This window comes from Notolepis coatsorum (genome assembly GCF_963971535.1).
Source record: "Notolepis coatsorum genome assembly, chromosome: 4".
Classification (NCBI taxonomy): Eukaryota; Metazoa; Chordata; class Actinopteri; order Aulopiformes; family Paralepididae; genus Notolepis; species Notolepis coatsorum.
The window spans coordinates 34,553,877-34,625,965 of NC_140168.1; the positions used below are offsets into that span (position 1 = coordinate 34,553,877).

Here is a 72,089-nt window from a genome sequence, read left to right on the forward strand (position 1 = left end):
GCGCAGAGCACGAGCGGGCGAGTATCGGGAGATGAGATCAGATAGATAGAGCGGTGCAAGCCCATTTAAAATTTTGTAGGTGAGGAGTAGCACTTTAAAGTCAGAGCGGGCTTGGATAGGAAGCCAATGTAGGGCGGACAGAACTGGTGTGATGTGATCAAATTTTCTAGTTCTAGTTAGTATCCGTGCAGCCGCATTTTGCACGAGTTGAAGATTTTTGATGCTTGAATTAGGTAAGCCTGAAAAAAGTGCATTACAGTAGTCCAGACGTGATGAGACAAAAGCATGAATCAGGGTTTCAGCATCAGCCAGAGTTAAAATGGGGCGTATTTTTGCGATATTACGAAGATGGAAGAATGCAATTTTGGTGACATTTTTTATATGTGGATTAAATGAGAGGGAGGAATCAAAAATGACTCCGAGGTTTTTTATGGTGGAGCTCTGGGATACATGACAGGTATCAAAGTTGAGGGAGATGTCCTGAAACAGGCCTCTGTGGTTTGGGGGGCCAACAATTAACATCTCAGTTTTATCTGCATTAAGGAGTAGAAAGTTTTGCGACATCCATTTTTTGACGGCAAGCAAGCAGGCCTCAAGGTTTTGTAGTTGGGAGGAATCATTTGGCTTAATAGGTATATATAATTGGGTGTCATCAGCGTAAAAATGAAAGTTTATGCCAAATTTGCGTATGATATCGCCGAGGGGTAGCATGTAAATCGAAAATAGCAAAGGGCCCAGGACAGAGCCTTGTGGGACACCACATTGCACTGGGAGGGTCTCAGATGTTAAATCATTATAGACCACGCAGTGTGTTCTATCAGTTAAATAGGATTTAAACCAAGCTAGTGCGAGACCCCGAATGCCAACATGAACATAGAATCAAGTCTGTTTTAAGTTTTTAGATGAGTGATGTTTTCCAGTCTTATCAATGGCAGACATTAGGTAGTCAGTGTGTACTTTCAGTTGATATAAAACATCAATGCTCAAAATTATCTTGGTTGATGACACACACACACCGTAGCTAACAGTGTATTGCACTATCACAGGACCTAGCATGTCTTACCATGCTTTTGAAAAACTCATGTACACCTATGTCTTTACTCAAGTTATGACTTGTATTATTGCACAAATGTCGCATTCTCATCCCTTGGATTCTTATTATTGTATTATTATTGTACTATGCACAATCGTTGCGGGCAAGACCCCCCGCATTTCACTGTATACTTGTATGCCGTGACAAATAAAACTCTTGACTTGACTTGACTATAAATGTTTTTAAAATACTTATTCAAGTTATTTGTCTCAAGGCTTCACTAGTAATACCAGTCAGTTTTTCATACCGTCTGTGGTGGCATGACACTATCATACAATATATGAAATAATGACAAATGTAAATGATAATCCTGAAGATCGTCTGTCTGGTGGATTTGGTGACACCTGTGGTCACTGGTGGTAACATCAGTTTGTTTTCAAACTGGATCCCAGAGTTCCTTGTTATTTACATATTTGGCGGGAATGGCCATTAGTTTCAAGTTTCAAGTTCGTTTATTAATGATCACAATGAAATACACATACTTTACGGTGAAATGCTTGGTTCTGTATGAGCCTGAGAGTGTGCTTCATACAGTAAAAAAAAAATAAAGTAAGAAAGTAAAAATAAAATTTAAATAAAAGTAAGTAAAGAGGAATATACAATATACATATATACAATATACAATCTAAAGTACAACCTAGGTACAATCTAAGTACAGTGAGTAAAAATGAGTAAACAGTGAGGTACAATGCAGAAAATGAGGTACAAAACTTTGAGGTAAGGTGCAAATGCAAATGAGGTATGAATGTAGTGCAAATTAGTGGTCTGCAAGGGCCTTGAAATAAAGCCCGAGCCCTGCCCGAGCCCGTGAACTTCAGGCCCTGCCCGAAAATAAGCCCGACTGTAAATAATATTTTAAGCCCTAGCCCGCGTGAAAACCCGAAAAAAAATTATTATTATTATTATTAAAATATATATTTTTTTGTATTTGTTTTAAATATTCTAAACACTTTATATATTAACTTAATAAATAAACAAAAACGAAAATGTCCAATAGGTCTGCCTAAATAACGCATATCACGCTGAAAACTAAGATAAGAAGCATTTATGCCTCCCTCCCAGTGCTCGCTTATAGAGCAGCCTCGTAAAACGTATTGAAGGCTATAGAATCTTCTTTGACACACACACACACACACACAACACACAATAGCCTACTCAGTCACTATACAAACAAACAGAAATCAGATTTCAAGCAGAGCAACATAATGAAAAGCACAACAAAACAGGTAGCGACCCAGCAAATAATAAACATCACTCACCACGACGTCAGCAACGCGTTGAACAACTTTAACAAAACTTCGCCAACCGGCTACATACATCCAAGTACAAATAAAACGTTCGCCAACTGGCTATATTCCAACACAACCAATCGAGTTGTCCCCGGCCTGAGTTCTCCCTGCGCGCTGCGGTAATTACATCCAAATGGTTCTCTGATGACAGCTTGGCGCAAAAGAGAAAACGAATCTTAAGGAAAACGAAGGTTATCCTATAACTCAGCAAGACCGACGGCTTCTCGGTTACAGTGGGTGACAATATTATCACAAGGAAAGATGAAATTACCTACCTGGGTTCCCTCCTAGAGGCTAATCTTTCCTGTGACAAAATGGCATCCAATGTAATAAAAAAAAGTCAACCAACAAACGCGATTCTTGTACCGGATCTCCTCTCTGGTAAACAAGAATACCCTGAAGACTCTAGCAGGAGCACTCATTCAAGGGTACTACGACTATGCTTGCACCTCATGGTACCAAAGCACCTCAAAGGCACTAAAAAACAAATTACAAACATCTCAAAACAAGCTAGTCAGACTACTGCTTGACCTGACTCCTAGAACCCACCTCACCCCTGCCCACTTTGACAACCTAGGATGGCTTAGAGTAGACGACAGAGTACAGCAACTTGCAATGGGCCTGGTCTACAAGATACACTACGCGACCAAGGTACCCATGTACATGTCAAAATACTTCCCAAAGGTCAGTGAATACCACGATCACAACACCAGAGGGAGCTCCACAAATCATGTAAAACCCAGATTCGGCTCAAACAAGGGACTAAACACGTTTCGCAATTATGCCACATCAATGTGGAACGCCCTACCGAAAGCTGTAAAGGAATGTGAATCACTATACCCACTTTCAAAAACACTCTCAAAAAACACCTATGTGAGACTGCAATTCGAAACTGGCCCCTACAAATGTCCTAACATAGTTGTACAGTAAATGACCAAGTAAGGCTTTGTCAGTATTCCAATGTACAGTGTAAAATGTGTGTGTGTCCCCTACCCAACCCCCCCCCCCCCCCCCCCCCCCACCTCCAATGTACAGCCCCCACCCACCCAACCCCACCCCACCCACCCAACCTCCTCCAATGTACAGTTTCTATGCCAAATGTATATACACTCTTTTTCTGGACACTTTTGTATCACAAACAGTACTGTATTTGCAAATCTGATATGTCATAAATGTATAGATGTAGCAGTACTGTCTATCTGTATGTCATGTATGTCATATATGTTATGATGAATTGAAAATGGGGGACCCTGATGTAAACAAGACGAAAGTCTTTCTCTGGTCTGCATCCCCTTAACAATTGTATGTACTGAGCTGTACTGTACTGTACCCATTCTGCAATCTGTTAATAAACTTTTCAATCAATCAATCAAACCTCACGTCTGAGCCTGAGGGGCTGTTGGTTAGGTGCGAGACAGCGTGCAGCAAAACATGCATGCTCATTTGGTGTCCCCCTCAGGACACCTTTTTTTGGTAGTGAGAAAGTTGGCAACCCTATCTGTCAGTTTTGTGATTGTTTTTAGATGTCAAGTTATGTTACAGTATGTGTTGCCTATTTCAGTTCTTACAGGCAACTATTCCTATATAGGAATATATGAAATGTTGAATGTTTTATTCACTACTAAGGCCATTTAGAACAGATGGAACACATGGATATTATTGACAAACTAGATGTATTTACAATTTTGCATAGCAGGACAGCCACGTGATCCACGGTCATGTGATGTGATGGGAAACATTACTTCCTCCCTCAGATACAATAAACATGGCCATCATCATCATAAAGGGCTTGCGATTTCTAATGGATTGAAATAACCTTTCTTTAAGTTGTACATTTGAATATAACTTATTACAACAGGGCCACATTGGTGACAATGTTCGATCAAGTCGTGTTCTTCCTCCTCCTCGGCGCTTTGGTAATAACGCAGACGCGGGCGCGGTACAGCGCGGACTGGACGAGTTTGGACGCGAGACCGTTGCCTGCGTGGTACGATGAGGCGAAATTCGGAATCTTCGTCCACTGGGGAGTCTTTTCTGTGCCCGGGTTTGGCAGCGAGTGGTTCTGGTGGCACTGGCAGGGCCAGCAACCCCCCGACCCAAAGAGTGTTCGCTACATGTCGGACAACTACCCGCCCGGGTTCAGCTATCCAGAGTTTGCGCCCCAGTTCCGTGCCCAGTTCTTTAATCCAGGGGAGTGGGCCGATACATTCAAGGCGTCCGGTGCAAAGTAGGCCGTTTATTATTATTGTTTCTTTATCCAGTGTGTATATTGGCAGCTTTATGCCGCAGCTCCATACCATTCCGAACAGTTGCACGAGGGTTTCGGACAGAGATACGGGTGGTTTGAAAGCTCGGCGTTGCTAATAAACATTTTAAATATTGTTTTATAAACCGATCAACACTGCTCAAAACGGGTTTATTTCCGGCGTTGGCTGCTTGGTGCGCCTGCGCATCATGCACCCAACGCCGGAAATAATGCAGTGTTGATCAGTTTATAAAAGATATTTAAAATGTTTATTAGCAACGCCGAGCTTTCAAACCATCCCGTATCTCTGTCCGAACCCCTCGTGCAACGGTGAGTACCTTTGTAATGTCTCTGGGATACTTGTATAACGAACGGTTCGGTTAGAACCAGTCCTTCATGGTCAACATAGGTTGGTTTCCTATTGAGGAGCAAGTGACTGTGGATTCACTAGGTGCATCACAGTCACGAAAGGGGCCATACCATTCCCTAACCACAAGCCTCATTTCAGCTATGTCGTTTTGACGGCAAAACACCATGAGGGGTTCACTAACTGGGGGTCTCCAAACTCGTGGAACTGGAACGCTGTTGACAAAAAAAAAAAAAATCAAAACTGCAAAAAAGAATTTCATCAATGACAAAACTGAGGAAAACAAAAACAAACCACGTGAACTTTGGAAATTACTCAATAATCAACTAGGATGCAGTAAAAAACTTAAAACCAGATTCTCAAACATAAACATAAAAACTGACAACACGCTCATCACAGACAAGCTGGATGTAGCCAATTACTTAAACATTTTCTTCACAAACATAGCCACAACACTGGTAAACAAACTACCCTCCCACTCAGGGCTTTATGGGGTAGAACACATAGTAGCTTTCTACAAAAACCTAGGGGTCCGCAAGGACGACTTCAAGCTGGAAACGGTAACAACAGATGAGGTACTCAATAAACTGAGCGCCCTCCAACCTAACAAGGCCACTGGCCATGACAACATCCCCTCCAAATTCCTCAGAGACTCAGCAGCCGCCATCACACCAATCATCACACACATAATAAACCTCTCCATAAAACAGGGACACGTCCCCAAGGACTTCAAAATTGCGAGGGTGACCCCTCTGCACAAAAAGGGCAGCAAATTAGACCCAGGCAACTACCGCCCTGTTTCTATTCTCACCTCCATCTCGAAAGTCATGGAAAAAATAGTCTACGAACAGGTCGAAAAGTACCTAGCGGAAAAAAATCTAATCTACGAATTCCAATCTGGCTTCAGAACATCCCACTCCACTGACACATGCCTTCTCTATTTGAATGACCACATCAAACAAGAGGTGGACGCAGGCAAATACTGCGGCATGGTCATGCTGGACCTACAAAAGGCCTTTGACACGGTCAATCACTCCATTCTGATTGACAAGCTAAAAGCAATTGGTTTTGATAGTCTATCAGTGAGCTGGATGCAATCCTACCTTGAGGGGAGGGAACAGATGGTGGAGGTAAACGGTACCCTATCCCCCCCCCTCACAGTGAGCTGTGGTGTTCCACAAGGAAGCATACTAGGACCGCTACTGTTCCTAATTTATGCAAATGACATGTCGTCAGCTTGTGACTGCAACTTGTTCCTGTTTGCGGACGACTCAGCCCTGCTGGTCTCTGACAAGAACAAGTTACAGGTTGAAAAAACCCTCAGCTCGGAACTAGGCAGAATCTGCATATGGCTCGCTGATAACAAACTATCATTACACATGGGCAAAACAGAGTCCATTCTCTTCGGTTCAAATAACAAACTCAGCAAGACCGACGGCTTCTCAGTTACAGTGGGTGACAATATTGTCACAAGGAAAGATGAAATTACCTACCTGGGGTCCATCCTAGAGGCTAATCTCTCCTGTGACAAAATGGCATCCAATGTAATAAAAAAAGTCAACCAACGAACTCGATTCTTGTACCGGATCTCCTCTCTGGTAAACAAGAACACCCTGAAGACTCTGGCAGGAGCACTCATTCAGGGGTACTACGACTATGCTTGCACCTCATGGTACCAAAGCACCTCAAAGGCGCTAAAAACAAAATTACAAACATCTCAAAACAAACTGGTCAGACTACTGCTTGACCTTACTCCTAGAACCCACCTCACCCCTGCCCACTTCGACAACCTAGGATGGCTTAGAGTAGACGACAGAGTACAACAACTTGCAATGGGCCTGGTCTACAAGATACACTACACGACCAAGGTACCCATGTACATGTCAAAATACTTCCCAAAGGTCAGTGAATACCACGATCACAACACCAGAGGGAGCTCCACAAATCATGTCAAACCCAGATTCGGCTCAAATAAGGGACTAAACACGTTTCGCAATTATGCCACATCAATGTGGAACGCCCTACCCAAAGCTGTAAAGGAATGTGGATCACTACCCACTTTCAAAACCTCTCTCAAGGGACACCTACGGGAGACTGCAATTCAACACTGGCCCCTGTAAATATCCTAACCCAATCATTCCAACCCCCTCCAATGTACAGTCATTTACCTAGTATGGTTCTGTCAATAGTTCAATGTACAATTGTGTTTGTTTGTACAGTGTCTCCTCCCCCCCCCCTCAATGTACAGTGTTACTTGTTTATACAGTATGCCCCCCGCCCCCCCCCCCCCCCCCAACCACCTCCAATGTAAATTACCCAGTATGGTTGTCAATATCCCAATGTACCCAACCCCCCCCACCCAACCTCCAATGTACAGTTTCTACGTCAAATGTATATACTCCCTTTTCTTGACTCCTTCTGTATCACAAACAGTACTGTATTTGCAAATCTGGTATGTCATAAATGTATAGATGTAGCAGTACTGACTATCTGTATGTCATGTATGTCATATATGTCTATATGAATTGAAAATGGGGGACCCTGATGGAAACAAGACAAACGTCTTTCTCAGGTCTGCATCCCCTTAACAATTGTATGTATTGAGCCGTACTGTATTGTACCCATTCTGCAATCTGTTAAATAAAGTTTTCATTCATTCATTCATTCACACACCGGCCCGCACAGAGACCTGGTAGGAGACCTGGGGGAGGCCGTGCGGAACAGGTAGGCCCGTTGAGTCTATACAGTTTGATTGATTGGTTGAAAACTGTATTAACAGATTGCAGAATGGGATTGGGTACAAATTAATACAGTGCAGCTCAATACACACGCATGATTGTTAAGGGGATGCAGACCAGAGAAAGACTTTCGTCTTGTTTACACCAGGGTCCCCCATTTTCAATTCACCATAACATATATGACATACAGATAGACAGTTATGACATACCAGATCTACAAATATACAGTACTGTTTATGAGTACAAAAATAGTCTAAAAAGAGAGTATACATTTTGAGGGGGAAGAAACTGTACAGTAAGTCATCAGCATGATGATAATACATTGATATAAATCCAGGGCCACCAAATAAAATTATCTTCTTTTCGTTTGATGTGATGGACAAATCCCACTGCACATTTATAGTATTCCATTGTAGACATTTGATCTAGGCAAACAGGTGATTATTATGATGATCTTAAATGATTGACAACCATGGCCAATGAACCGTGAAATTGTTTCCATATTTGTAGACATGACAAAGTTATGGAAATGCTATGAATACAATGTTCAGCTGATGTATTTATGTATGTATGTTGAGAGTCGCTGTGCCCTTCCTGCTGACTTGTCATACAGAACTTTTAAGTCGCTTTGGATAAAAGCGTCAGCTAAATGATCAAATGTAAATGTATGTATTCACTCTTTTAGGTCATTGCACTTTGGACTCTACAACTCCTTGTATGAGTGGTTCCACCCTCTTTACCTGGCTGACAAGAAGAATGGCTTCAAAACAAAGGAGTTTGTGCGGCGTAAACTGCTGCCAGAACTTTATAACATGGTTTTAAGGTACTGATTGACAATGCAGATTTTTTAAATTGTGTGTGTGTGTGTTGGTGAATACTCTTATGTTTGGGAATCTTATCTACTGTTTTAGACTTCTTTTGAATCCTGTCGGATCTTATTTGTGTGGACGGGTGGAGCTGCAGTATGTTATGAGAGATGGCTTATAGACATAGGCGGCGGGTGAGCTGAACATTAGGGTAGGCTATAGATGGGATGGGACCTGCGCGGAGCCTGCAAAATTTTCCCTTTTTCTTTTTTGCTTGCACGCAAACGGTGCTGTCCAGGTTCTGATGTCATACTACACACCCACGTCTACTAGGCTACTACAGCGAGCCCCACTCATTTCATATAGTGCAAATTAATTGTTCAAATGAAGGCATCCAATATGATTAACCATTGTCTTAGCTTAATGCAACAAAAAAAAATGCGACGTTTCGCGCATCGATGATCTTTTCTGCTTTAAGTTTGTCTGTGAGATCACTTTCAATGTGAAGCGGACTCAGAGTTGACCGTCTCTCCTGGTGCATATTGTTGTTCTTTCGGATGCGCCTCATTGGGAAAGGCCGTTCACAAGTTGCGGTGCCGACGGCAATGAAGGAAACGTTTTCCGTAATTTGGATCTCATCATGCTTTGAAAACAATGTACATACTAGCTCTAAAAAGTTTCCACGGTTTGATTAACTCTGACTCAGTCTCATCATGCCCTCGGCCTCAGGTGATCCGTGTTATGCCCAGGCGGCATGTACGGTAACTTGGAATGGAGTTCCAGGTCTTGGCAGCTCTCACGGAGAGGGCTGATTTGCTAAATGTACTTGTCCTTAATGGAAATTAGCGTTAGGATTCGAATAGACGCCACCCGGTGCAACAGTTCTGAACCCGAACGCGGAACTGCAAGTTTGTTGGTAAAAGACTACACGCGAACCTGGAGGTGAAAAATCAGAAAGTGGGGGTGGGGCTAGACCATGGAGGGTTTTGAAGACCAGACTGGCATCGGTATGACACACACGACATACAGATAGACAGTACTGCTACATCTATACATTTATGACATATGGCTATGTTTACCAGCCCAGGAGAACAAAAGGTTGCCGCCAGAAAATACAGGACAAAGGACTCCCCCTCCCCACACACCAACACATCACGGAGACAACAACAAAGCCCCCCCCCTCCCTCCCCCACAGCAGCACCAGAAGACCATTACCTGGAACTCGAAGACATCAATAACACAGCTAATAAAAACGGACTACACATCTTTCACCTTAATGTAAACAGCATTAAGCATAAGCTGGACGAATTAAGAAACCTGTTTATGAGCGGTAAGGTAGACATAATATGCTTTACTGAAACTAAACTTGATCCATCTGTAACAGACCCTGAAATAGAAATAGAGAACTATACTATAGTCCGTAATGACAGAAACCAGTATGGAGGTGGTGTTTGTATGTACATACATAAGGACACCAAATTCATTACCCGTACTGACCTTCATCATGAGACAATTGAAACCGTATGGGTGGAAATTTTATTTGAAAGGGCAAAATCTGTTCTAGTCGGCACAATATACAGACCGCCAGATCAAACTGGATTTTATGATACTTTGGATGTGTGCTTAGCTGGAGCTGAGGATGCGGAAAAAAATCTTATTGGGGATTGGAACACGGATATGCAACAAAAAAATGCACCCGTCTTCAAATCCTTCAATAGGTTTTGTGATCTGCACGGCCTCAGCCAACTAATCACCCAACCCACAAGGATATGTGAATCAACTCAGACTACCATTGACCTCATACTGACCTCTGACAAGTCCAAGATCTCCAGTAAAGGGGTTATAGCATGCGGGTTAAGTGATCATTACATGATATTCTGTACCCGCAAAAAGCTAAAACTAAAGGCTGGCTGTCACAAAACAGTCACATCTAGAGACCTCAAAACCTACTCTAGCGAGGCCTTTAACCTTGAACTGGAGAGTCTGGACTGGTCAGATGAACTCAATGGTACACTGGTTGAAGAAACTTGGCTTGGCTTCAAAACCAAATTTTCATCAATACTAAACAAAATGGCCCCCCTAAGAACCACCAGGGTAAAAAATCGCGCTGAGCCATGGATGCACACTGAAATACTGACCGCTATGAAAGCCAGAGACAAAAAATGCTCTGAGTTTCGTAAAAGTCAGTCAAAGCTTACCAAAAGCACGAGCAGTGAACTCCAAGACCACGTGACTGAACTCAAACTAGAAAGAAACAGACTAAGAAATGACGTAAACTCCATGATCAAAACTGCAAAAAAAAATTTCATCAATGACAAAACCGAGGAAAACAAAAATAAACCACGTGAACTTTGGAAATTACTCAACAATCAACTAGGCTGCAGTAAAAAACTCAAAACCAGGTTCTCAAACATAAACATAAAGATGGACAACACGCTCATCACAGACAAGCTGGATGTAGCCAATTACTTAAACACTTTCTTCACAAACATAGCCACAACACTGGTAAACAAACTACCCTCCCACTCAGGGCAGTATGGGGTAGAACACATAGTAGCATACTACATGAACCTAGGCGTCCACAAAGACGACTTCAAACTGGAAATAGTAACTACAGATGAGGTACTCAAAAAACTGAGCGCCCTCCAACCAAACAAGGCCACTGGCCATGACAACATCCCCTCCAAATTCCTCAGAGACTCAGCAGCAGCCATCACCCCAGTCATCACACACATAATAAACCTCTCCATAAAACAGGGACACGTCCCCAAGGACTTCAAAATTGCGAGAGTAACACCCCTGCACAAAAAGGGCAGCAAATTAGACCCGGGTAACTACCGCCCTGTTTCTATCCTTACATCCATCTCGAAAGTCATGGAAAAAATAGTATACGAACAGATCGAAAAGTACCTCGCGGAAAAAAATCTAATCTACGAATTCCAATCTGGCTTCAGAACATCCCACTCCACTGACACATGCCTTCTCTACTTGAACGACCACATCAAACAAGAGGTGGACGCGGGCAAATACTGCGGCATGGTCATGCTGGACCTACAAAAGGCCTTCGACACTGTCAATCACACCATTCTGATTGACAAGCTAAAAGCAATTGGTTTTGATAGTTTATCAGTGAGCTGGATACAATCCTACCTGGAGGGGAGGGAACAGATGGTGGAAGTAAACGGTACCCTATCCCCCCCCCTCACAGTGAGCTGTGGTGTTCCACAAGGAAGCATACTAGGACCGCTACTATTCCTAATTTATGCAAATGACATGTCGTCAGCTTGTGACTGCAACTTGTTCCTGTTTGCGGACGACTCAGCCCTGCTGGTCTCTGACAAGAACAAGTTACAGGTTGAAAAAGCCCTCAGCTCGGAACTAGGCAAAATCTGCATATGGCTCGCCGACAACAAACTATCATTACACATGGGCAAAACAGAGTCCATTCTCTTCGGTTCAAATAACAAACTCAGCAAGACCGACAGCTTCTCGGTTACAGTGGGTGACAATATTATCACAAGGAAAGATGAAATTACCTACCTGGGTTCCATCCTAGAGGCTAATCTTTCCTGTGACAAAATGGCATCCAATGTAATAAAAAAAGTCAACCAACGAACGCGATTCTTGTACCGGATCTCCTCTCTGGTAAACAAGAATACCCTGAAGACTCTAGCAGGAGCACTCATTCAAGGGTACTACGACTATGCTTGCACCTCATGGTACCAAAGCACCTCAAAGGCACTAAAAAACAAATTACAAACATCTCAAAACAAGCTAGTCAGACTACTACTTGACCTGACTCCTAGAACCCACCTCACCCCTGCCCACTTTGACAACCTAGGATGGCTTAGAGTAGACGACAGAGTACAGCAACTTGCAATGGGCCTGGTCTACAAGATACACTACGCGACCAAGGTACCCATGACGGGTTAGAAATTAACATTTTTTTTCAAGGGCTTTTTTTGCCCCCCTTAATTGATTTTCGGGGGCTTTTTTTTGTATTTCGGGGGCACTGAATTTTTATGATGAAAATTAACATAAGGATTATAAAACATTGTTGACACTTTTTTTTACAGTCTTCGTCCCTATGTTTGATAATGTAATGTTAATGTCTCCATATATAGGGCTCTACGCTAACCTTTTTCCCAAGGAGCACATGTGCTCCTAAATAAAATGTTAATAAATAAAATCTAAATAAAAATTTAGGAGCACACAAAGAAATTTAGGAGCACAGTGAAAATTGTTCAAGTAACAGAGTTTATTAACTATTTATCTCATGCATTATTATACTGTGCGTGTGCACACTATGAATTGAAAATGGGGGACCCTGATGTAAACAAGACCAAAGTCTTTCTCTGGTCTGCATCCCCTTAACTTGTGTGTATTGAGCTGTACTGTATTGTACCCATTCTGCAATCTGTTAATAAAGTTTTCAATCAATCAAACGCAAAGGATATCGGTTGTCAAGCTGCTTTTGTATGTTGTAGTGTTGTTATGATACCAACATTTTGACTTTGATACAGATAGGAAAGGTAATGGAATATATTATTAGATGACAGAACATTGAAAATTCTTTATACAATTATTTAATTCATTATGAAATAGAAATTCCGTTTTTGGGTGGAACGTTTGTTGCAAGGAGGGAGGAGGCGGGGACCGCTGCGTGTTACACACAACACGGAGAAATGGTCTAGCTGCTTCGGTGCGTCGTTAACGTTAACGTCGGAAGAAATTCCTCACTAAGCCCTAAATTCAGAGCAGAGCAGTATCCTAATGACTTTTATGCTTCAGTCGATAAGGTGTTTTGCGAATTCTGTCAACATACCGTGGGGACTGGACCCGCAAAAACACGTGCGAATATCACTTCAAAAGCCATGTCAGCCGGATTCCTCTCTTTCTCCTCGTCTCTCTTTTGCTCAAAATAAAAATGAATGGGCTTCATGGCTGGCTGATTTTTTTGCGTTGTCTGATTCTGAATGTATAACTTGCCTAAGCCGGTAACGTGACTTTGTTTTCGGGCGCTACTGTGATTGGACGTTTATGCGCCTTGTGTAATGTGGGACTATTATAACAGCGGAGCTGTTTTGTAATCGTCACTCGTCTCGAGTAAATGATTTTTCCGGGTGGCGCGCACACACATATTATTAGGGCCAAACACAAGGGAAATGCTCGCACTGTAGATCATATATATAATTATATATATAATTAGTAAACTGTCGGGGGCATTTTCTGCCCCCCTTAACTGATATTCGGGGGCATTTTGTCCATTTTCAAGGGCATTTTGCCCCGAGCCCCCGTTAATTTCGAACCCTGTGTACATGTCAAAATACTTCCCAAAGGTCAGTGAATACCACGATCACAACACCAGAGGGAGCTCCACAAATCATGTAAAACCCAGATTCGGCTCAAACAAGGGACTAAACACGTTTCGCAATTATGCCACATCAATGTGGAACGCCCTGCCTAAAGCTGTAAAGGAATGTGAATCACTACCCACCTTCAAAAACACTCTCAAAAAACACCTACGTGAGACTGCAATTCGAAACTGGCCCCTACAAATGTCCTAACCTAGTTGTACAGTAAATGACCAAGTAAGGCTTTGTCAACATTCCAATGTACAGTGTAAAATGTGTGTGTGTCCCCTACCCAACCCCCCCCCCCCCCCCCACCTACAATGTACAGCCCTCACCCAACCCACCCAACCCCACCCCACCAACCTCCTCCAATGTACAGTTTCTACGCCAAATGTATATACACTCCTTTTCTGGACACTTTTGTATCACAAACAGTACTGTATTTGCAAATCTGATATGTCATAAATGTATAGATGTAGCAGTACTGTCTATCTGTATGTCATGTATGTCATATATGTTATGATGAATTGAAAATGGGGGACCCTGGTGGAAACAAGACGAAAGTCTTTCTCTGGTCTGCATCCCCTTAACAATTGTATGTATTGAGATGTACTGTACTGTACCCATTCTGCAATCTGTTAATAAACTTTTCAATCAATCAATCAATCAAACATACCAGATTAGCAAATACAGTACTGGAGGGGTGGGTGGGGGACACTGTACTAGCAAAACTGTACATTGGAATATTGACAACCATACTTTACTTGGTCATTTACTGTACATTGGAGGGGGTTGGGTTAGGACATTTACAGGGGCCAGTTTCGAATTGCAGTCTCCCGTAGGTGTTCTTTGAGAGTGGTTTTGAAAGTGGGTAGTGATTCACATTCCTTTACAGCTTTGGGTAGGGCGTTCCACATTGTGGCATAATTGCGAAACTAAGCCATCCTAGGTAGTCAAAATGGGCAGGGGTGAGGTGGGTTCTAGGAGTAAGGTCAAGCAGTAGTCTGACCAGTTTGTTTTGTGATGTTTGTACGTCTTGTTTTTAGGGCCTTTGAGGTGCTTTGGTACCATGAGGTGCAAGCATAGTCGTAGTACCCTTGCATGAGTGCTCCTGCCAGAGTCTTCAAGGTATTCTTGTTTACCAGAGAGGAGATCCGGTACAAGAACACAATACAGTATGTTATGAGACATGGATTATGGAGCTACAGTATGTGAGACATGGATTATGGACCTACAGTATGTTATGAGAGATGGTTTATATAGCTACATAACACAATACAGTATGTTATGAGACATGGATTATGGAGCTACAGTATGTTATGAGACATGGATTATGGAGCTACAGCATGGTATGAGACATGGCTGTGACGTTGGAAGGACACAGTGGCAGCTGAGTCCTCTCTTGTCCTCCTTGCAGGTACAGACCTGAGCTCATCTGGTCTGACGGAGACTGGGAGGCGCCGGACACCTACTGGAACTCCACCGACTTCCTGGCCTGGCTCTACAACGACAGCCCTGTTAAAGTGAGCATCCATTAAGACTGGTAAATGTGGGCGGCTAGGTGGTGTAGTGGGCAAGGCGCTCGCCATCAACGCTGGAGACGCCGGGTTCGAGTCCAGCTCTCGGCGTTGCTATCAGCTTGGCTGGTCATTCATACTAACACAATTGGCAGTGTTAGGGGTGGGGAAAGCTGATGGGTGGGTCCTGGGCGTTGTGGACAGCGACCCCTACAGTTCGGTCGGGGCGCCTGCACAGCGAGGGTAGGATCTAGGGAGAGATAGTGTGACCTTCCACTCGTTACACTCTCCCGGTGAGAATCTGCGCTGCCAGGCTGGCTGCCGGCTGGCTGCACATGCGTCGGAGGAAAGCATGTGACAGTCTCCGGCCTCCCGGACCAACAGTAGGGGGGGGGGGGGGTGCGCAACAACCAGGAAGGGGGTTGGGAATTGGCATAACGACTAACAGTGGGATGGGAGAAAAATCGATAAAAGGAGGGGGGGGGGGGGGGGGGGGGGGGAGATAATAAAAAAAAACAAAAAAAATACTGGTCAATGTAACTCGCCTGGACTCCAACCCGGGTCTCCTGCATGGGAGGTAGGGCAGGGTGACATTGCCAAAATATCATATCACAATCCTTTTAATATTTTTGGATGATCATGATGTTAAGATGTTTGACTGTAGCAGTTCTTCCCAGTGCAACTTCAGCCGTGAAGCGGTATCTTTTCGATGCCCCCCCCCCCCCCCCCCCCCCCAGACAGTACAATTGTTGTTGTCATGGTGACGCTTCATTTACAATGGTTTAGTCTCACTCAATTTCTATTGCACATATATACTGACTGCTACAATGGCCAATGTTTATTTACATATATTGAAATACACTCATGTATTATGTACTGTGTATACCCCTGACAACAGTATTAAAAACACATACCCTCTGTGTAACTGAGGGGTACAATTCCCTGACTGTATTGATAAGTATGGTATTATTAAACCACTACCTCTTGTACTTTAACTTCTGGCCATCCAGTACATGATATAGATATGATGAACACTTTCCCACCTGATGAAACGAAGTCCACACAAATGTACAAATCGAATATTTTATATAGCAAAGGGTATATACAACGTTCACTTGATGACATTTATGATTTGAAATGCACTTGTATGGCAAATGAGTATTCGTAGGTAAATCAACATTGAATGTCCAATCTCTGGTTACGCAGGGAGTAAGTATACAACCCGGTTCTTTAGGGAACTATAGCGATGGTACTTAAATGATTATAGCTGGATACACTAAGGGGGGGGGGGGTCCCGCTGGTTGTAAGACAGTAGGAGGGGGGGTTAGAAGAGCCGCTGGCGGTATCCCATCTGGCCGACGATTTCTTGGGAGAATTCAGAGTCCTGAACACGATGCCCACAGAACCTCGGTCCGCAGATGAATACAGCTGGACCCTCTGGTGGACGGTAGCTGCCGGTCCACAACGGAGAGACGTGAGGCGACCTCACTGGTGTAGAGCGCCGTCTCACCTGGACTCCTCTCCGGGGGGTAGTTCCAACACTCAGCAGTGTTGGCCGTTATCCATGGAATAATCAAAGCACCCAAAGCATGTAGATAATCCAAGCCGTGGAAGGCTCGCCGTCGTCCGGGTAAAGTAATCCAATGTACAGGTCCACTCGTCCTGGCCCGGAGCTCCTCGGATGCAAGCACCACAAGTGGTCTGCCCAGCCTGGTTAAGACTCCAGATAACGTCAGGAACGATGGGGGTGCTGCTCACTTTATAACTCTAACCGAACGATGCACCATACATAATAGACTATTATTAGCTTAATAGAAATACGTCCAACTCGACGGTATAGTGCCAAACTATGACAATTCAACTATTAATCCACACGATATCTCAATGCCTATTCTGAGGCCAAGTAGGCCTTACTGCACCACACGTGCGTCGTGGGTGAGGCTTCGCGTCTGTTACTCGGTTGGAGGGTAAAGAACTAATGGACTAAAAGAAAGTTCTACTTTACTTGCGCCATATATATATGCGCTGTGAACAAATAGTACCATTCGTATTTCGCCAGACGTATTGATTGATTGATTGAAAAGTTTATTAACAGATTGCAGAATGGGTACAGTACAGTATATCTCAATACATACAATTGTTAAGGGGATGCAGACCAGAGAAAGACTTTCGTCTTGTTTACATCAGGGTCCCCCATTTTCAATTCATCATAACATATATGACATACATGACATACAGATAGACAGTACTGCTACATCTATACATTTATGACATATCAGATTTGCAAATACAGTACTGTTTGTGATACAAAAGTGTCCAGAAAAGGAGTGTATATACATTTGGCGTAGAAACTGTACATTGGAGGAGGTTGGTGGGGTGGGGTTGGGTGGGTTGGGTGAGGGCTGTACATTGGAGGTGGGGGGGGGGGGGGGGGGGGGGGTTGGGTAGGGGACACACACACATTTTACACTGTACATTGGAATATTGACAAAGCCTTATTTGGTCATTTACTGTACAACTAGGTTAGGACATTTGTAGGGGCCAGTTTCGAATTGCAGTCAGATGGAAATTACTGGAAATTAAATGTTTCAACACTTCAACAGTGGAAAAAAAGAGGAAGCATGGAGCAGAGAGGGAGAGAGAAATAAAAATAAAGGCCCTTGCAGGAGATGCCGCTAAATGTGGCAACATTGACCAAATGTTTTCTTGCACCACAGGACCAGCAGGTTAGTCATTGATAAAAATAAACATGCTAGCTAGCTAACATAGCTAACGTTACCATGCATCATCATCATCCCCTGTCACTTTTTCCCCCCCATAAATCTTTTATTCAACTTCAGTCCTGATAACTATTTTAATTTTTCATTGTTCTTGTAATGTCAGATTAGAAATGAAATACTCTCACTTTTCTGATAAGAGTTGTTAAGTCTGACATTACAAAAACAAAAAAAATCCATCAAAATCAGTATTCCTACGCGGAACCGGGCTTGCCACGACATGTTGGGCGGCACGATTGAACTTGAACCTAGGGGTATGGCTGCTGGCGCCAGGTTCTCGTCCAATGGTAGAATGAAACTATTATGGGCTGTTAGTAGACTAAAGGGATATTCAGTGCATATTGTACAAGGAATATACAGGGGATATCAAACGATATACAAATACTATTAAATATATATCCATAAATAAATATATATATTCGGTTTAATCTGATCCTTCACAACACTCTGCATGGATTCATGACGGTACATCCTTAAGCCAATGAGTCTCAGGTTAAAGAAAATGCTCTCATTTGGCTTTTTTGTTGTCTTATACGTTGTCATGTTAGGCACATGCGATTGGTTCTCATTTGGATGTTCCTTGTTTCAGGACACTGTGGTGACCAATGACAGGTGGGGGGCGGGCTGCGCCTGCAAACACGGCGGCTACTACAACTGTGAAGACAAGTACACCCCAGGGCAGCTCCCCAAGCACAAGTGGGAGAAGTGCACGTCTGTGGACACCTTCTCCTGGGGCTACCGGAGGAACATGAAGGTCATAGAGCTGATGGACCTGCCTGCTATCATAGAGGTGAGGAGATGTCATGTCAGCATGATGCTGATTACTAGGTCTGTCCTCAACTAGACATTCTTAGTCCACTAATAGTCAAGAGGACTTTGTTGACTAATCAAATTATCTTGATTTATTTATTATTCTTTTTAATTTAACCAGAAAAGAGAATTTGTTGAGATTAAAAATCCCCTTTTCAGGATATCTGCGGGGTATCAAAAAGTCAACTTTTAAATATTAAATAAAATGAATTCATATTAAATACCGGGAGCTTGGTACGTTTGGCAAGAGCTTGTATGGAACACACAAGAATTTAAAGTGCAGCCGCCAGTTCAGTGTCACTGTTTTTTCCTTTTTGCTAGTATGGTTAAAAAGGTCTTAAAGGAAAACTCCCAACATTTTGGGAAATTAGCTTATTTGCCATCTCCCCTGGAGTTAGACAAGAAGATGCATACCTTTTTCTTCTCTGTGCATGCAGTAGGAGTAGGAAGACGTTGGGAACTAGGCTAATGGAGGAACCTACTTCCAGTCACTGACGCTAAGCTAGGCTAACGGTGCACGTCTTCCTACTCCTACTGCATGCACAGAGAAGAAAAAGGTATGTATTTTAACACTCCAACATTTTGGGAACCCTGGAGTTAGACAAGAAGATGCATACCTTTTTCTTCTCTGTGCATGCAGTAGGAGTAGGAAGACGTTGGGAACTAGGCTAATGGAGGAACCTACTTCCAGTGACTGACGCTAAGCTTAGGCTAACGGTGCATGTCTTCCTACTCCTACTGCATGCACAGAGAAGAAAAAAGGTATGTATCTTCTTGTCTAACTCCAGGGCAGATGGCAAATAAGCTAATTTCCCAAAATCCTTTAAGTCTTTAATTTAATTAGTTGAAACCTGCAGATACCCTGATTTTGTTGACTAATCAAATAGTTGTATTTAACCCGAAAAGATTAAAAATCTCTTTTTCAAAAGTGTTCTGGCCAAGACAGGCAGCAGCACATTTAACAGGGTTGCAGACAGACAACATAAAGATCACAGACAATACAAATACAGATCACAAGGTTGAAATATAAAAATCACAGTCACAAAACTTCATCTAGTCCAAGGTTATACAGAGGCAATCGGCTCAGTCAAAGCGACGACTTGTACTTGTCTCCAGTTCATTCAGAATGGATCTAAATGCACCCAATAAGACCAGCCCCACAAGATTTATATCATTTCTGTAATAGATTCCAAGTAGAAGGAGCAGCATGTATATTTAAAAGGCCTTTTTCACAGTACAGGTTTTGGGGACTGATGGCAAGAATAAATCCTGGGAATAGAGATCGTAACCGCCAACGGTTTTATGAAAGATATAGTTGCATAGGTAGGATGGAAACAAACCAAGAGCCGCCTCGTAAATAAAGATATACCAGTGATTAAAGGAACACGTCAACATTTTGGGAAATTAGCTTACTGTCTTCTCCAGAGAGAGACAAGAAGATAGATACCAGTTTCCTCTCTGTGCGTTCAGTAGAAAGCTATCTGACTGCATGTTAGCCTAGCTTAGCACAATGAATGGAAGCGGACATGGCCGGTTAGCCTTCAGGAGAGGTGTTAGTTGGGCAATACCTAGGCTAACCGGCCATACCATTCATTGTGCTAAGCTAGGCTAACATGCAGCCAGATGGCTTTCTACTGAACGCACAGAGAGGAAACTGGTATCTATCTTCTGCAAATCGGCTCATTTTCATTGTCATTGATTTTTTTTCTGAAGCAAACCAAGCTTCAAGTTATGTATATTATATGTATGTATAATCTATAATTAGAACTCTGTAATATGAATGCATTTTCTCCAGATCTAGAGGCTATTAAGGTCGCATTCACACCAGAGCTGTTTGGTCTGCTTTAAACGCACCAGAGTTTGTTTCCTCGGATAGTCTGCTTGGTTTGGGGTGGTGTGAAAGCTCATTCGAACTCTGGTGCGGACCAAAAAAGCGAACTCTGGTCCGCCTGAAAACGTAGGTCTCGGTTCGCTTCCAAGTGAACCCTGGTGCGGTACGTTTGTGGTGTGAATGCTCATCGGACCAAACGCAAGACCAAATATACATTAGAAGTGACCCGATAAACTGTGCATCTCGGGTCTCTCCTGTACAGGATCTGGTTCACACCGTGGCTCTTGGAGGAAACTACCTCCTGAACGTGGGTCCCACTCCGGACGGGACGCTCCCCCCGCTGTTCGAGGAGCGTCTCAGGGGCGTGGGCTCCTGGCTGGCTGTTAACGGCGAGGCCATCTACGCCTCGAAGCCTTGGAGGGTTCAAATGGAGAACTCAACCGTGCCAGTCTGGTGAGAGAGAGCAGAACATTCCTATTCTGTTTGATCTTTTTATTAATTCATCATCGATTAGATTCGATTAAAATGTATTGTCATTATACAGTACAAGTACAGTACAACAAAAAGACATTTGGCATCCAACCAGAGTGCAAATGTAACAGTAAAGTGCAATAGTAATATACAATATACAGGTGATTAAACTGGGTATAAAATATATAAATTAGTACTACTGGGTGTAGTGCTAATCAGATGTATGTACAGAGTTGTAATACCAATATGTACAGTGATACAAGTATAAAGACAGTATGGTCGTAGTCATACTGGCCAGCAGTAGTTATAGATATAGTATCTACAGATATGTAAAAGGATTATGTGCAGGTATATACAGACAGGTGGATATAGATATTCTGTTCACTACAGAACCAAATCATTCTTAAAGGTGCTATAGATAACATTCAGCCACTAGATGTCACATTACATTTACATTTAGTAATTTAGCTGACGCTTTTATCCAAAGCTACTTACAAGTTATGTACAACAAGTCAGCAGGAAGGGTACAACTCTCTCTAAGAGTAAGTAGGATTGTTCATCAAACAGTGTTGAACTTGAGTGCTACAGTCTTGAGTGCATAGCAGTATAGACATATTAGCAGAGTAGGTAGTAGTATAGGCAAGGTAGATTCCTTAGAGGGGGGGGGGGGGGACTTTCTCATTCACTTCCGCCATCCAGATCTCCATGCCAGTCTGGGAATTCAAACTGCTGACTGATCACGGACCAGCCTCTCTAACCTTAAGGTCATTGGTTGCTCCCTGGAAATCATAGCCATGTATTATCTCTGTCATTCTAGGTATACTTCCAAAGGTACCGCTGTCTATGCCACCATTACAACCAAGCCTTCCAAATCAACACTCCTCCTCTATGAGCCTCGTACATCAGAGACTACCAAAGTAAGTTCAGTGCGATGTTAAAGGTTTGTTGATATTGTTGATGTATTTGCATTCTGTAAGTGCTTCTCAATATACTATACTATACTATACTATACTATACTATACTATACTATACTATACTATACTATACTATATAGTATACTATACTATAACTGCTGCGGTCAGGCAAGCGCTACCGGAGTCTCATGGACAGTACAGAGAGACTCAGAAGGAGCTTCTATCCCCAGGCCATCAGGATGCTCAATGACTCCATGTAACAACCCATCATCTACACTCATTGCACACACATCCACATGCACACACTCACTTTTAAACAAACACTCACCTTAACACTCACTTTAGACACTTTAGCACTACATTATATTGATCTATTATTAAAGAGATTTGCACTACATTCATACCTCATTTGCATTTGCACCTTACCTCAAAGTTTTGTACCTCATTTTCTGCATTGTACCTCACTGTTTACTCATTTTTACTCACTGTACTTAGATTTTACCTAGGTTGTACTTTAGATTGTATATAGTATATTATGTATATTGTATTCCTCTTTACTTAAATTATTTTTTTATATATATACTTACTTTCTTACTTTAAAAAAAATTACTGTATGAAGCACACTCTCAGGCTCATACAGAACCAAGCATTTCACCGTAAATAATGTGTATTTCATTGAGATCATTAATAAACTAACTTGAAACTAATGGCCATTCCCGCCAAATATGTAAATAACAAGGAACTCTGGGATCCACAGTTTGAAAACAAACTGATGTCACCACCAGTGACCACAGGTGTCACCAAATCCACCAGACAGACGATCTTCAGGATTATCATTTACATTTGTATATTGTCATTATTTCATATATTGTATGATAGTGTCATGCCACCACAGACGGTATGAAAAACTGACTGGTATTACTAGTGAAGCCTTGAGACAAATAACTTGAATAAGTATTTTAAAAACATTTATACAGACACGTGTGTGCGTGTGCGTCATAAACCAAGATCATTTTGAGCGTTGATGTTTTATATCAACTGAAAGTACACACTGACTGCCTAACGTCTGCCATTGATAAGACTGGAAAACATCACTCATCTAAAAACTTAAAACAGACTTACCCTTCTCTCAGGTGATGCTGCTGGGGAATCCTGAGCCCTTGCGGTGGTCCCTAGTGCACCCCAGTGCTGGCCTGATTGTCCTCCTGCCAGAACTCTCTTTCATTCCTGGCCAGGCCTGGACACTCAAACTGGATGGGGTGCTGTGACTTTAATGCACTTTTTCTTTTCTTTCTCTTTTTCACACTTAACAAGGGTTCAAATCTTCCACTGGACAGACTCACCTTTTTTAAATGTATTTGGAATGCAAGTTAAAATGGTGCCGTTTGATTTTTAATCAATGCTGGGTCATTGTATGCTGATAAACGTTTCACAAGCTCATGCAGTTTGTTCCCCATGTACCAGAATGAACAAAGTACATATTAATCTTTGCTTCCATGGTTTCTTTGTTTCATGTTTTGTTTTCACAGGGGATACTGTGAATGCGGGAAATTAAGTGTTGTTGCTCTCTGGACTAAAGGCTCAGTGATAGTTATTGTGCCATATTTAATTATTGAATGATTCCGAATGAGAAGCCATGTTTGCTGTTCTCACTGCTAATGAAGTATTTTCTTAATTAAAATGTGATTGTTGGTAAAATATTTTTCTATTTTGGTACTGTGTTTTTTTCTTTTTAAATGACTGAATAAAATATATTTTGATGATGAACGGATGGGTATTTTTCTTTGTTTTCATACCAGAGACAAAGGGAGGCATGATTCGTATTATGCCTTGGATGATGAAAATGTGTGACTGTTTTTGAAATATGCCGGTTTAGTTTAGGATCTGGCCCGTTCTTTTAAATGAAACACTACACGTGACTGCAGACGGAGCAGCTTCTACATAATGACTGTGATAGAAATGATGGGGTAGGAGATGATGTTGAAAGACAGAGAAAGGAAACATAGAGTTGAAACCGTTCAGTGGGTGGTTGAGAAGGGTTCATGGCATCCTTTAAACATTCTGGCTGCGTTGTTTTTTATTTTCTTATTCTCCCCTCAACTAGGGCTGTGCAATGTGACAATATATATTGTAGGACGATAACATTTCTATCTATAGAGATTTTCTCTCATTTCTATCGCCATTGTCGACAGTAGTCGACAGTAGTTTGTCATTCAGATCCTGCCTTACAGCAGTATTTTACATCATTCAGACCCTGCTTTACATTAGTATTTTACATCAATCAGACCCTGCTTTACAGCAGTAGTTTACGTCATTCAGACCCTGCTTTACAGCAGTATTTTACATCATTCAGACCCTGCTTTACGGCAGTATTTTACATCGTTCAGACCCTGCTTAACGGCAGTAGTTTACGTCATTCATTTCAGACCCTGCTTTACGGCAGTATTTTACATCATCCAGACCCTGCTTTACGTTCTCTACATGTAGAAAAGAGAAAATGTCTTTAATTTGTATTAGTTCACAGGATTATCAAAAAGCAGTCATGAGGCTTGTGGTTATTTCACAAAGACCATTTTTCATTAAATTGACAGAAAACGTGATCTATATCGTTATCGAGATATGAAATTACCCATATTATGATCGAATAATTTGTCCATATCGCACAGTCCTACCCTTGACTTTTACATAAAGTAAACTCTATGATATACAGTTCAATCTCATAGGTAATTATTTTTCTGTGGTTGTCTAAACCTTCCCAGTAGGTGGCGTTTTGAAAATAATGTAAATTGAAGATGCAAATACTGCCTACCTAGGGCCCAACTGAAGGCAAAACAAAGACCATTGCACTCTTTTCAAGGTGTTGTTGGTTAGTATACTGCGTCTGATCCTTCCTCCCCTGTTCCGAGACAAAATACCACTTTGCTGTCAGTTTGTTACAGGCTTGTAGTTCCAAGCTGTCTTGTTACACCCATTCATGTTTACTTTTACTTCGAAAACCTGTCACTTCACCATCACCACATCCATAACCAAATTCTCTGCACAGATGGGCTTGTTTATGTGTCCGCACTTGTATACACGCACACAAGAGAGACAGGGAGAGCAAGTGGGTGAGAGGGGATCATCCCTATGTTCCCCGGGTCCTATGTTCCCCGTGTCCTATGTTCCCTGCTTGATTGATTAATAGATTGAACATTTTATAAATTTTTATTATTTTATTAATTATTAATGTCCGCCTTGTTTCGAACTGGTTAAGGTTAGAGTTTGGAATCAGGGCTGGTGGTCTAAAATGTTCAATCAATCAAAGCGGGGAACATAGAACCCGGGGAACATAGACATGCTCCCGGTGAGAGCGTGCATGTCCATAGGCCATGTTTGCTTTTTTGTGAGCAGGCTTCAATACACTCAACCTCCATCTTTTATATTGCTCTCTGATCCACTCTGTGCAGTGCGTGCTATTACAATGTGTGTTTAATAAAGTGTCTGTCCCTTTCATTCCTGTCGGGTGAAGATTTGTTGAACTGCACCACCAATCAACATACAGATAGTATGCATTGTGCATGTAAATATTGTGCTGAAAGCAAGTCAAGAGTTATGGCTAATAATAATAATAATAATAATATCAAATATTATAGCCGCAGGAGGCAATGAAGGAACCAAGCACAATAACCTATTTGACCCATGACCACACATGATAAAATAAGACACCAAGAAAAGATGAAGAAAAAGGAGGAGGCTATTAGTCAGGAGTTTTTGAGAGTAGGGCCACATTGAGGCCAATTTACTCAAAACTTTACAAGCCTCCTCCCTGTCATGGGAAAACACATTCCGAAAATCTACTCCAAATCTGACAAATCATTCAGACTAACACATCACTTCCTGTTCGGGTCTGACCAGAGACACGGACCATTGTACTTTTCTCATGGACTTCAATTCATGCACGTTTAGCAACTATACCCTTATGGCATTGGTTACCATCCCAGAATGGAACACAGAAGCAATTAATTATGACGACATGATGTCGCACACGGCATTATGGGGTAGAACACATAGTAGCATACTACAAAAACCTAGGGGTCCACAAAGACGACTTCAAACTTGAAATGGTAACAACCGATGAGGTACTCAAAAAATTGAGCGCCCTTCAACCTAACAAGGCCACTGGCCATGACAACATCCCCTCCAAATTCCTCAGAGACGCAGCAGCCGCCATCACCCCAGTCATCACACACATAATAAACCTCTCTATAAAACAGGGGCACGTCCCCAAGGACTTCAAAATTGCGAGAGTGACCCCTCTGCACAAAAAGGGCAGCAAATTAGACCCAGGCAACTACCGCCCTGTTTCTATTCTTACCTCCATCTCGAAAGTCATGGAGAAAATAGTCTACGAACAGGTCGAAAAGTACCTGGCGGAAAAAAATCTAATCTACGAATTCCAATCTGGCTTCAGAACGTCCCACTCCACTGACACATGCCTCCTCTATTTGAACGACCACATCAAACAAGAGGTGGACGCGGGCAAATACTGCGGCATGGTCATGCTGGACCTACAAAAGGCCTTCGACACTGTCAATCACTCCATTCTGATGGACAAGCTAAAAGCAATTGGTTTTGATAGCTTATCAGTGAGCTGGATGCAATCCTACCTGGAGGGGAGAGAACAGATGGTAGAGGTAAACGGTACTCTATCTCCCCCCCTTACAGTGAGCTGTGGTGTTCCACAAGGAAGCATACTAGGACCGCTACTCTTCCTAATTTATGCAAATGACATGTCGTCAGCCTGTGACTGCAACTTGTTCCTGTTTGCGGACGACTCAGCCCTGCTGGTCTCTGACAAGAACAAGTTGCAGGTTGAAAAAACCCTCAGCTCGGAACTAGGCAAAATCTGCATATGGCTCGCTGATAACAAACTATCATTACACATGGGCAAAACAGAGTCCATTCTCTTCGGTTCAAATAACAAACTCAGCAAGACCGACGGCTTCTCAGTTACAGTGGGTGACAATATTGTCACAAGGAAAGACGAAATTACCTACCTGGGTTCCATCCTAGAGGCAAATCTTTCCTGTGACAAAATGGCATCCAATGTAATAAAAAAAAGTCAACCAACGAACTAGATTCTTGTACCGGATCTCCTCTCTGGTAAACAAGAATACCCTGAAGACTCTGGCAGCAGTGGCAGGAGCACTCATTCAAGGGTACTATGACTATGCGTGCACCTCATGGTACCAAAGCACCTCAAAGGCGCTTAAAACAAAATTACAAACATCACAAAACAAACTGGTCAGACTACTACTTGACCTGAACCCCAGAACCCACCTCACCCCTGCCCACTTTGACAACCTAGGATGGCTTAGAGTAGACGACAGAGTACAGCAACTTGCAATGGCCTGGTCTACAAGATACACTATACGACCGGGGTGCCCATGTACATGTCAAAATACTTCCCAAAGGTCAGTGAATACCACAACCACTACACCAGAGGAAGCTCAACAAATCATGTTAAACCCAGATTCGGCTCAAACAAGGGACTAAACACGGTTCGCAATTATGCCACAACAATGTGGAATGCCCTACCCAAAGCTGTAAAGGAATGTGAATCCCTGCCCACATTCAAAACCGCTCTTAAAGAGCACCTACGGGAGGCTGCAATTCGAAACCGTAAATGCCCAAAACCCCCACCACCTCCTAATAGACAGTCTCCTCCCCACCGCATGTATATATTCCCTCCCCGCCATATGTATATTTCTCTCCCACCCACCCACCCCCTCCTAATGTACAGTCCCCTCCCCATCATATGTATATACTCTGTCAGGATCTAGGGGTAACAGTACTGTATATTTGAATACCGTTTATGTCACAAATGTATCAGTACTAAATACCTATATGTCCCTATGCCATAAATGTCATGTATGTTGTGTATGTCATAAATGTCTATATATGAATTGAAAATGGGGGACCCTGATGGAAACAAGACAAACGTCTTTCTCAGGTCTGCATCCCCTTAACAATTGTATGTATTGAGCCGTACTGTATTGTACCCATTCTGCAATCTGTTAAATAAAGTTTTCATTCATTCATTAATCAGTGGTTCTCAAACTATGGGTCGCGACCCAAATTGGGGTCGCGGCCGGGTAGGTGCATTGAGAAAAATAAATAAAAGATTTATAATTTTTTTTTTTTAATGTTCTGGCAACATATTTTGGCTAACTATGCCTCGTTTTAGACATGTGTATTGATAACATACTGCTGTAATTACATTTTCTAATAAATATGCATGATCAAGTTCAACAACGTGTGCTTTTATTTAGATATTCCTTAATTCCACGTTGAAATTACGCGATACATTAAGTCTGGGGTCCCCCAAAAAAAATCCGAAATAAAATGGGGTCGCGGTATGTATGCGCATGCGCAAATAGTAAACATTACGTGACGTGACCGAACCGAACACAGGTGTAAAAGTAATTGTCTAATTCAGGCAGGGAAAGATGTAGGTCTGTAAACTTCACTCTCGAATAATTGCGTGTTTTCATCATAATAACATGTTGTGTTGTTGAGTAAAATCAGACGTGTCTTTTTCAAAAATAATCTAATTTAAAATAAGTAAATTTGCGTTCCCCCTTGAAAACCCCCCGTTTGGCAACATTAATTGCTGTTTTCCCTAGCTCGCCTCGGGTTGGGCTATCCCCCGACCATAGAGTTAACATGAGCGCGCTCTCGTCGTCGGTGAGTCCGGTCAAACTGAACAGAATCCCGGTTAACGAGGTCGGCGGCAGACCGCGGGTGTCGTCGAGACGAAGACTGTTTTCACGGTTAATAAAACCAGCAGTTGTTAATGTTACCGACTCTGAGCAGATCCCAGCGGAGGGGAGAGAACCTGACGTCCAACTAATTTCGAAGTCCGTTTCGGGACTGACCATGGAGGGAAATTCAAATAATCATCCTCTCGCCAAAAAAACACGTGCATTTGTTCAACCGAGTTCGGCAGAAGATGCACCACCACCACCATCAAGACCGAAAGGTCCAAAGCGTGATGATAGAGGTAATGTTGTGCGTGTATTAAAGAGAAGATATAAATATAAATGCAGACATGTCACTGGGGGGGATGATGATTCGGAGGTGTTCCTCAAGGCTCCTGACACTAGAAGCGGACACGACCACTTTGACCCGAGTAAACCAAACACCAGAGGCAATTCTAGGCTGAAGGCGACTATATTCACCCATAGACATCAGCTCGCTTCGTGCCGTTGTAACTATATTTACACTAAGTCTGCAGCAGCGAGCAGGAGTCGTGGTGAAGGTGCCACCAGACAGAGTGACGCCAGGCCACTAGTGAAGAAGACCACTGCAACAACGAGAAGCAGACGACCATTACCCCCCAAAAAAACAAAACGACGGTCCAGACTAAGGGGACTCCGAGAACTAAAGAGACAGCAGTGGCAGCACATGGTTGTCGTGAGATCAGCCAAGACCAATAGGTTGAGGAGATCACCAGGGTGTGATCTTCTGTTGACACCGAGAGCTGCTGCAGCAACACTCCCTACAGACAGTTCAAGTAAGGCGTATTTTATTGTAGTTTGTTGGTACATATATTACCACTATTGCAACTTTTACTTGATGCTAGCTAATGCTTAGGGTTAGCTAACTAGTTTTCTGTTCAAAGTTAACTCTGTCTAACGTTATTCGATAATGAAAGACTTTCAAGACGAAAGTCTTTCTCTGGTCTGCATCCCCTTAACAATTGTGTGTATTGAGCTGTACTGTATTGTACCCATTCTGCAATCTGTTAATAAAGTTTTCAATCAATCAATGAAATGTTAACTTTAGCTAAACTTAGCTTAACTTGAGAACTGGTGCGGCGCTGCCCTCTAGTGGTCGGCGACAAACTCTTCAGTTATATTAATAACTAATGTTAGTTTAACCATTACAATGTTTTTTTTTTGCTATCGTTTGTTACAGTATTGACGGTATGTTGTCCAATAGGCGCGGGAAGATTAATACAATAAAACCACTTATTCGACCTTCGAGTCAAAGCCAGATGAAATTATGTAGGCCTAGATGAAAAAAAGGCAAATAGCTAGTTCACTCATTCCTTTCGCCCCCCCCTCTCTCTGTTTTCAAAATATAAAAATGTTGCCCTTTTTTTTTTTTTGCATTGGCAGCAAGCAGGAAATGGTCTCTAGACCTCGCTCATTCTCTTAATGCTATGTCATGTGTTCACTTTATTTAAAATGTTAACACATTTTCACCCTATACAATAAATACAAAATGATATAATAAAAAAAGTGAATTAACCATTTATCCGTTAAGAATATGTGGTTAATTTAAAATGACTGGTTAACTGGATATCCTTGCACATCTCTAAAAGCGATGGTTTGGTATCTGCAACTGAAGAGTACCCTGGCCTGAATTGGTATTGGCTAGGGATGGGCCTCGATTTTATTTACAAAATCTAATAGTATTTAAAATATCTATTTTCCCTTGTTTTTACTGGCACCTGGTATTAGTGTGTGTGCTTTCTTGCATGCTCTTTCTTCACTCTGAGAACGACACAAAGGATGGACACACACACACAGCTGCCTCCCTATCACTCATTGCGGCTCTCAGTTTTTGACTCGACTTACATAGTGGGTCTTGTCACTCTTTGGTCACGTTGTTTGCTTACTATATCAAGAAAGTAAGAAATGGAATGTTAAGTACCATCATCTGACTCCACTTGACATAAGATAAGCCATTCAGGAGGGGGCCAGTGGTAAATTGTTCTTAATTTAACACCCTAGGTTTAGTCGTTACGTTAAGTCATTAAAGGGTTAAACAAATCCTTAATGTTGTATTCACCAACTGACACGGCTTTGTTTTTTCACTTACAGATATCGGTAGAATATCAAACGGACATCCTAAACTAGTGAGACTTGTTGACTCTGAGAGGTCTGTCAGAGTTGTCGAAACTACCTGCTGTGTTCTATGTGATGATGGCTGTGACATCATTTCATCTTGGAGCAAGAAGCCGGTTGAAGACGGGTCAAGATACACTAGCCCAGGGCCAGACCAGGCCAAGATGAGATTTAAGACCAGGAAGACTAATACAAGCACCATTGAGGGCCCTAAGAAGAACATTACCATATGGATGTCCAGATTCCCCAAAGTCAAGCTTTGTGACATAGCCAGAATATGTGATACCAGTACACAGGGCTGTGGCTATGTGGTGCCGGACATGCTTAAGAACAAGGTGGTGAGTTGTTTCAAGCAAGGGTTGAATGCTGAACTTAGGTTAGAATCCAGTTGTTCAGGAAGTGACAAACATGGAAGTAAGGAAGCTGATGATGGTAGAAGTAGTGAGTCGTATCACAGCGCTCTTCAGTCAGGGAGGAACTACTGTCAAAGTCACACCGACTGCCAGCAGAGACACACCACTATGGCCAACATTTCTCCCACTTCTCCCGCCCCGGAGAATGGAGCAAGTGAAACTTCTACCAGTCTTTCAGCTTCTTTCCCACTAGGTAAGCATGCAAATAAGGGGGTTTGCGGGGCTGACATGTCGTATAGAGATGTTACGGAGGGCCCTCGAGCACGAGGTGACAACCTAGCAGCAGGTAGGTGGGGAGCCAAGAGAAGAAGATTGGTTGATAGTGTCCCAGATAGACTTGTGTTTTCAGATCTAGAGAGCTGTAGTACCAGTGCACCAGCTGCAGATCCAGAGAGCTGTAGTCCCAGTGCACCAGCTGCAGATCTAGAGAGCTGTAGTCCCAGTGCACCAGCTGCAGTAGACACTGGAGGCAGAGAGGAAGTAGACTCTGGAGTTGAAAGCAGCAATGCAGACACGCCTGTGAAAATACACCGCTCTGACTGGAAAGATGATGGTGAGGACAGTGATCCCCGGGAAAGGGATGCTTCACAGACATCGTCAAGGCTTCTCTCTGTCATGCTGGAGAAGGATGGGGTCGTCACTGACGGCTCTGATAGTGACACAGAAGGGCTGGAGCAGTCCTCGTGCCGGAGGGTGAATGTCTATTTCAAGCTACAAAAAGTGTCTTGTGCACGCACGTACATGTCCTGGCCCTTCCCCAAATGTAGCCCTGCCTCTGTGACATCTACTGGTGGTGAAACTCATCCAGTGGAATCAATTCATCCCTTGGAGGGAGATTGCAACAACACCTCACCCAGTGAGAAAACCAGTGCCATTTCCACTAATTCCGTCACAGCTATACATCTCCATATCTCTTCACATAGAAAAGAGAGGAATGGAGAGGATGGAAGACGGGAACCGAACGAGGAGGGAGAACACATTGGAGAAGAGAAAGATGAGAGAAGCAGTGATAAATGGTCATATTCTCTGGACAGACCAAGCAAGGAATCTATCAAAATCCATCCTAATCTATCAAAAACAATCCTCCCTGTACCCAGAGAGCAAAAGGATGCTGGCTTGGATACCACCTCTGGCATTTCTACGCCCAGTGATGGAAGTGGAGCAGACAACCACCTTTTCACCACCTCCCCTGAACCACCCTCAACCCCCTCACCTGTGGGCCTCGGTAATTGTGACACAACCACAGCTTCCTCTCCCACACCATCCTCATCTACACCATCCACACATGTAGACAGCCTCTCTGCCACATCATCCTCATCTACACCACCCACACATGTAGACAACCTCTCTGCCACATCATCTACACCACCCACACGTGTAGACAACCTCTCTGCCACATCATCTACACCATCCACACATGTAGACAACCTCTCTGTCACATCATCCTCATCTACACCATCCACACATGTAGACAACCTCTCTTCCACATCATCCTCATCTACACCACCCACACATGTAGACAACCTCTCTGCCACACCATCCTCATCTACACCATCCACACATGTAGACAACCTCTCTGTCACATCATCCTCATCTACACCACCCAGACATGTAGACAGCCTCTCTGCCACATCATCTACACCACCCACACATGTAGACAACCTCTTTGCCACACCATCCTCTTTCACCTCTTTGTTTCCACCAAACGGAGTCAAAGTAGTTTATTCAACAGACATCCTGTCCATGTCGTCATCTTCCCCCAAACACGTGCCTGGCATGATGGAAAGTTCATTGCTGGACGATGGAGAAAAGGACACCTCTTCGCTGCAGTCAACTCAGTCCTCTGATAAAGGTTCTTCCCTCATTCTACCTCTAGAAGAGCTGGAGTCTGGAGAGGATATTGGGCAGTATCACAATCAACTCTCCACCAATGATGACCTTACAGTTGGAAGCAGAACAAATGTCTCACCACTCGGCAACACCGCACAGCGATGGATGGAGACGGGCGTGAATGTGTTCATCCCTCAGCCACTGCTCTCTCCCATAGCCTCACCACCAAGGCTCTCCACAAGCCTGCTCCTCCAAACTCAAAGCTATTCATCTGAGGAAGAGCAGAGTGAATCCCAAACTACTACAGGAAATAAAATGGTGCAAATAGTTACAGAACTTCCTCTTAGCCCTCTGTCTTTTTCTACGGATGAAGTTAATGAAGAAGATGGTAAGGATATTGATAATGATGAGCGCAAAAAAGACGAAGACGGTAACGATGAATCGCAACAAGTTCCCACAGAACCTATAACAAAGTCACTTCTTGGTTTTCCGACAGAACCCAACTCCTCTCACAGCAACGAGGAAGATGATGATGAGGTGGGTGGAAGGTGTGATAATGAGGGGCATGCGCCCAGCAGCGTGAGAACATGTCCATCTGACACGGCAAGCCTCAGTAACGGAGAGGAAGAAGCCTCATCGGAGGTAGACTCTGTTGATTCTAAGGTCAACCTTTTGGATGAGTTCACAGCTTATGAACAAGATATCCTGCTTGTAAATGTGATCCAGGATGACCCAGACCTGTTTGTAAATCTTCCCGAGGAGAGTTTACTGAAGCTGGGTCCTACAAGGATAGGTGAGACACCTTGGACCAGCACGCTGGCATTGAGTGCCGGGGCGGTTAAGAAAAGGTAAATGGCTTTAGTATTTAAGTGTTCTCTCCATATCATGTTACTGTTGATGCATATATATTTCATATATATAAAATTATATATTCTGAATGATGAATGTTCCCTTGTGGTGTTTTCTTAGTTCTACTGCAGTTCCTGCAGAATTCACCAATATAATAAGGCTTGACCCTCACATCGCAGAACATTCTGAAGGTATAGTAACGCATGTATTGAAAAATATATCTTAATCGGTACATTTCAATCTGAAGTCTAATGATGCATCTCCTTCTTTGAAATTGGATGTATTTTCTCCATGACTTACCCATACAGACTGCCAGCGTGGGGTCCACCCTCTTTTGTTATTCCTCCAATCACAACTGTTGCTTTCCTCTTGACAAACTTTGGTTTGATTGGCAGCTCCTCTACGTACAGTATACTCGCGCTGCGGGACTGGGCATTTTCGTGCTTGTATCTTATGATCCGCGTGTGATGTTGGGTGTATTCTACAGACGAGGAGAGCAATCGCAGTTCCTGGAGACTCGAGTGTAGGAACACTGTGCCATCCCTGATGCACAGCAACAGCTGGCCTTCTAGTGACAGTGGCACCAATAGCCAGGTAATCGCAGATTTACTATTTTTGTTTAGACAAGAGTTTATTGCGCAAGTAATGGAATCCATGAGTTTAAGACATGTGTACAAATATGCATGAACTATATAGCAAGCATTCTCTTTTTCATTTCATTTCAAAAAATTTTAAACTTGAAAGGCAATTGAGGTTTCCCTCATTTACAGTCACGTCGAGTGTACATACGGAGTTAAGCAAAACGTACTGTAGAGTTAACCTCTTAAGCCCTAGCCCTATTTTCCGAAAATCCATAATACATAAGTAAATGGATGATTTCCCCACTTCTACAAGGACCATTTGCATGTTCTTGGTATCTAGGAACATCTATGGATGTCAGGGAATATATTCCCAGTGTCAGAAATAGTGTGTGTTACTAGGCTTGAGTAAATTGTGATGAACCAAAGGAGAATATACTTTTTCTTTTTTCTTTCATTTTTTGATGGTGAATAACACACCATGCTAAAAATGACCAGACATGAAAAATTGCTCATTCAGCACCTTCTTGAGATCACGTGTACTAAAAATCTAAGCAAATTAATAAAGGGAAGATGATTAACGGTCCCCTATCTTTTAAATGGCCTTTTCCAGCGGTTTGCATTGTTTTCTAGCAATGTGGGGTTGTACCAACACTGACTAGATGTGAAATTTCTACCCAGTCCCATTCCTCCAGTTCAGCTGAGACAAGAACCTCCCCCACTAAACCAAGCCATTCTGAATTGACGTAGATCTGTGACGTGTAAGAATTCTTAACTGTGATTGGAGGAGTTAGCTTAACGCTGAGTAAGTATGATCAAAACGGAGTGAGTGGAAATAATGCGGAAGCGGTTTCCCTAGCACTTCCTCAAAAGAGAGGCACATACGGTGCGAGTCTCGGAGCACACTGCATTGAGAGAGAGAGGGGGCTTATGGCGCTGTATCACTGTCAACAACCTGTTGCAAAATATCATAGCCCACGCGCACACCCATATTCCGATCCGTGCAATAATATTCACAGGGGTAAATCTTGTCATGCGCAACAAGTTACCAATGCATTGTCCTGTGGGATTATGCCCCCCCCCCCCCCCGCGGCTAAATTAATTAGTCCCACAGAACCATGTGTCAGCACACACACACATGAAAACACACAGACACGCACACGCACACACAAATTGGCCAGGCTGCTGACTCCTTGTGTATAGACCTGTTTTCAGACCGTGTTCGAGCCAATCAGCAATAACAACTGAGTCACGTGACTAAGTTGCCTTGGACCTGCGCGAGCTGCTGCACTAAAATAATACAACAGGGCTCTATGGAGAAACCATGGCACTCCCCTGACTAAAAGTAGTTTCAAACGAAAACGTGTGGATCTAATTTAGCCAAATCAGCATGGCTGTGAGCCTTTCACCTTTTATATATCTAGCTTTGGCATGGATTGATTATTTAGATCGCTAGCATGGCTAACAAATGCAAATAATATTGTGGTCTGCCCCGTTGTTTCGACCAGGATTACGTTCCTTTCTGCTGCGGTGATGCACGCGCACACTGAGTCTGACGTATACAGAAAACGGGTCTATATGAGAGCCTCCTCTCTCTCTCGCTCTCCCCCCCCCCCCCCCCCCTTCCTTCCTCCCCCCACAGGAGCCCAGCCAAAAACAGCTTGGACTTTGCAAGGGCAGAAAGTGGTGCACCAAAGTACTTGATTAATAATACATGACAATGAATTTTTATTGAAAAAAAAAACCTTAGAGATGTGTTCCATAGACTCACAGGAATTGTGTAAAATTGCCCAAATAGTGAAAAATAAAGCAAAATATGACTCCTTTAAACAGGAGATTTTGTAGATGCAGTACTGAATTCTGCCATCTGGACACATGCAATTTGAAATATGATTATAGAATATCAGGCCTATAAATGACCTTTCCAATGGCAGAGTTCAATCTGGATTTAGTATCACCGGGCGTGCAGTAGGGCTGGGCGATATGGCCAAAAACGTTATGACAATGACATTTTTTATTAGTATAAAAGAATACAAATTATTTAAACAACAAATGTATGTTTATTTTGCAGCAATGCAGTTCCTGGAACCTCCAGTGTAGGAACACTGTGCCATCCCTGATGCACAGCAACAGCTGGCCTTCTAGTGACAGTGGCACCAATAGCCAGGTAATCGCAGATTTACTATTTTGTTTAGACAAGCGTTTATTGCGTAAGTAATGGAATCCATGAGTTTAAGACATGTGTACAAATATGCATGAACTATATAGCAAGCATTATCTTTTTCATTTCAAACCTTTATTTAAACTCGAAAGGCAATTGAGGTTTCCCTCATTTACAGTCACGTCGAGTGTACATACGGAGTTAAGCAAAACATACTGTAGAGTTAACCTCTTAAGCCCTAGCCCTATTTTCCGAAAATCCATAATACGGTACATAAGTAAATGGATGATTTCCCCACTTCTACAAGGACCATTTGCATATTCTTGGTATCTAGGAACATCTATGGATGTCAGGGAATATATTCCCAGTGTCAGAAATATTGTGTCTGTTACTAGGCTTGAGTAAATTGTGATGAACCAAAGGAGAATATACATTTTCTTCTTTTTTTTTTTTCATCTTTTGATGGTGAATAACACCATGCTAAAAATGACCAGACATGAAAAATTGCTCATTCAGCACCTTCTTGAGATCATGTGTAAAAAAAATCTAAGCAAATTAATAAAGGGAAGATGATTAACGGCCCCTATCTTATAAATGGCCTTTTCCAGTGGTTTGCATTGTTTTCTAGCAATGTGGGGTTGTACCAACACTGACTAGATATGAAATTTCTACCCAGTCCCATTCCTCAAGTTCAGCTGAGACAAGCACCTCCCCCACTAAACCAAGCCATTCTGAATTGACGTAGATCTGTGACGTGTAAGAATTCTTAACTGTGATTGGAGGAGTTAGCTTAACGCTGAGTAAGTATGATCAAAACGGAGTGAGTGGAAATAATGCGGAAGCGGTTTCCCTGTCAGTCAGCACTTCCTCAAAAGAGAGGCACATACGGTGCGAGTCTCGGAGCACACTGCATTGAGAGAGAGGGGGCTTATGTCGCTGTATCACTGTCAACAACCTGTTGCAAAATATCATAGCACACGCTCCCACGCGCGCACGGCGCACCCATATTCCGATCCGTGCAATAATATTCACGGGGTAAATCTTGTCATGCGCAACAAGTTACCAATGCATTGTCCCATGGGATTATGCCCCCCCCCCCGCGGCTAAATTAATTAGTCCCACAGAACCATGTGTCAGCACGCACACACATGAAGACACGCACACACAAATTGGCCAGGCTGCTGACGCCTTGCGTATAGACCTGTTTTCAGACCGTGTTCGAGCCAATCAGCAATAACAACTGAGTCACGTGACTAAGTTGCCTTGGACCTGCGCAAGCTGCTGCACTAAAATAATACAACAGGGCTCTATGGAGAAACCATGGCACTCCCCTGACTAAAAGTAGTTTCAAACGAAAACGTCTGGATCTAATTTAGCCAAATCAGCATGGCTGTGAGTCTTTCACCTTTTATATATCTAGCTTTGGCATGGATTGATTATTTAGATCGCTAGCATGGCTAACAAATGCAAATAATATTGTAGTCTGCCCCGTTGTTTCGACCAGGATTACGTTCCTTTCTGCTGCGGTGATGCACGCGCACACTGAGTCTGACGTATACAGAAAACGGGTCTATATGAGAGCCTCCTCTCTCTCTCGCTCTCTCCCCCCCCCCCCCCCGCCCCTTCCTTCCTCCCCCCACAGGAGCCCAGCCAAAAACAGCTTGGACTTTGCAAGGGCAGAAAGTGGTGCACCAAAGTACTTGATTAAAAATACATGACAATGAATTTTATTGAAAAAAACCTTAGATGTGTTCCATAGACTCACAGGAATTGTGTAAAATTGCCCAAATAGTGAAAAATAAAGCAAAATATGACCCCTTTAAACAGGAGATTTTGTAGATACAGTACTGAATTCTGCCATCTGGACACATGCAATTTGAAATATGATTATAGAATATCAGGCCTATAAATAACCTTTCCAATGGCAGAGTTCAATGGATTTAGTATCACCGAGCGTGCAGTAGGGCTGGGCGATATGGCCAAAAACGTTATCACGATGACATTTTTTATTAGTATAAAAGAATAAAAATGATTTAAACAACAAATTTATGTTTATTTTGCAGCAATTCTTTGTCGTTGCCGCCATCTTTAGTGTTACAGCCCCTCACACTCCAGTTCTCAGGCTGCAGCTGGTTTGAAAGCGAAAGTATCAAAAAAGCTGTGGCTCAGGGGAGTTGAACAGTTCTGGCTCTGCTAGTTTCTTTTCTATCTTTTGGTACTTTTTTGGTGGACAAACCACTGCACACATGCACCGTGACTCGTGACTGGAGACTAACTCTGCTAGCGCACATAGCCTACTGTAATCTACCCAATACTCAAATCGGATACCGATTCGGAAATCGATATTAAGTTGATTTTCAATTTTTTTTATTGATTAACCTCTTTAGCCCGAGCGGTCCGTCGGCAGACCGCAGATGACATCAAGTAATAAATCCATGTCTACAGACTGTATGGATTAATGTTGCCTGTTTTTTTTTCTCCAAATGTAGCCAAGAGTAAAGACCTTAATCCTGTCAAAACAGCAGTCATAGTATATATTTTCAACAATACGTTTGTTTACCAATAGGTTAAAGTGTTATTAATGAAATATCAGTTTAGGAATTGTATTCATATGCTAGCGAATTTCAACCGGAAATAAATCCGAGCGGCCATTTTGCTGTAGTCATTATGATGAAGGAAAAACGGGGCTTTCAATGATCATCGGAATTTCTACATTACCCAGCTCATGCCAGCTTCTGTCAATCAAATTACTTGTGGAATAACTTTTTTTATTTCTTATTTTTTGGGATTATCTACCACAAAACGGAACGTTATTGGCATAGATTGGAGCGTAGTTAGTTTGTCTACCTTCTGTGAACGTTTAGCAACAATCCGCGTTGCAAACCAAAATGGCGGATCAGTTTCCATAATAGAAAATAACTTTACAGTAGATTTCATTCACGGTTCTTGCTGCACGCCTGGTGATACTAAATCCAGATTGAACTCTGCCATTGGAAAGAGTAGATTTGGCCCGATCCATAGATGTGCAACTTGACTATAATAAGGTAATTTATAGGCCTGATATTCTATATTCTATAATAATATTTCAAATTGCATGTGTCGGGAAAATCATAATTTATATTGTCTTTGTTTCATCACAATTTACTCAAGCCTAGTAACAATATTCCTGACACTGGGAATTCATTCCCGGAGATCCATAGATGTCCCGATACCAAGAACATGCAAATGGACCTTGTAGAAGTGGAGCAATATTCCATTTACTTAGGTATGTATTTTTAGGCAAATTTTCAGAAAATAGGGCTAGAGCTTAACAGGTTAACCCTTTCACTGCCACACTACAGAAGGTTAACCCTTTACTATCACACTACCGACTGTTACCTTCTATAGTGTGGCAGTGAAAGGGTTAACCGGCTGTCGTGTGGCAGTGACGGGGTTAACCTTCTGTGTATTGTCGCAGTGAAAGGGTTAACCGTTTGTTAGTGCGGCAGTGAAAGGGTTAATGGATATTAGACTATTTAAAAAAATTATCTTTCTCTACTGTTTTTGTCCAGTGGCCCCAAATTAGTGAATGGTAAGTATTTTATTGGACCAGTATTTTGTATCAGCCAATATTTAAAAGTTACTGGGAATTGGTATTTGGAATGGAAAGAGTGATATTGTGGCATCTCCAGCCAGTGTGCCTTCTATGTTTTTGTGTTTTATGAACAGGATTTACTAGATGACAACAACAACCACGTACAGACAGACGGCTCTGAAAGGTAAGGATTTTATGGAGATGCATCTAGTTTTCTGTTTTGAATTATGCCCCCATTTTTGGTTTTTGTTTCTATCTTATGCCTAGTGGTGGAGTGTTTGTATATTTGTATAAGAAATTCCCTGTGTTCTTGTTGTTTTTCTTTTAGTTAATTTGACCTTTCATAATATATTTTTAAAGTATTTGTATTACATTGTATTTTCTCAGCGAGACTTTTGTATGGTTTAAAAAGAAATTATAAGAAAAAGAAATCTTGTATATAATTTTGTTTAGTCAGCCTAGCAATGTTGATGAAGATAATGATGCTGTCTCTGTTTATAGGATTGATGCCATCCAGACACTGAATCTCACGAAGAACACAACACCCCCACTCATTGGCACTGACAGGGGGAACGGTGAGGGAAATCAAAAGAGGGAGAGAGAAAAGGACACTCCTTGCACTCTTTTGTTTATGAATTGGCTTCACTTGGATTGTACTTGAATCAATTAGGGGTGTAACGATTTTGTGAACGATGCACGTTCAATCTCTATTATTGAACATGGAATGTTTGGCCAACTACTTTTGAGCGAGTAAGTGTGTCACTGATGGAAACAATGTCTTAACAACGTTCATGTCTGATAAAAGAATGACGGGTTGTCAGGTATGTGAAGTGTGTCTACTATATCCATCACCACAGTCAACACTGGTGACTGCATTTCAGCACAAACGTGTTGCCCCTGCTACACAATAATGTAAAGGCTAGGGTTGAGCAATGCAGAATCACTTGCCCTGGCAATGGATGGTGGACTTCCAGAGCAACACAGCTAATTGACCATGACAGTTTCTACCTTCAATCAAATTGTAGATTTAGTGTATCCTTACACCCTTTTCAATGGTAATTAACAGTGTAATTTAAATATCAAGACAACCGCAGCAAATATAAAGCATGTTGTCTCTTTGTTGAATTGTTTACTTTATGCTCTACACAGGTCCCATCAAAAGCCTGGTGGATACGACCCATCTCAGGTGCCGAACGTACAATGATGTAAGTTTTGTACATATAACATGTGTTAACATAAAACGCAGCGTGTAGATACGTATGCCGATACAGGGGCTATGATTATATATATATTGCAATACTGTAAGCAAGGCCATATATTGTGATTTCTTTAATTTTAAATTTTTTATTTGTATTAATAAAACATGCATATTGCGATTATAAAAAAAAATCTTTTTGGGGAAACTGTCAAAAATGGGCATTGCTGATATTATCAAGGTGTCATCTTTCATTGGGTCTAGTCTGCTGAGAGGAGCGCTGCACAGATGGTATAGATTTCTACTGCATGCAAAAAGCTGCATGGTCTTTGCACAGAACCGCATGGGATTAGCATAAAGTGGGCATGTCTGTAAAGGGAAGACTCGTGGGCACCCATAGGACCCATCCACATTCGGATATCTTGAGATGAGAGGTGTAGGGACACATTTAAAAATGACCATGCAATTTTTCCCCCTTGCATACATTTTCAGTGTAATTTAGCCCCCTTCCCAACTAGCTAGCATGCCATGGTTGGTACCAATGGATACCTTAGATTAAGATAAGATACAACTAGCTTAACACTATGCCGTCCGAGAACGAGTATATACATGTTTTGAGAGAGCGTTGTGGACCAGAGCCACGAGTATATACGTGACGAGTTGTTATTGTTTTATTCCATATTTATAACGCTTCTTAGGTACCCGATCCACTACCAGCATCTTTTCACATTTGATTTTCGAAACATGCAGTACCGGCCAGACCCGCTTAGGGGCGCCATCGCTCCACTGCAGTATCATTATGTGAATAAAAAAAAAGCCAGTACAGTTCTGTGGGCGGATCATAGTTCCTTGATCCAAGCCGAACATCCTCCATCTTGGATCAGTTTGGCAAGCGTTTTTTTCAGCGTGGAATAATGGGATTTATGATTAGCCAATGTGCATATCGATCTACCAGAATCCGATGACTGGTGAGGAAATGCTGCCGGCGATCACATGGCCTGACGGTAGGATAATATTACCACAAATTACAGCTGGATTGGACATTGTTTTATAACGTAACGTGATCGGTCAATGAAAATGCTATATTGAACGCACACTGTATTGCTGATCAATAATAGTAATTGGCGTTCCCCGCAAAAGGGCTGTCCCCTTTTGTTCCGCATACATATTCAAGTATGGCAGGCAGTAATAACATTGTGGAGTCATGTCAATGTTCACTTCATTATAGTGAAGTGAACAACATGGTGTTGTAGAGGTGGCCACAGTTTTATTTGCATCCCTCTCTTTAACTCATTCAGCGCCGGAGGCCTAGAGCATATTAGTTCCTACCACGCCAACGCTCTAAAAGATGGGAATAAGTGGCGGTGTTTGCAGGGCTATATATATTCTATATTATAGCTATGGACTACTCCGGTCTGGCGCTGAACGGTCAGCGAGATAACCCGACTATCCTCGGGTCTGGCATCCAAAGAGTTAAAGGGGAATTCCCCCAAAGAATTACTTTTAGGTTGCAATTATGTAACGGTAAATTTTTATGGAGATTTTTTTCTTTTGAATGTTGAATGATGTGTGAACTCTCAAGTTAATGCTAGTGGGGAAACATGACCATCCATAATATTTATTTTCAGCTAAATGATGAACAAAATTGAATGATGTCACACTATTTCATTTTCTGTACGTTGAGTGATAAAAAAAATTGTCTTAACCAATTTATAGAAAAGTGTTTAAAAATTTAAAATAAATTAGTACATTTTTGGTGGAATTCCTTTAAAGGAAAACTCCAACATTTTGGGAAATTAGCTTATTTAACATCTTCCCTGGAGTTAGACAAGAAGATGCATACCTTTTTTGTCTCTGTGCGTGCATTTAGCTTAGGGAACAGTCGCTCTGTTAGCGTAGCTTAGCTTCATCACTGGAAGTGGGGGAGGGTTTGAGCCTGACGTTCCCTACAGTCACGAAATACACTCCAAATACAACTCCAAAATGTTCCTGTAAACATGTTGTGACCTATGTATTTACCACGTGGAGAAATTAAAAATAATTGAATTCGACAATTATGTTTTCTAAGCAGATATACTCTGAACTATTTTTTGCCGAACGACTCCTCTCTGAGCGCAGTCAGTGATTTCTACGTGAAGCCGTGTTTGTTTACATTCTCATTCATTCAAAGGATCCGAACCGATTGAAGTTTATGGATACCATGACTTAAAATCCTCTTACCTTGACTATTAAAAGCCTCCCCAATTTAGAAAACAGTAATCCAATGGCTGGTATTGATATACTACTAACTACTGCACGCTAACGGAGCTAACCGGACACTCAAGCAGATAACGAGAGCAATGACTTCCTTTCTGGGGGGTTTCAAAATAAAAGCGACGTCTATAGCAGCGGAATACGTTTATTTTGTACATTATCTAACGTTAACACGAACCTAAACTAACGTTACAACTAACCTAAAGTTAGTTTAGGTTCGTGTTAACGTTAGATAATGTACAAAATAAACGTATTCCGCTGCTATAGACGTCGCTCTTTTATTTTGAAACCCCCCAGAAAGGAAGTCATTGCTCTCGTTATCTGCTTGAGTGTCCGGTTAGCTCCGTTAGCGTGCAGTAGTTAGTAGTATATCAATACCAGCCATTGGATTACTGTTTTCTAAATTGGGGAGGCTTTTAATCGTCAAGGTAAGAGGATTTTAAGTCATGGTATCCATAAACTTCAATCGGTTCGGATTCTTTGAATGAATGAGAATGTAAACAAACACGGCTTCACGTAGAAATCACTGACTGCGCTCAGAGAGGAGTCGTTCGGCAAAAAATTGTTCAGAGTATATCTGCTTAGAAAACATAATTGTCGAATTCAATTATTTTTAATTTCTCCACGTGGTAAATACATAGGTCACAACATGTTTACAGGAACGTTTGAGTTGTATTTGGAGTGTATTTCGTGACTGTAGGGCACTGTAGGGAACGTCGGGCTCAAACCCTCCCCCACTTCCAGTGATGAAGCTAAGCTACGCTAACAGAGCGACTGTTCCCTAAGCTAAATGCACGCACAGACAAAAAAGGTATGCATCTTCTTGTCTAACTCCAGGGAAGATGTTAAATAAGCTAATTTCCCAAAATGTTGGAGTTTTCCTTTAAGTGCCAATGAATTTCTCTTAAGTGCCGACCATTTCCTCTCTCCTCTTCCCTTCAGTACTGCTGGCTATACTTCAGTGAAACACTGACCTGCAGTTTCAAGGTCTGCCGGTTCCAGCATGTACCTATTGAGGGGGATGAGAAGGTGAGGTGACTGAGGAATATAAATTATATAAACGATGAGAAGGTGAGGTGACTGAGGAATAGAAATTATATAAACGATGAGAAGGTGAGGTGACCTGAGGAATAGAAATTATATAAACGATGAGAAGGTGAGGTGACCTGAGGAATAGAAATTATATAAATGATAAGGTGAGGTGACCTGAGGAATAGAAATTATATAAATGATGAGAAGGTGAGGTGACTGAGGAATAGAAATTATATAAATGATGAGAAGGTGAGGTGACCTGAGGAATAGAAATTATATAAATGATGAGAAGGTGAGGTGACCTGAGGAATAGAAATTATATAAATGAGAAGGCGACGTGACCCGATTTAATAGAAATGATATAAATGAGAAGGTAAGGTGACCTGAGGAATAGAAATTATATAAATGAGAAGGCGACGTGACCTGATTTAATAGAAATGATATAAATGAGAAGGTAAGGTGACCTGAGGAATAGAAATGGTCTGCAAAGTTGATGATAATGGTGATGAACCTACTATACAAACCATACCATGTAACACATTAATTATTCTCTGGTTTCAGTGGCATTACAACACATACATGTAGTGACTGTTGTCAGTGTTATGAGTGCTGAAGCTCAATGTCGGTGATTGTATTGCTGAAGCAGTCATGTTAAACTGGAGCTCTTGACGGGGTTCTATTACAGAGGCAAGAGCGCCCTCTGCTGGTCCATCTTAACCCCAGTTTTCCTTCCAGAGCTCATAATCTTAACCCCAGTTGACCCCAGTTGTCCTTCCAGAGCTCATAATCTTAACCCCAGTTGTCCTTCCAGAGTTCAGTCATAACCTCTTAAACCCTAGCCCTATTTTCAGAAAATTAGCCAAAAAATACATACCTAAGTGAATGGAATATTGCTCCACTTGACTGTGTATAACACCATGCAAAAATTTACCAGACATGAAAAATTGCCACATAGCTCAGTCAGCACCTTCTTGAGATCACGTGTACAAAAATCCAAGCAAATTTATAAAGGGCAGATGATTAAACAGACTGTTTTGTAGATACAGTACTGAATTCTGCCATCCGGACACCTGCAATTTGAAATATGATTATTGAAGATATAATGTTTGTTTGCAAGGTTTGCTGGAGCCACTTCATCCAGAACGGCACACCCCGGTCAGAGAGCGGACGCAGACACAGAACAGTCCTTTCGTATTTTATTAAGGATTCTGTTGAGTAATATCTCAAGAGTGCTTTCCATCCAGGTCGTAGGGCTGGATGGAGCAATCAAAGATTGAGTGAGTGGTATTCTGCAACATATAAGCAGAACACACAATAATTAACAGAGGTACATACTTATTAATCATAACCTGAACACACACAGCAAAATATGCTATCTAGCATATTAGCATTGGCCGCATGGACCAAACATAATGCACACAACTGAAAAGATGCTATCTAGCATATTAGCATCGGCCGCATGGACCAAACATAACAAGTAAATGGCAGAATGCAATGGCATCCAGAACACACAACTGAAGAGATGCTATAGCATTATTGGCATTAGCATAGCTCAATTAGCAGCATGAATTAACACAACGTAGCAAACCAAATCATAGTCACACATGCATGTCACAGCATCTCAACACATAAGGCAGGCTACATATGACATGTATCTATCATTACCATAGGCACTATATTTGTAGGCTATGGGTGACTTACTTAGTTCATGAACGCACTCTCTCACTGGGAAAGCAGACAGCAATGGAACACATGGGCGGCAAGATGGCCGCTGTATTTAAACCCATTAGGACCCCTGGGCTGTCCAGAGAGATGCCAGACTATAAATAATAGGACCCCTGGGCCATCAAAGAAGTGCCTGACTGGAAATAACAATACACAGCATAACAAATAATGGGGAATTTACAACAGCCGCCCCAAGAATAGCATAGCTATTATGTAAACAGTCAAATTCCCTAAGTGGCTACCGAGGTCTCTGATTGTCGCCATCATTTGCCACAGTCGGGTCGGGAGCGTAGGACACTTGTGGCAGGGAGGTGTCCCGCCGCCCCATCAGCAACCTGTTTGGTGTCACATAATGGCCGCAACCGGGCAGGGGTAAGTCTGCCACCATTGGAACCACCGGCTCCCACCTCCACTTCCTACATCCTGTGCAGGTCCTCTGATGATGCTTGATGGCCCGTCTTCCCCACAGGACCCAGTACTGGTGCCTGATCTCTGCGAAGACCCTATCGGGCCCTGGGTGGAGTAGGCGGGCATCTACATCCTTGATGAGTTTCGTCACTGCATGGCCAGGATCGAGAACTATGGGGTGGATGTCAGTAGAACAGGAGGTGTCCAGGTGACAAGAGCGTCCACCAATTTGGAGAAGACCCATTGTATGATCCATCTCTGGTGAGAGCGTACTGAGCTTACTACTGGGCAGTACTGGGTTTCCAGCTCTGAGACACTTAAATCCCTCTGGGAAGCAGTCCGCCTGGCTGGTCTTCAGCAGGAAGACTTCGGTGTCATGCAGGTTAGGTTGAGGTAAGGAGGAGTCGGCCGCCGCCCCGTGATGGGTGAACCATGACTTGTCAGACTCATTTACCGCTTCTTCACCCAGCTTGGCAACACATCCTCCATCGAGCTTTTTGATCTCTGCTCCAGTGATTTGAGCCTTAGCTGGATCTCCTACCAGTCTTTGCTCTGTGCTACGGGGCATTGGCATGACTGCTTTGGCAGTGGCTTTCAGTGGTGGCGCGTCCTTTGCGCGGAGCAGAGGCATGGCGTATCGGAGTGTGTCACCAACCTTCACCCTCTCAGTGCGTGCTTCCAGGATGCCCACAGCCTCGTGGTCCAGACGGGACCTTACTGCTAGCTTTTCACTTCTAAATGGAAGCACATCAAGCTGCCAGAGACGTTCAACGTGTTGATAGAGGTCGTCCGGTGCAGACTTGAGAGAGGTAAAGTAGCATGAAGTAGCCTGCGACGCAAGACCATCTGGGCCTTAGAGTGCCCAGCCGAGCGCTGTGTCGACTGCTGCGGGTCCACCTTTGGGGCCGAATCTGATGGGTTCTTGGGATGTGATCAGATGGGTGCAGTCTGCACCAATTAGCAGTAGTGGATGCACTTGACTGAAGTCCTGCAATGGGAGCCCCCTCAGGTGGCGATAGCGTTCCTGAAGTGCAGTCACAGGGTAAGACTGCTCTGACAGGGCTAATCGACCTGCTGTGAAGGCGCCCTTCACCAGGTGCTGTTCAGAAGGATGAGTCAGGGAGGCCACATGGAAATCTACAGACTTGCCAGTGAGGCGAGCCACGTCCTGGCGAATCGTCCGTAGTGCGAGGGACTCCGCTTCGCCTTTAAGGTCCAGGTGTCGAGCTGCAGCTGGCAGTATTATCGTGCGTTCAGCTCCATCGTCTAGGACCGCATAAGTGTGCAGTGACTTGCTCCCGTTAGTAATGACGATTGGTACCACCTTAAGGTACACCTTTCCTCCTTGTTTGGAGTTGGAGAGCGAGGCACCATCCTTTGGTGTGATGAGGTAGGCACGGGGACCCGGCTTGGCGATGGCGTGGAGAACTCTGAGGTGGACCTCCTGGCACTCACTGCATGGTTTCCTCAAGGTGCAGGCATCTTGCTCATGGCTGGTACGACCACAATTACGACAACGTTTGCCATTTGCAATCCACTTCTCAACCTTTCCCGGCGAGCATTGGACAATGTCTGGACACTGCGATAGGTAGTGCTCGGCACTCCTACATAAGAGACTCATCCTCTTGAACTTCTGCTTCTTGGCTTCTGATTGAGATGTCTCAACAGGCTGGTGGCTGTCTTGTTTAGGCTTGGCGGAGCCATAATAAACCGAGAAAGGCTGGTTGCAAGGTCTGGGTGGGGGAACTTGCTCGTCTCTGTTAAAGAACTGTGTCCCTTCCATCCGATGGCGCTGTGCCATTCTCTCTGACAGTCTTTGAGCTTCAGCCTTTACCCTGAGCCAGTCGGCGAGGTCTCGAAGGTTGTACGGGTTTAGGCTAGTCGTGTTGAGGCGACCTTGAGCCAGTAGGTGCTCCACAAAGCCGTCCCTCACTTGCTTAGGGAGCTTACTAAGGAGCCAGTCCACATGGCTGGTCCACATGACTTCCATCCTGTTAAGTCCTTCCAGCAATGTCAGCATTCCCACTAGCAAGTCGATGCTAAGGGCGAAGCTCTGGAAGGCTTTGGTATCTCCTGCTTTGAGATCAGGAGCGTTCAGTATTGCGGCAATCTCGCTTTGTGCAAGCTGATGTGGCTGTCCATATTGCCGCTGCAAGGCCTGCATGGCGGCGGTGTAGGGTTGCACATAATGCCTGCAGGACTGGGCTATCAGCTTAGCCTCATCTAGAACCAGCTGCTCCATAAGTACACGGTACTTGTAGTGCTCAGAAAGTTCAGTGTGGGCATCGAGTAGGTGGTCCAGCGCCATCTTAAGGTCCGTGAACTCTCTCTCGCTGTCATGGACCAGGTTAGGCAGTTTAGGTACAGGGACTGGCTGCCTGGGATGCTGGAGAGCGTATGGATCCTGTAGTGCTGTGTACTGGGCCTGACGGACATACTGGACCGGTGGAACTGCTACATGATAATAGGGTGCTGGACCGGGTGTTGGATGCACGAGCTGATAGGCTGGCTGAGTCGATGCAGCAGGCTGAGGCTGATACACTGGTTGTGGATGGTGGCTCAGTTGGTGCGGCAATGGTTGATACATATGCTGAGCAGGGATGGCTTGTGGAGGCTGACATGCTGGTTGTTGATGGCTCTGCTGGTACGGCAGTGCTTGATGCAATTGCTGAGTAGTGTTGATTGGTGGAGGCAGATATGATGATTGTTGATGTGCACCTGCTGTATGTTGGCCCACTGGCTGGAGAGCAGCTGCAGTGGGTAACCATCGTGCAGGGTAGAGTGCTGTTGCAGTCTGAGGTTGATAATTAGGCTGTGCAGGCGTAGCTGTAGTATATTGATGCACTTGATATGCAGATCTCATTGGCGTAAGCTCATACCGGGTCTGTGCGGCCGCTTGTGTGCTGCCATGCCTGCTCCTCACCATTGATGACACAGGCTGGTTTGACCGGTAGGTAGGCTGGTAACTTGGTACCGTTGGCATTTGCTGGCCCACGTGACCCACTGCTTGCATCACCTGGAAGTCGGACTGTGACATGACCAGACTCATCGCGGTGGGGGCTGGGGGCCTCAGAGCTGCCCCGAACAGCGGTGCGGAGGTTACTGTCGGCGGTAGAGACTGAGTCGACATGTAGGCTTGCTGCCTTTGGCCCGGTGTACAGGTTGTGGCTTGAGACTGTAACGTTGCAGTTGTTGGGCACAGCAGCGGTATTAGTGGCAGCGAGCTCGACCATGGTGAGCGGTTGGGTGGGACGCTCAGACTATGATGTGACAATGGTGGTGGAAGGCGTAGGGGCATGGTAGAGCAAGGTCCTCTTGCGTCAGAGGTGCCACCTGTTACGCTCCGACTGTGGTGGCTCTGCTCTGATGGGGATGGCGATGTGAGCCCCACACACACTTCCCGCTTGTCAGGCCGGGTGTTAGCATACGGTGATAGGTCCCAGTGTCGCGTCTGATCGACTGCTCCCGGCAATGAGAAGCAGGGAGGGGGCCCGAGTGCAGTGTGGAGCTGGTCACCTGTAGCTGCAAACTCGGTCTGCAGGCTGAGTGACCGCAGCTGCTGTGCGGTGGCACCTTCGCTGTCATCTGGTAGAGGCGGTGCAGTATTAGGCATGAGGGACTGTGGTAAGCTAACCAGATAGCCTTGCAGGTGTGCTGGAAGCTGTCGCAGCCTTCCTCCTCGTCTTCCATTTTCGTCTGCTGCTGTTCTCTGTGTGTCCATGGCGCCGTCGTGGGTGAAGTTCTCCGGCTCGAAGGACCAATATTGAAGATATAATGTTTGTTTGCAAGGTTTGCTGGAGCCACTTCATCCAGAACGGCACACCCCGGTCAGAGAGCGGACGCAGACACAGAACAGTCCTTTCGTATTTTATTAAGGATTCTGTTGAGTAATATCTCAAGAGTGCTTTCCATCCAGGTCGTAGAGCTGGATGGTGCAATCAAAGATTGAGTGAGTGGTATTCTGCAACATATAAGCAGAACACACAATAATTAACAGAGGTACATACTTATTAATCATAACCTGAACACACACAGCAAAAGATGCTATCTAGCATATTAGCATTGGCCGCATGGACCAAACATAATGCACACAACTGAAAAGATGCTATCTAGCATATTAGCATCGGCCGCATGGACCAAACATAACAAGTAAATGGCAGAATGCAATGGCATCCAGAACACACAACTGAAGAGATGCTATAGCATTATTGGCATTAGCATAGCTCAATTGGCAGCATGAATTAACACAACGTTGCAAACCAAATCATAGTCACACATGCATGTCACAGCATCTCAACACATAAGGCAGGCTACATATGACATGTATCTATCATTACCATAGGCTAGGCCTGCCGCGATAAGCAATAAATCGATTAATTGCTGCGATAATTAAAATGAATGCAATGATTTTGACGGGCGCGATTAATTGCTATTTGCGCGTTTGTTTTAATGAGGCGGAACCAGTGCCGCTTGTCAGTCACTGTCCGTGTTGGGAGGCGGGCCGCTGACGTTACTAGAGTACAGCACGGGAGCTCCGTGGGGCAACGCCACAGCTTAACTACATTTCTCAATAGTGTTGCTCCTTTTAACCAAGTAGCATTATTTGTAGTGTAACGTTAGCTATTTTTAGACCCAAGTAGTTACTCGCTACTGCCCGGAGAAACTGGACTGCTAAATAAAGATGAAAGATAGAGCTTTGATTCTCATTCCATGCTAACAACATTAGCTAACAAACGAAATACAATGTATAGCATAGCTACAAGTACAACACAGAATAACGTTAATACAATTACATGCATCATTGTTTACAATGAACGGGTGGGGCTAGTCAAAGGACTGGACACGGGGACAAGTTAAACATGAATTAATTTATTATAACACTCCGGTAGTTTCGAGTCGTGCTGCAGTGCTTACGCACCACAGCTATTCTATTATATACTGCTTTGACGCTTCCTCCTCATCGTTGATTGCCTGTAGTAGCTGCATCTAACGTTAGTAGCTAACGTTAAAACTAACCTAAAGTTAGTTGTTCACCAACAATCTCAACATTTGTTATTAGCTCAAACAACCGGACGAGACATGTTGTCGGCTCATATGTTCTGCTTAGGATAATATTAATCACAACAATACTTCCGGTCCGGTCGGTGGGCTTCAAAATAAAAGTCTAAAACCGGAAAAGACGGAGCGGTGGGCTTCAAAATAAAAGTTTTGGGAAATAAATTTGTCAAAAAAAATTCTCTAACCGGTCGCAATAATATCGCTTATCGCGATATTTTCGGGGGCAATTAATCGCCCAGCAAAATGTGTTATCGTGGCAGGCCTACCATAGGCACTATATTTGTAGGCTATGGGTGACTTACTTAGTTCATGAACGCACTCTCTCACTGGGAAAGCAGACAGCAATGGAACACATGGGCGGCAAGATGGCCGCTGTATTTAAACCCATTAGGACCCCTGGGCTGTCCAGAGAGATGCCAGACTATAAATAATAGGACCCCTGGGCCATCAAAGAAGTGCCTGACTGGAAATAACAATACACAGCATAACAAATAATGGGGAATTTACAACAATGATTATAGAATATCAGGCCTATAAATGACCTTATTATGGCAAAGTTGCACAAAGTTGTAACAAACTCGGCAAGGCCAATGGCTTCTGTGTTACAGTGGGTGACAATATTGTCACAAGGGAAGATGAAATTACCTACCTGGGTTCCATCCTAGAGGCAAACCTTTCCTGTCACAAAATGGCAGCCAATGTAATAAAAAAAAAGTCCACCAACGAACTAGATTCTTTTTTTTATCTACTTTTTCGCCTCCTTTTTTCTGTATTTTTCTTCCATCCCAATTTGAGTCATTATGCCAATTCCTTTCCCTGCCTTCCTGGTCGTTGCACGCATTTTCCACCCACTTGCCGGTCTAGGGAGGGTTGAAGACTATCGCATGTCTCCTCCGATACATGCAGAGTCAGCCAGCCGCTTTTTTTCACCTGACGGCGAGGACTCTCATTGGGGGAGCGTAACTCGTGGGAGGAACACACTACTTCCCCCAGTTCCCTCCTTCGCTGAGCAGGCACCCTGACCGACCTGTAGGAGTCGCTGTTTACAACGACCAGAATATACACCCACCGGCTTTCCACCCTCTAACACTGCCAATTGTGTTAGTGTGGATTACCGACCAAGCCGGAGGTACTGCTGACAGCTCGATTCGATACCAGTGTCTCTGCGGTGGTAAGCAGACGCTTAGTCCGCTGCGCAACCCGGCCGCCCCACGAACTAGATTCTTGTACCGGATCTCCTCTCTGGTAAACAAGAATACCCTGAAGACTCTGGCAGGAGCACTCATTCAAGGGTACTACGACTATGCTTGCACCTCATGGTACCAAAGCACCTCAAAGGCCCTAAAAACAAGACTACAAACTTCACAAAACAAACTGGTCAGACTACTGCTTGACCTTACTCTTAACCCTTTCAATGCCGGAGCTCGGTGCACGATTTAGTGCTTCCGTGCCACCACCCACTTCAATGATGGAGCTCTCATATTTGCAAACGCATAAACTTATGGCTGTGTCTAATCTGGCCGTCGCTTATCAATGACTTGTTTGCAGTCAACATTGTCGAAAAGGATTGTTTTTTTAATCTGTTCATTTCCGTTTTATACCATTTTGAAAAACGCTAGTTTTTAAGTTTCAGGAAAATATAAAGATTCTGTGATAATCTCCTTCTACTGGAATATTCTGGAATAGACAAAACGTTGTAATTTTTCGACCTATTTATGAATCGTTTTCAAATAAACGCTAGATTATCGATAGTAGATTGATTGATTGAATACTTTATTTTGACACAATCGTAGGACAAAACATTTTAAAAGACAAAACAATAACAGTGTCAACACGCTGGTCAAAAATGGATAAAACACAATAAAGCCAAGGCTTGTTTCCATTGTGGTCCATACATGGAACATAAAAAGGCACAAAAACACAAATGTACATGTAAACTAGACGGGACACATCCTAATTTTTTTTATAAAAACACCTAACCTGACAACTCATACAGTCAACTAATGTTAAAAGAAAATCCGCAAACCCTTAAAAGCAACTCACGATAAAAGAAATAAAAGCCAAGTTATGATAAAAGAGATAAAAAAACATTAAGACCAATTTGTGTTGCTGCTGAGCCATGTTTCATATGTGTACTTATGCACGCTATAGAAGCGAGCTGAAAATTCCTGATCAGCACACGTTGATATCTCTGTGAAAAAAGATCTGATTATCCTAAGACTGGTAAAATAGATTCCTTACCTCAGATCAGATGTTCTCCAAAAAGATTATTCCAATTCCTGATCGCCATTCCAAATATCGATCGCTTTTATTGATCCAACGCTGGGTACTGGAAATATGTATTCCACTCTGTTTTGGGGCTCTGCAATGAATCCGATCCTCTCGGGTGACTTGTCTGAGAAGTAAAATGAGGAAGCTGTTGGTACAGCAGCTCCTCCAGCAGCTCAGAATGAAAAAAAGCGCCCCCTATCGTCTATCCCTTCCAATCTTTCGCCGTCGACTAAAGACTCACTTCTTCAACCATTATCTGAATTAAAAAAAAAAAAAAAAAAAAATCTAACCCTAACTAACCTTACTGTCATGCACTTGTCCTAATAAACTAACCTACACTGTAGCACTCAACACTTTATGAACATTGTTACTCAGCTGATAGAGTTGTGCCCTTCCTGATGACTTGTCGTACAGAACTTGTAAGTCGCTTTGGATAAAAGCGTCAGCTAAATGACTAAATGTAAATGTAACTGCAGGTCAGTCGCTTAGACCTGGGATCAGTCGATATGTAGAGGCGGAGCCAGCTGGCTCCTTGAGCTGGCAAGCTGTCTGCTCAACATGGAAGTCATCGCGGGACGGGAATCGGCCTGGAATATATATTCACAGTAGCCAATCGATAGTAGACAGTAGTGATCGATATTTGGAATGGCGATCAGGAATTTGAATGATCTTTTTGGAGAACATCTGATCTGAGGTAAAGAATCTATTTAACCAGTCTTGGGATAATCAGAGTTGTATTCGCTGAGATCTCAGCGTTTGCCCTATATGTGTGTGCGCGATCGCTGATGAGGAAATCAGATAATTGATTTTTCAGCTCGCGTCTCCAGCGTGCATACGTACTAGTGGTCTGCAAGGGCCTTGAAATGAAGCCCGTACCCAGCCCGAGCCCGTGAACTTCAGGCCCTGCCCGAAAATAAGCCAGACTGTAAATAATATTTTAGGCCCTAGCCCGCGTGAAAACCAGATTTTTTTTTATTATTAATTTTTTTTAATTTTTTTTTTAAATATTCGAAACACGGTTTTATATGAACTTAATAAATAAACAAAAACGAAAATGTTCAATAGGTCTACCTAAATAACAGATAGTGAAAACGAAAGAAACATTAATATATATATTATAACATATAGCCAAAAATTATTTTATTTTTTTGTTTTAAATATTCTAAACACTGTTTATATATTAACTCAATAAATAAACAAAAACAAAAATGTCCAATAGGTCTAACTAAATAACACATTATCATGCTGAAAACTAACAACCAGTATAGCCTTTTTTCGCAAATTCTATTTCCCAGCGCGAGTCAGCCTCGTAAAACTCGTAATTTGAAGGCTATATGGAATCTTCTTTGACACACACACACACACACACACACGACACAATAGCCTACTCAGTCACTGTACAAACAAACAGAAAACATAAATCAGATTTCGAGCAGAGCAACATTTATATAATGAAAGCGCAACAGAACAGGGCAGCAGCGACGTCACCCCAGACACCAGCAAATAATAATAATCAAACTCACCACTTCGCTGTGTTGATGTCAGCAAGGCGTTGAACAACGTTAACAACGTTAACATCCAAGAACAAATTAAAACATTCGCCAACTGGCTATATTCCAACTTCAACCTATGCCGCTTCGGTCTGGTTAATTTGTTCATCATCCACCTGAGCCGCGCGCTCCCCTCGAGTTATCATCCACCTGAGCCGCGCGCTCCCCTCGAGTTATCATCCACCTGAGCCGCGCGCTCCCCTCGAGTTATCATCCACCTGAGCCGCGCGCTCCCCTCGAGTTATCATCCACCTGAGCCGCGCACTCCCCTCGAGTTATCATCCACCTGAGCCGCGCGCTCCCCTCGAGTTATCATCCACCTGAGCCGCGCGCTCCCCTCGAGTTATCATCCACCTGAGCCGCGCGCTCCCCTCGAGTTATCCCTGCAGGCTGCGGAGGGAGACATCCAAATGTTTCCAAAAATGCAACTTTCCCTTATTTTATCTGTTAACCTATACATCTTGACTCCTCAGACACGAGGCTTTCACGCTCTGATGACAGCACTACGTTACGCGAAAATGAAACAGAAACTTAAGGTTAACCTGGCTATAACCCTAGTTATACGAGTATAGCGAGCAAAAAAAAAAAAAAAAAAAGACGCAATAAAAAAAATTTTTTTTTAAAGAGGGCACTGCCCGGCCCGGCCGAGCCCGAATTATTTATTTAAAAACAAAGCCCTACCCAGCCCGAACCCGTCGGGTCGGGTAGGGCCCCGTCGGGCTTGGGCAAGGTTGCAGTGCACTAATACGTACACACATACTATCGATAATCTAGCGTTTATTTGAAAACGATTCATAAATAGGCCGAAAAATTACAACGTTTTTGTGTATTCTAGAATATTCCAGTAAACGTCTTTTATCATGGAATCTTTATATTTTTCTTAAACGAGGGCTTTTCAAAATGCTATAAAACGAAAATGAACCGCTAAAAAAACAATCCGCTTAGACAATGTTGACTGGAAAATGAGTCATTGATAAGTGTTAAAAGCTACAGGCAGTCTCTATATATCTCAATCACAGCGAGGTGCTAAACTCGCCAAGTTCTCGAGTCAATTACTATTTCTGTCAAGATTACTTCAAGTCACTGGTCTAGTTATATCCAGTTGATATGAAATGTAAGCATGAAGAGTTGTTAATCTCTTCTTGTTTGTAATAAACCGAATGTATGTCTAGGAGAACCATTATCGCGGGTAATAAAAATAATATTATTATTATCATTATCATCATTTTACGAAAGGGCTTGTAATACTGCTCATTTGAAAGCTTGGTTGTATTAATACTCTTTTAATAAGTATTACCACTAGTGATGCACCGATGTGAAAATTGTGGCCGATACCGATAACCGATATTAATATTGCTGTTCTGGCCGATACCGATATTTACCGATGTCGATATCTCTGTATAGAAAACACTTTTTTATGATAATCAAATAAAGAGCTATTTTCCAAAACGCAATTTTTTTTTACTTTTGTAACTTATTTTCAGAAATGACTGATATTTTGAAACTATTTAAGGCCAAAACATGTAAAAAGAAAAAAAAAACATTAAAAAAAAGAAAACGTTTTTTTTTTTTTTTTTTTTTTTATATATATCGGCCCTATCTTGATATCGGTCCGATACCGATGTGTAAAAAAACGGCCATATCGGCCGATATTATATCGGCGGCCGATATATCGTGCATCGCTAATTACCACTGTTGATAATGTAACATTAGCGTACTAACACGTAATCATTGTTTGCACGCCCCATCCGTCTATCCATGGTACCGGTCCTCAAGTCCTGCAGTGACTCGAACACCGATTTCCCACATAACTCGACAGAGTCCGTCGGACACAGAGATACCGGAACCCGCAAACAACAAACATTGCCATGTATATTATTTATACAGTACATAGCATATATATATATATAATATATATCTTTTAGCTGAAAAGCATTAACCAGTCAATTGATTCAATCTGTATTAGGTTACAGTACATTTATAGTCACCCTCAATAGGAAATCAGGGCGGCGGCTGGCATCGTGGCACATTGCTGGCAGAAATCAGTCCAAGGATTCAAAAGATATTCTAAAAAGCTGTTTTTATTTAGAAAGTTACAAAAAAGGACTGTATTGGATATATCCATTACAGTTTAAAAGATTATATAAAACAAAACATCTTATCTCTAAGATCGCAATAGCCTGACACGGCTTGTGCCTGCCATGGAAAAATCTGAAAATCTGGCCTCTCGAGGTAGGAGCAGTCATTTTTATATCGATCCGGCATCACATTGCTATTGGTCTAAAAACAGTGATGTCACGGTGATGTCATTTCACTAGCCAACCAACGTACAATACATACAAGGATGGACTCCTCCCCTTCTAGTCGTTACATCTACTGGAGAAGTAACGGATTACCTTGTGTTGGAAAATCCCTATCTGTTACTAACAGGCTACCAGAGGCCCCAAGGTTGTCTCACATTCTTAAGGGGCCAGGCAGTATGGAAGGAATTGCCCTGTGTTGCATGAGTATATGGTACATATAGCATACACAGCATATACAGTACATAGCCCAACACATACATATACAGATATATACAGATACACATACATGTATAATACAGTACATTATCATATATATATAGTACATATAGTATATACATATATATACACATACCTGTACCAATCATTGGTTATATGTCTACTCTATGCAGGACAGGCAAGGGTTAGCATGTGCCAACCTGCTGTTTTTCATTGTGCAGAGCAGCCGGCAGGAGCTGTCTCTAAGGCCACATTCCTAAGGTTTACTCCCTACTGTATGTTCTAGGAAAAGGCCCTGCAGTATTTGAGATGGAAGAGAATGGCCTGTGTATACACTTGTGAATACAAAGTGAAGTGAATACACTTCCTGCATGAATAGTCTTATACGTCTATATATACAACTCAACACTCGTATACAATAACACTGATTGATCACACATCATATATGTATTTTGTAGTTTAAAGTATAATATGTATGTATATTTTTGTATTATAATGTATAAAGGGTTAACTTTTGTAGGCAGAGATTCACTCCTCTGCTCACATCCCAGCCTGTGTGTGGGTCACTCCCTTTTTTTTGCACATTCCAGAGAAATGGACAGAGAAATGGACTCTGTGCAGCCCCATGCATTATCAAAAGGTTTCTGTTTCCCGTCTGACTGCATATTCCATTAACTGTAGTGTAGTTTTATAAGTGTATAAAGAGTATACAGGTCATATACATAGCTCCAATCATATATAATAAACATAAGAACATTATACAAAGTGTCACTCGTTGACTTGTGGCACTTAACATGTGTTTACACATAACGTGTTTCTTCTCAATTCCTTTCTGACTGGGCATTACCAGCCAGAATACATATCACATCTAGACACCTATAGTAACATATGCCTAGATTTAAAACGAATATATACAATAAACCTATTGTATTGATTCCATTCTCCAGGATCACGCAAGATATTGTAGTGTACACAAGTTACTGTTCCAGAGTCCACAGTCCATAGTTCTCACAGTTTTATACAAGTGGGAGGAAGAATCTACAGACATTCCTCATAATCAAAATAAGAACAGGATGTCATAATAACCAGTGTCACTAGTTGGCTGTGACACTTCACAATAAGCGACGGGCAGATTAGACACATAGCCATAATTTAAAACATGGATTAGGCGTTATTAACGCTAACATTGAAGTGGATGGTGGGCATTCAACCGGTAAATCAAGGTTAAGCTTGGGCTCTGAAAGTGTTAATAAAGAAAAAAAGAAAAAATCCGTTTAGACAATGTTGACTGCAAACAAGTCATTGATAAGCGACGGCCAGATTAGAAGTTGAAGTGGGTGGTGGCACGCAAGCACTAAATCGTGCACCCCCTGCTGGCATTGAAAGTGTTAAGAGGTTAACCCCAGTTGTCCTTCCAGAGCTCGGCTCATTATGTTCTGTCTGCATGTGTTCTCTTCTAGTTCTGTGTTGAGATGGTGGTGATGTTCACGAATTCTCAGAAAACCTTGTGTCTGCAGAAAGCAAGTGAGTATTTCTTAGTGCCTCAGTCTTAAGGCCTCTGCATGCTACAGAAACTGCAACGCAACTGCAACACAACATCAGCGCGACTTCAACGCAACATGTTCCAGAGGGTGTTGTAGAGTGTGTTGTGAGGATGTTGCGTTCCTCTCCCCAAAATCTAATCCGAACAACCTTGCGTTGTTGTTGCGTAGCAGTGATTGGTTGGTTAGCAAATGGGGGCGGGGCTGTCATAGAATAATATTGGTCCCGCAGGCAGGAATACTATCCTTGAGTTGTAATTTATACAAATGGAAGTATTGATTTCGCCGTAACGAATCATTAAAGAAATATACCGTTAACTGGAATATGTTGTTTCTTTACACATATGTTGGATTATGTAATTGGTTTGTCATGACAAACTAATAAAAAATCGCGAATTAATCTGTGGTTATCCTATAGCCCTAGTTATGTACATTTCAACAAAGTGGAGCCGCAGGGGACTTCCATAGCATACGCCTTCAAATCATCTTACCTTGACGATTAAAAGCCTCCACAATTTAGTAAACGGTGTGGCTGGTGTTGATATTTTACGATGCCAGCTTGTGATAATTTGTTAGCATTAGCTAGCGTTGATGCTATTCAATGCTATCATACCCAACTAACGTTAATGCCATTCAGAATTTATTAACATAGCTACAACAACACATAGTAACGTTAATATAATTACATGCATCATTGTTTACAATGAACGGTGGGGCTAATCGAAAGGACTGGACACGGACAAGTTAAACAGCAATCAATTAATTTAATATAACGGGTAGTTCTAGCTGCACTTTCGTGCCTACAACCACAGCCACAGGGATATATCCGGCTTTGACGAGCTCTCTCTCCTGTCGATTTAAATTCAGCAGCTCTTCCTCGACCTCGAGTGCCTGTAGCTGCCTGCATTTGCACAAAGGCGTCCATCCCTGCTGCTAGCTAACGTTAAAATAAAACTAACCTAAAGTTAGTTGTTCACCAACGATCTATAGACAACAATAAACACAGAAGTTACACAAGCAGAATACTTCTCAAATACTTCCGGTCGGGGGATTTCAAAATAAAAGAGCGACGTCTAAAAGCACCGTAAATACGTTGATTTTGTACATTATCTAACGTTAACACAAACCTAAATAAGATGGATAATAAGTTAGATAATGTACAAAATAAACGTATTTACGATGCTTTTAGACGTCGCTCTTTTATTTTGAAACCCCCCGCCCGGAAGTAAAAATGGTGCTTCTTTTTCTGCTTATCAATGGGTTGGTTGAGAAGGGAAGTTTCATCTATCTAGGGAACCTAGCTACAGCCGGGGTACAATGTTGCATAGGCTGTGCGTCGATGTTGCAGAAGCATAAAGGCAGAGTGTCTGCAACACTGTTGCGTTGTCGATGTTGTGGTGCAGTTGCTTTGCAGTTTCTGTAGCATGCAGAGGCCTTTAGTGAAAGTTTCCCCCCATTCATTTATAATGCGTTTGGATGTTTATTAGGATCTTTAATAACTTTTATATTAATTTTGAATATTAAATTATTTCTTGTTTATTTACTCATGTTATATATTTTTATAGTTTTTACGAATGTCAAATGTCCCTCTATCCTCCAACCACACTTGTCTTCCTCATAATTACCTCTCACACCACCACTACCACTACTACTACTACCACCACCATCACTATCACCATCACCACTACCACCACCATACACTCTTATCTCTCCTTAGTTTTCACCTGCCACTCTCCACCTCTATCCCCCTGTCGCCTCCAGGAGCCGTCTTCACAGGCTACTACCAGAACAACCCCATTGGGGTTTACTTCTACAGGTCTGTGCTGATGTCCCTGTTGTGTGCTCTGCTCAAAGTGGGCCTGGTGTCTGACATCATCTCTGTCCTCAACATCAGCTTAGCCCACCGCATACTGGTGAGCTGTTGTATAATATACACATGTTATACCTACCTCTCTCCTCTGTTGTATAATATACATATGTTATACCTACCTCTCTCTGTTGTGTAATATGTTATACCTCTCTCCTCTGTTGTATAATATACATTATACACCCTACTAGGGCTGTCTTAAATACTTCGAAGCTTCGTTCGATGGCACAAGCTTCGAACATAAAAAAAGAAAATCGAAGTTTAAAAAAATATATATATACCGGTATATAATTTTTTTTAAATAATATATATATATATTTTTTTTGCCTCAAATCTTGCGCGTCCATTCCAATGAAACGAAAGTAAGCGGCGCCTTCCCGCCTCCATTCCAATTAAACGAAAGTAAGCGGCGCCTCGACTCCACCTCTCTACAACAAGCATGTGGAGATTATCTGTGTTGCAGACATGTCAACGAAGAAGCGAAGCAATGTCGTTTGTTATTTAAGACTATGTCGGACAGATTTGTGTTCATTGTGCTGCTTTTTTAAAGTGTCCCGACCATATAAAAATATGTCTTAATAAAATATGCTTAATTAAGTCGAATTCTGCCTTTGTCTCTATCAACTACATATAAATATTTATATAATTGTTTGCTTGATAGACGAAGGTTGCAACATAATTATGTAATGTCATGTCGTTGGCTGTGAGAGCAGCCCCACTGCACCCAGGCAGCGCAGCCGAGTGAAACCTTGTTGGCAGTCACGAAAGGGGCTACTTAATTAATTAATCTAATCCACTTTATTTATAGAGCACATTTAAAAAAACAACAAAGTTTACCAAAGTGCTGTACAAGTCCCACAACATAAGATAAAAAGAAAAGAAAAAATATTAAATTTTCTTTTATTCCCCCCCCCCTACCTCCCTCTTCTGTTGTATAATATACATATGTGACTAGGTATGGACTTCAGGGTCATGTTGAGGGATCTTAATTTTTTTTTTTTTACATATTATGAAAGTACAGATTCATACCTTCAAAATAAGCCATCACTTGAACATTTTGGTGGGATACTTTGCAAGCTACTTCCTATGATTCATGGTGATTATCACAAAACGTATTCAGAGATAATAACCTTCAAGAGACGAGCAGGCTATTCTGTGACAATAGTGAAACAACTACAACACTACCCAGAAGTCATTGTAATCCATGGCCCCCCTCTTTCTAGGGCAATTAACACCTGGCAGCTTTCCAGTCTGAGGCTCTTTGTTATTACAATGAGTCTGGTGACTGGTAGTGGTAGTGAAAGGGACCCTGATAATAAACAAGAGATTAATCAAGTTTCAAGATTTTATTAGCATTTAAAATAACACGATATAAAAATAGACATGCTAAAGTCAATGTTCAATGTTCTGATGGCCTCTCCAGAAGCATTTAGATGTAAATACATGTAGTGTGGTAGTGAAAGGGTTAACCTTCTGTAGTGTGGTAGTGAAAGGTTAACCTTCTGTAGTGTGGTAGTGAAAGGGTTAACCTTCTGTAGTGTGGTAGTGAAAGGTTAACCTTCTGTTGTGTGGTAGTGAAAGGGTTAACCTTCTGTAGTGTGGTAGTGAAAGGTTAACCGTCTGTTGTGTGGTAGTGAAAGGGTTAACCTTCTGTAGTGTGGTAGTGAAAGGTTAACCTTCTGTAGTGTGGTAGTGAAAGGTTAACCTTCTGTGGTGTTGTAGTGAAAGGTTAACCTTCTGTAGTGTGGTAGTGAAAGGGTTAACCTTCTGTAGTGTGGTAGTGAAAGGTTAACCTTCTGTAGTGTGGTAGTGAAAGGGTTAACCTTCTGTAGTGTGGTAGTGAAAGGTTAACCTTCTGTAGTGTGGTAGTGAAAGGTTAACCTTCTGTGGTGTTGTAGTGAAAGGTTAACCTTCTGTAGTGTGGTAGTGAAAGGTTAACCTTCTGTAGTGTGGTAGTGAAAGGTTAACCTTCTGTGGTGTTGTAGTGAAGGGTTAACCTTCTGTTGTGTGGTAGTGAAAGGGTTAACCTTCTGTAGTGTGGTAGTGAAAGGTTAACCTTCTGTAGTGTGGTAGTGAAAGGTTAACCTTCTGTAGTGTGGTAGTGAAAGGGTTAACCTTCTGTAGTGTGGTAGTGAAAGGTTAACCTTCTGTAGTGTGGTAGTGAAAGGTTAACCTTCTGTGGTGTTGTAGTGAAAGGTTAACCTTCTGTAGTGTGGTAGTGAAAGGTTAACCTTCTGTAGTGTGGTAGTTAAAGGTTAACCTTCTGTGGTGTTGTAGTGAAAGGTTAACCTTCTGTAGTGTGGTAGTGAAAGGTTAACCTTCTGTAGTGTGGTAGTGAAAGGTTAACCTTCTGTGGTGTTGTAGTGAAAGGTTAACCTTCTGTTGTGTGGTAGTGAAAGGGTTAACCTTCTGTAGTGTGGTAGTGAAAGGTTAACCTTCTGTAGTGTGGTAGTGAAAGGGTTAACCTTCTGTAGTGTGGTAGTGAAAGGTTAACCTTCTGTAGTGTGGTAGTGACGGATAAAAAAACGGATAAATAGTTTTTTTTACCATATTTCTACACATTTCGCTGCCACATTACAAATTATGAAATCTCGACGAAATACCTCTGAATACCTCTGAAAAAAAAATTAAAGATTCAATGACTAATTCGGCCAGAAACGGCTTTGAGGCGAAGCGTTACTAAGCGCTTCTGTGTGTGGCAGTGAAAGGGTTACAACATCTCTCTTGCGTGCTGCAACAGCAGCAGCTCTTCAGCGTTCAGATTTTTATTCTGCACAAAGAAATCCGCGGTACTAAGCGCTTCTGTGTGTGGCAGTGAAAGGGTTACAACATCTCTCTTGCGTGCTGCAACAGCAGCAGCTCTTCAGCGTTCAGATTTTTATTCTGCACAAAGAAATCCGCGGTACTAAGCGCTTCTGTGTGTGGCAGTGAAAGGGTTACAACATCTCTCTTGCGTGCTGCAACAGCAGCAGCTCTTCAGCGTTCAGATTTTTATTCTGCACAAAGAAATCCGCGGTACTAAGCGCTTCTGTGTGTGGCAGTGAAAGGGTTACAACATCTCTCATGCGTGCTGCAACAGCAGCAGCTCTTCAGCGTTCAGATTTTTATTCTGCACAAAGAAATCCGCGGTACTAAGCGCTTCTGTGTGTGGCAGTGAAAGGGTTACAACATCTCTCCAGCAGTCCAGCCTCGCGCTGCAGCTGCTGAGCACCAAGCCGCGCGATTGTACCATTTGTAACGTCGACACATCCAAGCTTTCAACAGTGTTATTTAGATGTATTTACCCATTAGGTTGGAAAAAATGCACCCTAACGAAATTCGTTCGCTCATAAAATTCTAACTGTGTTTTAATGGTTTTTAATTAAGTTAAAACATACGTTTTATAAGGGTCAAGGCCTATTTTTTTTTAATCTTTTTTTTAGACACTGCGTTACGTTGCTTATAACTTATAACATTAAGATAGTGTATTAATAGTGTGTTATTCTCTCTCTGAGAAAGGAAAGCTAAATAATGATGTCTGTGTGTTAACACCTATTAAGTACAGTACTTGGCCCCTGTGGACAGGCCCAAGCCCGCTCGTGTAGTTTTTTATCCTCAATTGAAAGAAAAATTTTGGAACTATTATAGCAATAATTACCTCATTTACAAGTTGTATTTAAGTTTGCAACTAAGGGCAAATAATGGAACAGATTAATGACAATTCAAATATGTAAAAAAAATCAACATTTCGATTTTTGGGATTTTCTGGACAGCAAGACATTAAGTCATTTCAGAGCACCTCCCCCTTTGCGGATCAAATCGGGTTTGGTCACGGCGAGTCACATATGTTATACCTACCTCTCTCCTCTGTTGTGTAATATACATGTTATACCTACCTCTCTCCTCTGTTGTGTAATATACATGTTATACCATACCTCCCTCTTCTGTTGTATAATATACATGTTATACCATACCTCTCTCCTCTGTTGTGTAATATACATGTTATACCTACCTCCCTCATCTGTTGTGTAATATACATATGTTATACCCTACCTCCCTCCTCTGTTGTGTAATATACATGTTATACCCTACCTCCCTCCTCTGTTGTGTAATATACATGTTATACCATACCTCTCTCCTCTGTTGTGTAATATACATGTTATACCTACCTCCCTCATCTGTTGTGTAATATACATATGTTATACCCTACCTCCCTCCTCTGTTGTGTAATATACATGTTATACCCTACCTCCCTCCTCTGTTGTGTAATATACATATGTTATACCTACATCTCTCCTCTGTTGTGTAATATACATATGTTATACCCTACCTCCCTCCTCTGTTGTGTAATATACATATGTTATACCCTACCTCTCTCTTCTGTTGTGTAATATACATATGTTATACCTACCTCCCTCTTCTGTTGTGTAATATACATATGTTATACCCTACCTCCCTCCTCTGTTGTATAATATACATGTTATACCATACCTCCCTCATCTGTTGTGTAATATACATATGTTATACCATACCTCCCTCCTCTGTTGTGTAATATACATATTATACCCTACCTCTCTCTTCTGTTGTGTAATATACATGTTATACCCTACCTCTCTCTTCTGTTGTGTAATATACATGTTATACCATACCTCCCTCCTCTGTTGTGTAATATACATATTATACCCTACCTCTCTCTTCTGTTGTGTAATATACATGTTATACCCTACCTCCCTCCTCTGTTGTGTAATATACATGTTATACCCTACCTCCCTCCTCTGTTGTGTAATATACATGTTATACCCTACCTCCCTCCTCTGTTGTGTAATATACATGTTATACCCTACCTCCCTCCTCTGTTGTGTAATATACATGTTATACCCTACCTCCCTCCTCTGTTGTGTAATATACATATGTTATACCCTACCTCCCTCCTCTGTTGTATAATATACATGTTATACCATACCTCCCTCATCTGTTGTGTAATATACATATGTTATACCATACCTCCCTCCTCTGTTGTGTAATATACATATTATACCCTACCTCTCTCTTCTGTTGTGTAATATACATGTTATACCCTACCTCTCTCTTCTGTTGTGTAATATACATGTTATACCATACCTCCCTCCTCTGTTGTGTAATATACATATTATACCCTACCTCTCTCTTCTGTTGTGTAATATACATGTTATACCCTACCTCCCTCCTCTGTTGTGTAATATACATGTTATACCATACCTCTCTCTTCTGTTGTGTAATATACATGTTATACCCTACCTCTCTTCTGTTGTGTAATATACATATGTTATACCATACCTCCCTCCTCTGTTGTGTAATATACATATGTTATACCCTACCTCCCTCCTCTGTTGTGTAATATACATATATTATACCATACCTCCCTCCTCTGTTGTGTAATATACATATGTTATACCATACCTCCCTCCTCTGTTGTGTAATATACATATGTTATACCTACCGCTCTCCTCCGTTGTGTAATATACATATCTTATACCTACCTCCCTCCTCTGTTGTGTAATATACATGTTATACCTACCTCTCTCCTGTTGTATAATATACATGTTATACCCTACCTCCCTCCTCTGTTGTATAATATACATGTTATACCATACCTCTCTCCTGTTGTATAATATATGGTACATGTTATACCATACCTCCCTCTTCTGTTGTGTAATATACATGTTATACCCTACCTCCCTCCTCTGTTGTATAATATACATGTTATACCCTACCTCCCTCTGTTGTATAATATACATGTTATACCTACCTCTCCTGTTGTATAATATACATGTTATACCATACCTCTCTCCTCTGTTGTATAATATACATGTTATACCATACCTCTCTCCTCTGTTGTATAATATACATGTTATACCATACCTCCCTCCTCTGTTGTATAATATACATGTTATACCATACCTCTCTCCTCTGTTGTATAATATACATGTTATACCATACCTCCCTCCTCTGTTGTATAATATACATGTTATACCCTACCTCCCTCTTCTGTTGTATAATATACATGTTATACCCTACCTCCCTCTTCTGTTGTATAATATACATGTTATACCCTACCTCCCTCTTCTGTTGTATAATATACATGTTATACCCTACCTCCCTCTGTAGGGCTGGGCGATACAGCCTCTAAAGGATATCGCAATATTGTTTGGCTATATCACGATACACAATATATATCGCAATATTTTGACATTTCCTCTAGTCTAAACCACTTACAAATGCTTGATTTAACCCTTTGATGCATACAGTCACGCCAATATGATGATTATAATAGTCCCTGCAAAATGTGTTTGCATTAAACCATGAAGATGCTTTAAAAAATAATTGAATGAAAAGTTTCTAAAAATTTACTAAGGGTAGTCTACTGACACACTAAATACAAACTCTTGGGTGCCTAAGACTTTTGCACAGTACTGTGTTTTCTATCCACTTTAGCTAAAAACACACACGCTTTATATATACACACTACTGTGAGAACATAATAATCACACACAAAGGGATAATGGCTTATAGCAGACTTAGAATATCGGATAATGAAATTAAATGTTTATAATCAACTATCCAGTTAGTATTTATATTGTAACAAACGTTTGGCCACAAATCATTGAACGTAGGGAGAGAGATATACATGTTATACCCTAAATATACATGTTATACCCTACCTCTCTCCTCTTGTATACTATACATATGTTTTAGGCTTATTCTCAAGCTGTTGACTAGGAACTGTTTACTTGCTTGTTGTGTTCGTGATATTAGTAGTTCACTCTACTGTTGGACTTGTAAGTTGATGTGGATAAGATGTCAAATTAGTTGTTCAAAAGTGTGTTTGGAGCTGGACTGTAGTATATATGGCTGCCCCCATGTTGGAAGCCATTCAAAATGGTTCATCTATCCCACAATGCAAAGCGCTAAGCATCCTCTTCGGCTGTTTGCAAGCATTAGCACTAACATTAGCTACCAAACATTAGAGGTGCTATATTTATTGGCTACCAAAATGTACAGCTAATGCTAGTTAGTGTTAATCAAAGATGGTCTTTGATTTACAGTAGCTTGTAGGGGTGTAAATATTTGACCCCACAACGATTCGATTACGATTCTTCAGGCAACGATTCAATGCATCATGAAATCTCTTCATTTGACCACGATGCGATTAGATGAATTTCCAATCAGTTAATTCCCCCAAAAAAATGTGAATACACAAATGTGGCAGGGGGAACTGATTCACTCAGCATGAATGGACTATAGGTCAATAAAAAATCGACCTATACATTTTTTTTTTTATTTTTTTTTTTTTTTTTATTATTATTATTATTGATTCTAACATTTTCAAATCAATGCAGTTGAATTGTCACCTTAGGATCAAATCATTGTTACACCCCTAGTAGCTTGTGTTAGCTGTTCTATTTTGTAGCTGACATTAGCTCTAATCCTTCTTGGCACTAACTCTAGCCAACGGAAAGGATGTGTTAAATGCTTTGCATTGTCGTGTAGATTGGAGGACTGAGCAGCCATACTTAATACAGTCCCCCCTACAGTGTATTTTGATTATGACAAATGTACTGTATCATACGGCAGTTTTTGTGTGAGTAACTAAACTGGCTTTCAGAGGTAGAATATCTCTCTGCACGCTGAAGTTTCCTTCTATTCATCTGAATGGCTGAAAAGAGCTCTTCACCTTCACTTGTGGGGATTGATTGATTGATTGAAAACTTTATTAACAGATTGCAGAATGAAAACTTTATTAACAGATTGCAGAATGGGTACAATGGGGGCAGGTTACATGTTGGGTTAGAACTACACAATCAAATTGGTGAATGAATCGGCTGTTTATAAAACCTATGGAATGAACCTATGTCTTAGGTTAAATATCTTGGTGTGTGGCTCGATGATAAATTTACATTTAAATTCCATGTGGACAACCTTGCCTCCAAGTTGTGACAGAAAATTGGCTTCCTATACAGAAACAGAACCAGCTTCCTTTGATTAGTAGGAAGAGAGTTGTCGATGCAGTTCTCTTATCAGTCCTGGACTATGGTGATGTAATTTATAGGCACGCATCCTGTTTATCGACTTCAGCTCAGCTTTTAACACCATCTCGCCCAATAAACTATTCTCCAAGCTACAGCACATGAACATCAACCCGGCCATAAACTACTGGATCCTTGACTTCCTCGGCAATAGAACCCAAAAAGACAATCTCACATCTCACTCCCTAACACTCAGCACTGGTGCCCCTTAGGGCTGTGTCCTCTCCCCCTGGCTCTTCTCCCTCTACACCAACCAACTCATCTCACTGGACAGCTCGGTAAACATTTTCAAATATGCAGACGACACCACCATCCTCGACCTGATCAAAGACAATGACGAGTCCTCATACCGGCGAGAGGTGGACAGAGCAGCGAGATGGTGCTCTATCAACAACCTCCTGCTCAACACCTCCAAAACCACAAATAGCCATCGATTTCAGGACTGCCAAAAAAAACACACAAACTCCCACTATCAATCTCTGACCAATCCATAACCCTGACGGACTCACTCAATGTATCTATGTTCCAGTTTTATGTACTGTATATCCAGAGCTTCAATACACTGTACCGATCACCTGGTTGTGTGGCAATAAAGGTATCTTGTATCTATCTTGTATGCTGCGGCCTCAACCCTTAAATCCTTGGACTCTGTATATCACTCTGCCATCAGATTCATCACTGATAGATACGACACTCATCACTGTCCTTTTTATGAGAAGGTTGGTTGGTCCTCAGTGATGGAGAGGCGCAACAAACACTGGTATTTGTTATTTTTTAAGGCCCTATTGGTAAGATACCTCCTTAGACTACATCATTATTGGAATGGAATTTTGGTACCTATGGAACCTGTTCTAATGGCTGGTCCTTAAGGTCCCTCGAGTTTTCTCGGACCAGGGTAAATCTGCATTGCTATGATACCTCTACCTCATGGAATGAACTCCCAACAGTCCTTAACGCTTGAGATTCTCTCCTCTGTTGCCGAGTTTAAAACCTTGGTCTCCATCCTTGTCAATAAAGTTGTACATGTTTTAATTGATTGTTATCCTTGTCTTATTGTTATGATTTTATATTCTGTGATTTTATATGATTTATCTTTTGCTTAACTATGTACACTCGACGTGACTGTAAATGAGGGAAACCTCAGTTGCCTTTTCAAGTTTAAATAAAGGTTTGAAATGTCATTAATACTCGTGGCCCATTCACAAGTCACTGGTATGCTATGGTTGATTGAACTAATGAGAATCGACATTCAAGGATCCAGGGTTAGGCTACATTAGTGGGACTTTTGGGTGACAGACTTTCAGGCCATGTGATGATGTGGATTAGCTAATGCAGTTGAGATGTGTATATATATATATAAATGAAAAATCATAATTAAAAATACATTTATGTCTTAAGTATGTACTAGTAAGCAGTAATGATTTAATACACAGTACATCATATTTTGATGGGCTTTTTCATAACGTAGCTCAGGACTAGTATGAATCCACCGTTGCCATCCTGGGCTAATGAGACTATAATGTTTTCCCTTTCTCGTTTACTAGCCTGACCAACAGTTCCTGCTGCTGCTCTTTGACTTTGTGCGAGAGAAAGGCCTCTCCACCTTTGTACCTGAACTCGTACAGCTCATCTCCAAGGTACCGTAGTACTTGAGCCCCTCACTTCCTCTCACATCTAGACCAGTTGTGTTTAGATTGTCTGTATACGGAAAACGTTCTGTGTGTGTATACAGATGGAAGATGCAGGCCTAGTGCTGATGGAGGGATTGGATTATGGGCGCGTCAATCTTGGATTCCAACAGACCACCCACCTTAACTCTTCTATTCCAACGTCTGGCAACCACAAGTGAGTAGGAACTCTTCCTAACCAGTGTCGGGTGGTAACGCATTACTAGTAACGTGTATTAATATGACTTTTCCCAGTATCAAGTAGTGTAACAAAATACTACCTCAATTTCAGTAATAATATTATGTTACCCCCCCCCCCCCCCCATCATTGTGAATCTATCCAAACTGCACTCAAGGCTTAGGTTAGCTTAGATTGTATGAGAATCCAAGGTCAAACGTCTGAACTGATTGTATGAGAATCCAAGGTCAAACGTCTGAACTAACACT

At 42.2% G+C, this 72,089-nt stretch overlaps 1 protein-coding gene across 3 annotated transcripts; it reads left to right on the forward strand.

The window, feature by feature from the left end:
• Positions 1–4,137: 4,137 nt before the first annotated feature.
• Positions 4,138–23,980, forward strand: LOC311227678 (tissue alpha-L-fucosidase-like). 3 transcript variants are annotated; one of them, XM_084313420.1, is made up of 9 exons: positions 4,138–4,609; positions 5,136–5,215; positions 7,664–7,718; positions 8,418–8,555; positions 15,310–15,415; positions 18,776–18,976; positions 21,090–21,280; positions 22,116–22,215; positions 23,346–23,980. In XM_084313420.1, exons 1-9 carry the CDS (start codon positions 4,257–4,259, stop codon positions 23,478–23,480), a joined length of 1,359 nt encoding a protein of 452 aa, XP_084169546.1. In that variant the 5' UTR covers positions 4,138–4,256; the 3' UTR covers positions 23,481–23,980. The 3 variants fall into 3 exon arrangements, with proteins under 3 accessions (XP_084169546.1, XP_084169547.1, XP_084169548.1); XM_084313421.1 differs by lacking the exons at positions 5,136–5,215; positions 7,664–7,718; XM_084313422.1 differs by lacking the exons at positions 5,136–5,215; positions 7,664–7,718; positions 8,418–8,555.
• Positions 23,981–72,089: the final 48,109 nt, after the last annotated feature.

Coding starts and splice junctions, on each gene's coding strand:
- LOC311227678 (XM_084313420.1), top strand. CDS start 4,257: ATGTTCGATCAAGTCGTGTTCTTCCTCCTCCTCGGCGCTTTGGTAATA. Junction 7,719..8,417: donor GGGGAGGCCGTGCGGAACAG/GTAGGCCCGTTG, acceptor TCACTCTTTTAG/GTCATTGCACTTTGGACTCT. Junction 18,977..21,089: donor ACCTGCCTGCTATCATAGAG/GTGAGGAGATGT, acceptor TCTCCTGTACAG/GATCTGGTTCACACCGTGGC.